The following is a 68,926-nucleotide window of genomic DNA, read 5'->3' as shown; positions in this document are numbered from 1 at the left end:
TAGCCCATAGTAATTCCATTCTCTTATTTCCTGATCCAATTCCACTTTCTCTACTTAATTAATTCAAGAGAAGCTTTGTAAAAATGCTTACATTTCACACGCTCCGCGTGACGGGATAGAAAAATGTCCAGTAAGCACATTCTTTTTAAAAGATCCTGTGTTTTCCTTACTTGTGATTGACATGCGTCAGAAATTCCAATCAGAATCTTACTAATATATTAGCACTATGAAAAAATATTTTCCCTATCAGTACTTCATGTTATATATAAGACGAGGGATAATTTATTTCTCGCTCTTCCCGACTTCTGCTTTTGTGCCGCACTGTGGCGGACGTGCCTTGTCCGCGCCTTCTTGTAAATATATTATGTCTTCAAGGCATGGATTTAAACGAGTATAAATCTCCAACGTCTCGTCTCTATCTTCGAAGCTTGCCTTCTGCTTTCACAAAAAATAATGCTTATATATATATATATATATATATATATATATATATATATATATATATATATATATATATATATATATATATATATATATATATATATATATATATATTGCGACGTTATTAAATGTATTTTTTGTGTCCGTTATATTTGTCGTGTACTTAAAGAGTAAATATTAAAAATGAAATACAGATCAATAAATCCGGCCATAAGCATTTTCACGTTGCAACGTTTCGGATTAGAGATTTGAATCTCCTTTAATTTATAACTTGCATTTCATATTCTACTTTCTTTTGGCGAATAAATATTTTCTTCGTAAAAACCCACAAATATTTCATGATTTCAAGTGATGTCAACTTTAGTGAAATATTGTTAAGCTATCTTAATGACTTGTTTGTTCCCTTCTGCGTGACACAGCGTACTAAAATATGGTAATAATCACGTATGGATTTGATGCCAATAGATTTCGCCATCCAGCCATCCGTTTTGAAAATGAACCTGAAATTTAACAGATTTTCATCAAATATACGAAAAGATACGATTTTACTCTTTAATACGACATTTTCTTAACATGAACAACTATTTAAAAGAAATTATTTTTTGTTGAAATTTTTTTATAAATACGCCTTTTATTCATCGAGTACATTTTACTACAATAAATTTAAAACAAGAAACAGGAAATTTTTATTCTAAGAAACTATACTTAAAAGTAAACAATTATTTGCAGATAATGGAATTAAAAAAAAAATGTCGTTTGAAAGAACTGAAATTCTGTTTAATTTTATATTTTTTCTATAAAAATAGCAATTATTTCCGGAACTGATAATTATTGTATGTGGTAACAGTAAAAAACAGAATGCAATGATTTATTTGAGCAGAAAATTTTTATCTGTATTCTAAATTGAAAATTTTTTTTATCGGAAAAATTACGTACATATGTCACATTGATTTCTTGGATTTCGTATTTGATATTTCTTAATTTTAAATCATAATATATATATATATATATATATTGCTACGAATCTGTGATGCTGCTTCCCAGCATAGCTGGTTCCATAGGAGGTCCCAGAGCTTGGCGATCATTTGGCGACTTGGTGACGAATTTCTCGACTTTAGAGCCAAAATAGATTATACCCGAAACATTGAGAATTTTTCCGATCCGTCCAGTAGGGACCGAGTTACGCCTCGAACGTTCCTGATTGGTTGAGAGGCTTCTAGACCCGCCTCCTGAGACCTATAAAAAGCGCAGCCGCAGCTGCCAGAGTAGTGGTGAATTGAGTAGTCGTGAACCAGTGGAGCCGACGGTGAAGAACTGGTCTCCCAGGGATAAGCGGAGCAGCGACGGAGTCAAGCTAGTGGTGAACTAAGCTGTGCGCTACTGTCTGCAGTAGAGTCTGTTGTATGCTGTTGTTGCTGCACGTCTCGGCTGAAGATAATCGTCTTCTGTGCTGTATATAGTTGTCGTCTTTGTGCTGTCCTGTGTGTCTTCGTGTAAATAAACGTCGTTGTTTTATTTTCTACTGCCGCCTGGTGATTGAGCGTTCTTCACACCATATAACTCCCACTATCCAAACGAACCCCGGAAAATTTCGTACCAATATATATATTTGTATCCCTCTTAGTTGTGTTTTTTTAACCATACTAGCTGTCTTTGGCGACCTGTTCGTTCTCCTTGTTTATCAACTTTTTAAGTTGTTATATGATTAATTTGTTATTTTGTACAATTGGAAAACATGAATTCAATCAGTTTACTGCAAATTAAAACGTAGCTAGATACATTATGAAATAAAAGCAGAAGTAAAAATCCTACTACTGAGTAAATGACTGGAAAAAACACGCGATTGAATGTTTTGATGTATAGTTTGAATTCCTTCGTAAGATTTAAAAACATTATTTCAGATTGCGTATCAAATAGAATTAAAAAATATTATTTCTCTTAAAGAGAAAATTATGCAGAAATGAAATTTAATTTGCATTATATTTTGATCCATTTCAAACAATGTATATTACAATTAGTAATGTAAAAATAATATGCACAGAAGCCATTTAACTTATAAAAAGTATTTGTTTTTCTGAACACCGCTACGTAAATGGAGTCATCTTTCTTTCTCAAATAATTTCTCTGAAATGCTTCCTTGTCCGCATTTTAAAATGAAACGAATCCCACATTCAACCAATCATTCTTTGCTAAACGAGTTCTCAGAAATGCTCATTGTTTTCGAATTATATAAACGCAGAAGTTATTGTAACATCATTTCATTTGACTGATAATCAATAAAAGAAATCTCTTTTTTTCAGTAGTTCCTATTACTACACTTTCTAATAAATGTGTAACAGGATACAATAAAATGTTTGATTCTTTTGTGCTTTATTTATTCTCTATGATAATTTTAATATTTAAAAATTAAATTATCAGGGTTCCTTTTAAAATATTTATATTCTTTATTTTGATAGTAAAAAATTATGTCACTTTAACTTTTATAGTGCCGGTTTCTTATCGTGAATTTATTTGTTCCTATTTTGTGTGGATTTGATATAGCATGCCAACTGGACACATTAAAAATTTTGAAATTGCTAAAATATAAGAAAAATTAAATCAAATAATTAAAAAAAAAATTGCAACAATTTTAAAATGCATTACTTAATTACCTTCATTACAATTTCAGCTTTTATTTTATGTATTAAAATCAAAAATTAAAATGTGTGTAAAAAATAATTTAACATTAACACTAACAGAAGTGCGCGAATGATATATGCGATTAAACCATGAAATAGGTTTAATATTTCAACAATAAAAAATGGAACTATTAAAATTTATGTATATATTAACTTTGAAAATGCTTAAAATTAAGAAAAAATAGTACGACAGTAAAATTCATGTCAATATAAAATTAATTTTTTGCGATTTATTCAGAAGTTATGGCATTAAAAATGTATAATCTTTCAATCCCCATTTAACCCTCTTTAGAGAGTCCTAGAAATTTTTAATAGCTTAGTTAATCCTTTTAAATACTAAAAAATAAATATGCCAAATTTCATTCGTATATGTCAAGGTATTCGTATTCGTATATGTCATGTTATTTATAAGGCACAAACGAACAAACGAAAGGACTTTCAATTTTGGTGAATATGGGGGGGGGGGAATAGTTAAAATTCTGCACTGGGTGCCACAAGACCTACGCTACTACTATCATCCTGAATGTTGGCCACGAGTGAGCCCGCATACATCTCAGGTGCCTCTGGCCGTCTTTATCAGCGACGCTGTAATTAATAAATAAAATCAGCGAAAAGCACGACATATAAAATACTCTTTTCTTTTCTTTTTTTACTCTTAGGATTGTTTAAATATTTCACATTGGTATTTCCTTTTCAGCCTTTTCTGCAGTGTAAATAAATCCAAATAGTGAAATTTACAGTTCTGAAAAGATTCGGAAATACTGTAGTGAAAGCTTATAACCCATATAACAGCTACGATACGGGTTAGTGCTTTTGTATTGTGGTCATGTTACTCGGCTGCGAACCACAAGGTCCCAGGTTCTATCTTCGCTCATCCGAATCCGCCACATTGGTGACCCTGGACGATGAACATTCAACCTTCATACAGCTGTTGTGGCGCCATCTGTCCATAGCAAACCAAAGTCTTCAGACTCACTTGACGCAGCAACGTAAAGCCGTCAGACTCACTTGACGCAACAGCAACCACTCACCCACACACTCTCGCCATAACGCTTGGCATTACTCAAATGGGTACAGGCACATTAGACTCAACAGCAAAATACATCACCACTCACCACCCATATCGTTGGTCTCACCTCCGACTCACTGGAGGGAGAGTCTCTAGTGAAAGCTTATAAGCCAGATAACAGCTACGAAACACGGACAATTGCTTTTGTATTGTGGTCATGTTACTCGGCTGCGAACCACAAGGTCCCAGGTTCTATCTTCGCTCGTATCCATCCACTACAATACTTTCGAAAATGTTTCCCATACTAGTGCAATTTTAGCAGTTTTAACACGGTAGATAAGGAAACAATCAATTCCAAAAGCTTTAAGAACTGCAGAGATATTCAAAATATCAAATAATCATAAAATGTATCGTTGAATTCGATATCTGTGTGTGTGTGAGAGAGAGAGAGAGAAATCCACTACGCTGTTTAATATTAATATAATTTTTGTAATCTTTATTATGATTATCTTGACTAAATCGCTTAACTCCACGCACTTTTTAAAAACATAGAAACAAAAGTTTTTGTCTATTCTTATATGAGAAAAAGAAAAATTAATATTTTTTCTATCATTTGATGTTGTTGGATTCTCCATTTTAAAGTACTACTGTGATAACGGAAATAATTTGAATTTAAATCGGAAAATTTGAATATAGATTTTTAAGTTCGAATTTATTGTTTCTACAATCCTACAAGTTATTTTCAATTTTCAAACCTCATCAGTAGCCAAGAGTATTGTGAATGGAACGTGAGCACAAGACCTTATATTTCTGACAGCCCGTACCATTGACTGATTTTACAAAAGGGAAATGCTTTCGTTTTTTTTAAAAAATATATACACATACTTTTTTATAATATTATTATACGATTTTCAGACATCTCATATTTATCAGAACAAAGCAATTTCGGTAATTTGATTCTCACTACAAGATTGAAAATAGTAATAATAATAATAAATTCTTTAAGACCAAGCATTCGAGAAAAATTATTTGCCGTTTTAGTTATTTTATCTATAGTATCCAAATTAGAAGGATAAAAAATTTATAAGAAAATTAAAAATGACAGATTTTAGTACTTCGTATATCAAGTGATATTTTATAATTTTTCGGAACATTCGCTTTATATATACGTAAGCATATATTTTGAAGCAGAATACAATTTCAAAAACATTAAAGAGACTTTCGATTTTTTTTATTTTTTTTAAATTTCGTTTTATTTTTGATTTTGGAGACAGGATTTTTCTGCACAATCAAAAGCGAATAGTACAATACAGAACGACACAACACGAAATGAGGAAAAGCTACTGAAAATTTTATCCCTGTGAATATATACTGTGAGATTTTAATAGGGATTTCTAACACGTGTCAATCACAAGTAAAAGAATCAAAGGGATCCTTTAAAATAACGTGCTTAGCTAGACAATATTTTATCCCTTCACTCGGAGTGTGGGAACCGCTGACTAAAGCATTTTCACATAGTTTTTGCTGCATTAAATAAGTAGAAAAAAATGGAATGGGATCAGGAAATAAGAGAATATTTATAAATGAAGTTAATACGAGCTAAATTGAACTGAAAATTAGGAAATTAATTAAGTTTAATTTAAAATATCATTATATATACAGGGTGTTGCCAAATTCGACAGAGAAATTCAGAGGGATGATAGTAGGCATCAAGAGGATAAAGAATCGCCATACAACATGGGGTCACAAACGACGTTTAGTAGTTGAAAAATCGCAAAATATGGAAAGTCGGAAAACTGTTGGAAAGGGTAAAAAAAATTAATGAAAAAAAAATGGTGTTTCAACTATGAATTTTTTTTAATGAAAGCACATTCCTAAAGTTTTTTTTTTTTTTTTCACGCTAGTAACATGCGGATTTGATGATCTGGAAGGGGGGGGGGGGAGGTCATAAATTACTGAAAACGAAAAAGTAGTTTAGAACCCATATTTGCAAAAATATTAAAACTTGAAGGAAAATAAAAGCTTGAAAAGAATTTTATATTCTATAATTTGATATAAACGTGTAGTGTGAGAACTGTGGAGTTTTAAAGATATTCAAGAAAAACTAAAATGGGAACCAGAAAACATCGCTGCAACGTCAGTACTGATGTTCGCAGAGAGTGTTGTTAAATTCGAAAGCTAAATTCAGAGCAAGGATAATAGGCATTAATTAGATGAAAAATTTCCAGAAAACATAGGGTCGCAGCTAACGTTTTTCAATGAAAATCGCAAATCGGATTGATGTCACACTCTGGATTCTTGATGCCACACAAAAAGATGCACACTTTTCTGCTAGAGTTTTATTCTCAGGTGTAGTCTGCTTTACGAGAGAAGATATCTTCAAAATGCACAATGCGAATGTTTGGTCATTCTAAAATTCCAACATCATTATCTCGTCGAATGAACAACACAAGTTTGATATTAACATCTGGGCAGAGTCATCTATTTGGAATCTATCTTTGGCCCGAAAGCCTCAAAGGCACAAAGTACCTTGTTTTCTTCCAGCACCGTTCCTCCAGATTTACTGCAGGGAGCACGACAATTGCACATCAGAACATTTTGTTAATGCATGATGGAACACCAGCACATTTTAGTTACATTCGTGATATCTGACTTGTTGTTTGCGAATGAAGTTTAACGACCATCAATTCTGCAATGCTCATTAATGAATACTTGCTCACTGCTTTTAATTTTCGCTAACGTATGAAAAATTTACATTCGAGAAGGCTTCTTCTCGATTACCTTGTTCCTAATCCTCGTATTCATAAGGCCATTCTCTTCGCCAGACTCATTGTCTTTTCGACGTCGGTTTTTGCGATTTTCACTGGATAAACATTACTTAAGACCCTATGTTTTCTGGTATTTTTTAATCTATTAATGCTTATTATAATCTTGCTCTAAATTTGTCTTTCGAATTTGACAACGCTCTCTAGGAACATGGGTAATGATGCTGCAGCGATGTTTTCTGGTTCCCATTTTAGTTTTTCTTGAATATCTTTAAAACTCCACTGTTCTCACACTTCACGTGTATATCAAATTAAAGAATATAAAATTCCTTACATTTTCAAGATTTTTTTTCTTCGAGTTTTAATATTTTTGCAAACATGTGTTTTAAACTACTTTTTCATTTTCAGTAATTTACGACCCCCTAGATCATCAAATCCGCATGTTATCAACATAAAAAAAAGCTTTTAATAATGTGCTTTCACTTAAAAAAAAAATTCATAGTTGAAACACCATTTGTCATTTTTTTATTAATTTTTTTACAATTTCCAACAGTTCTCCAAATTCTTATATTTTTGCGATTTTCCCTTACTAAACGTCGTTTGGGACCCCATGTTGTATGGTGATTCTTTATCCTCTTGATGCCTACCATCAACCCTCTAGATTTGTCGGTCGAATGCGTCAACATCCTGTATACATATTATTTTTGAGATTAAAAAGTTAAAGTCTTAAAATTAATTTCATTATTTATCACTTTTCATATATTAGTCCTTATGGGCAATGTAATAAACAGCCAAGCGTAATCAATTATTATTTTGTCCCTCGAAATTTGTTTCATGTTACAAGCTCCGTTACTAATCACACCGAAACCTTTACATACATACACCCAGCAAGCGAAATTATTTGTGAACCTTCATCCATTACTTCATTCAATTATTTTTAACTTCAAAAAGAAAAAGTATTACTTCCATGTCGCTACAAGAATAGTTTCCGATACAACTCTATACTACTCCCTTATCATCTTTTCCTAAATGGTTAAATAATACAATCACCTTCTTTTACAAAGTGGAATGAAGGTTTCAGCAACTACGGTATTTGAGAAAGTCTAGGCTTCAGAACCGAAGCATTTCCTCGAATTTTTACTAGCCGAGTAATTGGATCTAGAATATATCCCTTTTAGAATAGTACGGGAATGAAGATAACTAATTTATATCATCTTCGGCATCTGCCCATGGTTTATAATTACGAGATCTATCCCAAAATATCTATCTTTTATCTAATCGTATCTTTTCAAACTTATCCACGTTTAGTATTAGCAGTAATGAAAAAATAATATGTCTTAAAAATCAGATACATGTATTCAATTGTCGATCATTAATATTGCGATATATCTGATACTTAGTGATTCATATAATAGAGATTATAACAGCGGTTTATATTTTATATTATGCTGGTACAATCAGAAATAATAAAAAATATATATATATAATATCATATTGGAAGATTCTTTGTTGAGTCTTGTGGTATTTATAACAAATATGCCTGTATAGTTTTAGATTCATGTTCAAATATGACTCCATATCTGTCTTTTCAAGGATGTTATAGATGGAAAAATTAATTTACATCAATTTATCATCGTTAATTTTTATATTAGAAATTCGTAGCATTTTTACCAAACATAAAATAAAGTTTCAAAAATAAAATATTTATGACGCTACATATAAGCCTCAATGGCTCTAGTCGTAGTCGTAGTTTTTAATGTAGTGTTTCTGCTTCACTTGTCTACTAGTGTCTATTTGTCATTTGTTATGATGTGATCTTATGATTAAATTATTGCATCGCTCGCTTTTTTTTAATTTTATAGGAATTTTTTGGAGCAAATATTTGGTTGAACATCGAAGAGTTTAATTAACTTAGGTAAGAGTGCAACGATATTTTCAAATTATTTCCATGTATTATGACATTTTCTGATGTTTTCATCTGGCTAAAATTATAAACATTGTTTCTTTAAAAACTCGTAATTGATTTAGATTTCATTATGCTATCGCTGATATCATCTTCAAATTAGAATGACTAAGAAAAATTCATACATGTGTTGTTGTTTGTAATCATTAAATATATATTTCCTTGATAAAGAATAAATTTATTTTACAGAAACTTTAATTAGGTAGCTTTTTAATTTAGTAATAGCGCACATATAGAAATGACATTTTTGTCATTTCGTGGCACTTATTTAGTACTGCATATATTCATTGTTTATGATATTAAGATTAAAATTATTTTTTCATGAATGGATTTAAACGATTGTTATTGAAAATTATTTTGTTTTATGACGCGAATTTAAAACTTTTATTGACAGCTCAAGACATATTTTTAACAGTTAGAACAAAAACTTTGAACTTTATTAAGTTAAAAGCATAATTGTTATTTTACTTTTTCTGACTTTTTGCAGTTTTATTGTTTTGCAATATTTTCCTCAAAATGCCCAGTATTAAGACCAGTATTTGATTATTTATCAAATATAATTTTTGCCAATATAAACAAGTTTGAGAACTTTTGACAATTTAAAATATTGTGTAACATTAAAACTTTATAAGAATTTCATACTGATGATATTCATATCTTATTTTAATTTCTTAAGTACTTGTGTTGGCAGATTATCTTATCATTTTTTTTTTTTTTTGTAGACTAAAAGTAATGAATATAAATGATTTTTAGAAAATATAATCCATTTAAAATTAAAAAAAAATATGATAATATTTGTTACTTTAAATTGCTTATAAATTAAGGTCATTTGATATTTTAAAAAATTAAATATATAAAGAATTTCTTTTAAAGTTTCTTATTTAAGAATTTATTTTTAAAATGTAATTTTTCCATTGTAATTTAAATTTTAAATATTTTGCTGAAATGTGTTGAACTTATAATGTAACCTCGGTTTGTTTAGCAAACAACAACAGGTCAGAAATTGTTTAACTTATGTCTAATATAAGATAATTACTGTATTTCAAAATTATACATGTAGGATAAATCAGTAGTCTTTGTTATATGGTGATTTCGTTTATTTTAATTATGACTATTATTAAATATAGAACTTAATAAATTTCTCAATATAATATCTAAATTTAAGAATAAAAAATAAAAATATAAATTGCTATGTAAAAAATAACTATGGATTGATAAACTACCCCACTTTACACTAAATAAAAAAATTTGATAATATAATGAAAAAAAATTAGGTAAAATTGTCTGATGTTCTTAAGAACAAACAGCAAGGTAAAAAAAAAAAGTGTAGTACATGCTCACTTTATATTTAATGTAAAATATTTTGAAGTTGTAAAGAAACTCTATCCTTGACGCATTTAACCTTTTTATAAATGGATTCATTGCATTCTCTTTGTTTCATATTGTAAAACATTGTTTGAACTGATTTGATTCATCCATAAATTAATTTTATTTTAGTTTTATGGAATAGTTTTATAGATTTAAAATCCTTAGTGTAGTTAAATATATTATGTTCTGTTTCAAAGCTACACAAAAGCTATTTTAGGATAGATATTGCAATTTTGATTGATCATATGACAACATTTTTACTGATACCTTTTACGAAATTTCTGCACTACTGTTGCTGAAGGAATTGGCAGGATCAGAAAGCAGTAAATTCCCAAACAGTATTTGTTAAGCAAATATTTTATTGTAATTTAAATAACATAAATGGAAATCTTTGAAAAATGTCATATAAGAGAATTAAAAGGAAATCTTGGGTGCATTGTTGATTACATTTTTTTTTTTCTTCATCTTTTTAAAATGTAAAATAATCATCTTTTTAAAATCGTGAAATGTCAAAAATGAATTTGGATCAAATAAAGTGGGTCGTTAGTCACTTCTAATTTTGACTTTATTCAAATACGTTGATTATTTAAGTTTTGAATTATTGGAAACTAGAAGATAATTTTTAATCTTGAAAATTCATATGCTGCTTAATGAGAGCTAAGATGTCCTTTGATCTGGCAAATTGTGGTGCATTATCACAATCTTAATAAATTAGCTTTTTTCCCAAAAATTTTTTTAAAAAAAATCACTTTTCCTCGTAAATAGAATTATGTAATCATGTTTCCAATTAGGAATGTGTAAAATAACCTTGAAATTTTAGAAAAATAGGCTGTACTTTTTGTTGTCTTTTTATTGCTTATAAATATAGTTTTAACAAAATTGTTTGGACTTAAAAATGTTCATTAAAATTTGCGAAATCTCTGTTTTAAATTCTTTTTATTTATTATTAATTACCTTTGGTGACCAGTTAGTTTGCTGAAATTAATAGTTTCTAAAACTTATATATGTAACATTATTTTATGTGAAGCATGATGCAGTTTGAAGACAGTGAAGATACTTTTAATTTTGTGGCGTTGTTTTATTTCATTTTGAAGAAGCAGGCATATGTACAAGCGATGAGCACACATAAAGAAACAGAAAAGGAATGAGGAAAAAGCTCTTGGACATTTTATCCCTGGTCTTATTATATAACCTATGATTTTGATAGGGAAAACATTTCTTCATAGGGCTATTATATTATGAGATTTCGATAGGGATTTTCGTTACACACGGAGAAGGCAGGGGAAACACAGGGAGATTTTAAAAAAGAATTTGCCTCATCAGCGGTATTTTGTCTCTTTATGCACAGTGAGGGAAAGTTAGATTTTAGCTGATTCAGCAATTTAAAAAAGCTTCTCTTGAATTAATTAAGTAGAGACAGTGGAATTGGATCACGAAATAAGAGAATATTTTAGAATGAAGTTACTATGGGCTAAATTAAAATAAAATCTTGAAAATTAATTAAATTGAAATTAGAGTTAAAATATCATTACATATATATTTTTAGTTTCTTGGTGTTAATGACTTCTATAGCAAAATATTTTTAAACTTCAAATTTATTTAAATACTAAATTTCCTTCCATGTGCATTAAGGATAAATATTGAATTATATTATTTATAGGCATCTTAAGATAAACTATATGATTTTTGTACTTTTATGTTTACCACGTAAACATAAAATATGTAATGTAATATAAACATAAATGTGTCTTAATGTATTTTAAACCATTTCACAGTAGGAAAAATGTCATTTGTGTCATTATAGTTGCTAATTAAAAATTGTAATATTGAACTAAACTCTCATTCCAATGGTATAAATTGCTCGAAATATTGGTAAAATACGAGTCGAACAGATGATTAATATAAATGAATGTATAATCCAATTCAAGATAATAAACTTTAATCTGGTTTAGCAATCAATTAACAATGATTACAACGGTGAACTAAATACATTTTGGTGACTGCCTAGGAAATAAATTATTATAAGCATATATATATATATAAAAACAGCAATAATAAATGATTTTTCGCACTGAATTTTTCTTAAGAGATTTAATAATTGATTTTGTGCAGGCCACCATTCTTATGAATTCCAGCATAGTTTTAGAACCATTCTAAGATATTTTTTGAACAGTCTTTTTTTTTCAAAAAGATTTTCCATAGCATGCATTGATATTAGCTTTCTTTTAAGCATAAGATTTTTGTATATGACAGCTCAACATTGATCAGTTAAAAAAAATTGGAACTTGAGAATTGAACTTTATTATATACTATCTGCCTTTGGCGACCAGCCGGTTCACCAATCTTAATGCTCGTAAAAATTTAATAATTAAATATTTTATGTAACTCTTATTTTAATAGTTTCTTAATCAAAATATTTTAAAACTTCAAATTTTGATAGTCATATAATTCACTCATAATATTATAAAAGCCTTCAGCCATAATGTAATATGTATCTCTCTAATTTTCTTTAGCTCCCATAGAATTTATGCTTTAAATTAAAGTGGAAATTATTAAATTGCAATTAATATAATAATATTTTTTACTGAAACAAAGCATTTTTTAATAATATGATTATTAAAAACTGAGTCACTGAACATTTAAATTTTATGGGCACTAAAGAATATCTTTCTTAATTTATGTAATATCTCAAAAATTTGTCAACAAAATTTTCTCAGATTCATCATGAACAGATAGATTAATTAACAATGTTTAATTTTAAATGCATCAAACATTAAGAAAATAAACAGAATCATTTAAAATAATGGTCAGAAACAGGTAAGCCTAACCTCATTAGCGTTGGGGGGAAAAAAACTGAAGCCTTACTCATTTGGCATTGAGAAATGAAGATTTTTTTGGCATGGAAGTTAGTTTTTAATTAATAATTAAAATTTTAATTAAAAAAAAATTTAAAAAGGACCCCTGGTGCAGATTTCTGACCTCCAAGGTATACATATACTAAATTTGGTAGCTATAAGTCAAATGGTCTGGTCTGTAGAGTGCCGACACACACACATAGCTTTATTATAAATATAGATATCCAGATACTACTAACAATTCAAAATGAATTGAAATGAAATTAGAGTAAGTAAAACCACAATGAAGCCAACAAGTATTTTTATAGGAGGCAGGCCCAAATTTAGGTGGAGTGATCACTTGAAAATAATAATAAACATTTTTAAAGATTATCAAATAGAACATTTTTTAAAAAGAAAAGATGCCTCAGAGGGAATTCTCAAGTAATCTAAAGCCCCACATTAGATTCCTATATTGGAATTCCCATAAAGGAAAGTGTATCTATTGTTAGTGCAAAATATATTTTTTGAGTATATATATATATATATAGAGAGAGGCAGGAGGGTATATTTACTGATCATATAACAATACAATAATATGTTGTAATATGTTGTTTGAATACATGATAAAATTTGTTTTATCTTTTAGTTAGTTTGTTTGTTTTAAATTTTATTTATTACTATTTCTTAAAATATGATTTAAAAAATGAAGTATTTAAGATTGTTATTTAAAGCTTTTAAATATATAATTGTGTATATTCATCAGATTTTTTCCTCCTCTGTAGGATATTCTAATAAATTCATCATAAATATTCACAATGTCTACTATATTTGGTTGGACTTCTACAACATTTGATAAGCTATTTGGTGAGTATTAATTATGTTTTTAATCAAGGTTTTTTTTTTAATTCAAAGGAACTGACATTATTTAATATATATATATATATATATATATATATATATATATATATGTTGGCAACAGACATGTTTTGAGGGGAACTGTTTTTTGGTGCATTTTAATTTTTTAATTGCTTTTTAGGATATTAAATTTTAATTTGAAATTTTGCATTATTAATCACTATATAGCATCTTTTAAAATTTAAATTGGTTGATGTAGAATACCAATAATGAACATTATTTTTTTGTTATAATGGATTGTAAATAATAATATTTTTTTTGTTATGTTTCTTGGTTTCATGTTTATTTCTTTTTCAAAATATTCTTTTGAGAAAGGCTTTTATGTCAGGAGATTCCTTTTATGTACTTGTTTTGCAAATAATGCATCTGATAACTTTGAGCTGTGAAAAAAAAATTCTGTCCAGTGAACTTTATTATCAGATTTGTAATCAAGAGTCAATTGTGTCAATTTGTAATCAAAGAAAAATTTCTTTTTATGTGTGAGGAATAAAAAAGTATATATATATATATATATATATATATATATATATATATATATTTGAGATTACAGAGATGAGCAGATTTTTGAGATTACAATGACTTGCATGTGGTAAGAGTTCTATTTCAGGTTTTGATTTCATTAAAAATATTTCAGATATACAATAGGTGTACATGATGTGGAAATTTATTGAGATTGGAGGATTGAAAAAGGTTCCAGTTGTAAAATGCTTCTTGTAAACTAATAATAGTTTAGAAGAATAAATTTCATATCCAGTGACCTTTATATTACCTGAAAGTGGGATTTCACTTCAAATAAATTTCAGTATTATGCTTTGGATTTTTGATATTTAAAAAATAAACAGCACCTTATAAATTACCATAGTTTCCCCACAAAAATAATACAGAAAATAATTGTCATTAAAATAGTAGTTTAAAAAAGCAAGGGAAGTAGTTTGAAATAGTATTTTTTTTTTTTTATGAGTATACTTAAAAATTTTCCAAAATTGGGATTTCTTTAAACATTAAGTAACTTGATTTATAATTTTTCACATTATAGAAAAAGCAACCAGCCATTTATTGTTAGAACCTGACTGGGAAAGCATTATACAGATTGCTGACTGTATTCGGCAAGGAGATGTACAGTAAGTATTTCTTTTAAATGTATCAAAATTATCTGTAATATAATAATCATGCAATTCATTAGAAAAGTATTTATATAAACTAGTCTATGTAATGTTAATTATATTACATGGAATAATTTTAATTTATTATTTTGACTGAGTATTATAATATCTAAAAATTTTGGATCCCATATATTTTTGTTAGAGGTTAAATTATAAATGAAGTAATCTTTATAGTACAGCATGTTGTATGACAGTGATTTGGCCTAATAAACTGTAATTAGAGGTGACTGAGTTTTTCAAATTAATTTTAGTTTGACCATTATTTTAGTTTTCTCTCATTTTATCCTATTCTAAAACCAAAGTATAAATTTGATAGGAAAAAAAAGTGAGAGAAATTTCCAATATCCTTTCAAATGTTCTTTCAATTTTTTTATTTTTTATAATTATTATTTTTTTTACTTTCATTATTATTTGGCAGAAATCACTGTTTTTCTAATTATTAGTAAATAATTTATTTGCAGTTTTTAATAATGAAGATTTTTTTGCCTCTTAAAAATCTGAGTATTTTAATGATTATTTTTAAGCCTAATTAATATAAAACCATATTTATTTATTTTTACTTCGGTTTTTGTTTAATTTATGGCTTTTATCTTTACATCACACAATTATGTCTCTTTTATCTGTTCACCATTCAATGAGACAAACTCAATCATTTGGTTTTAGATTATAGATTGTTTGTCTGCAAACATTTCAATTGCATTTAAATGTACTAATAACAATTTTAAATTTCATACATACATTTTTTTAGCATAATTGACGATTAAATTTATTAATATTTTTTCAGGCCAAAATATGTGGTTTCATGTATTAAGAAAAAATTATATGCAACTAATCCACATGTTGTTTTATATACATTACAGGTATGAAGCTTTCCTATTTTCAGTAAATGTAAATATTGCATCATTGTATATTATGACTATTCATCATTATTTTATTAAAGTTGATTTTTTATATAGCACTATCATTTACAAGTTAAATTTCAATAATTTTTAAATAAAAAAAATATTTATTGAGAAAAACAAATTTTATATTTGATTCAATACTCTTTAGTGATACAAAAATGTTGTGTAATTTTAAATTTTTATATTGTAATTTAAACCATATGATCATATAGCACACATAGCATGAATTGTTATATATAATTATGTATTCTAATTATATACTCTGATTCTTAAAGTGACCTAAATATTCCTTCAGGGTTTAAAAAAATTAACGTTGTTCAATATTTTATATAAAAAAGAATTTACAATTGTTTCAGTACAAAATTTAATTAGTTATTTGCTGCTAAGTGAAAACATTAACTTAAATTCAGTATTTGCATTCTTTTTCACTTTTGTATTATGTTCTTTGTATTGTTTTATGCACTTTGCATTATGTAAAGGTGTAACTATTCTCTTAAAAAGATAACTAAATATCAATGTTTAACTTCTGCAAATTATTTCTTTGAAAGAAATATTGAAACCATAATAATAACAATAAAAATATCTGAATTATTTTATAATGTATATTTATTTATCTTTCAGTGGGTTAGTATATTTTTGGACGTGGTTGAAAAATAATATTCATGTCAAAATTATTTTTTATGCAGGTTTTGGAATCATGCATGAAGAATTGTGGAAGTCTGATTCATGCAGAAGTTGCTACCCGACCATTTATGGAAGAACTGAAAGATCTAGTTAAAGTAAATTATCCTTAATGATTATTTTTTTTCTTCATTTCAGTATTTCTTATATTCTATTCATATAGAAAATGTTTCATACTTCAGCCTGAAGAATGATTAACCTTTCTGATCTGCAATGTGATGTGGCATCAATAGAATATGCTGCTTTCATATGCATTTCTACTTTTGATTTGGTCTGGAGATGGTTTGATGGCTAACATGATCTGGATGTAAAAGAATAATTTAAATTAATTTTGGAATTTTAAATATGTACAGCTTATTCGGTTGTTGTTTTTTTTACAAATAATAATTTGATACACAAAGGGTTAATTTATTATAAAATTATGTTTATTTCCTGTTATTTTATGAATAAAATGCAATATTTTATTTCATTCAGATTTTTATATTTTATCGGGAAAAAACTAATAGCAATGCTATCTAATGTGAAAAATAAAAAGCATGCAATTTTTTTTTCATAAACAAAACTAATATCATGTATTATTTTCTGTTTTTTAGACAACAACAAATGAAAATGTCAGAAATAGAATTTTGGAATTAATACAAGTTTGGGCTCATGTATTTCGTAATGAGCCAAAGTATAGAGCAGTACAAGATGTTTTTAATATGCTAAAAATGGAAGGTAAAGTAATTCTTCTAGTACTCTTTTGATCTACTTTGATTTTTTAATATAAAATGAGTTAAAAATTTTTATATACCTCTTTAAATTAGCAGATGCATAACATTTTTAAAAACAAAACATTATTTTCTTATTACAAATGTTATATATTTTTTTTTCCAATGCAGGTTACAAATTACAAGCTTTGAAGGAAAGTGATGCAATGTTTGTTGCCGATACAGCTCCTGAGTGGGCTGATGGAAGCTGCTGCCATCGTTGCAGGACACAGTTTACAGTTGTTCAAAGAAAGGTATCATGCTGCTATTTTAATTTTTTGCATAACATTTTCATGAAGCAGGTATGAAAATGCTGTTGAATTTTAGGTTTGAATACCATATTATTATAATTTAAAAATAATGTTTTATTGTTTATGTACATGTTTAAAAACTTTTCAATCACAGACAATTTAGAAATAGAAACAATTAAAATCTATGTTTTGAAGTACAATACACACTGAGTGTTTGGTTTGTGACTATCTGGCTTTTAAACTCTTCAGCTTAGTTTTCTTTTATCGAAATTAAATGAGAAAGGCAAATCATCTGTTAAGGACCTTTTAAAACATAAAAACTGTAAATTTTGACTCTTATCTTAGTGTTACCATTTCATATCTGTGTAATCATTTATCAGTAAAAAATGAAATCAGTTTGAGCCAGTTTTCTTAAGATTCGATTTACATTAATGTTTAGTTTATGTTTCCTTCAATTTAAGTTAGGCATTACAGCATTTATGTTAAAATGTGAACATTTTATATCCTTTAACTTACTTTTTCTCTAATAAATTCTTAAACTGTATATAAACATATATAAATTGTTAGTACAGAGCCTTCTATTTTAACTCAACACTTTACCAGCCACTACTTTTTTGATTCACCGGACTGCGGCTGCATTCATATTGAGATAAGTGGAGTTCTTAGTACTCAATAAGAAGTGAGAAAATATGTATTATTATAGTGAGTTTTGGTATAAAAACTTCTAGTATTAGTGGGCAAAGATATTAATTCATAGAGTTCTGGCATTTTTATTATCTGCCTTGCTCTTCCCCTTCATTAGGCTGAATACTCGGGAGTGTACTGTGACTACTTTTGTTATGTTATTGAATGGTATATAAAGACTTATTATGTTTCAAAAAATTCTTAAGAATACTTGAATAATTTTAGAAGTTTTGTATAGATTAGCAAAATCATTTTCTAACTTTAGTAGATTTTTTGAAACTTTTATGTGTTAGTGTGACTGTTTAAATCTCTTCCAAAATTATAGTAGTTGTAGCCATACGTAGAAAACACATTTGTAAAATGAAATTAACTTTCAGCATCATTGTCGAAATTGTGGTCAAATTTTCTGTCAAAAATGCTCTTCTCGGAGTTGTCCAATTCCTCGTTTTGGAATAGAAAAAGATGTAAGAGTTTGTGAAGGTTGCTGGGAGAAGCTTAGCAAGTAAGTTTTCTATGCTTTACATAAAATAAAATATTTACTGAAATATGCAGTTGTAAAAGTGAGCAATAAAATTAAATTTTTAAATATGATTGCCTGATCTAATTTTGCATTCTTTTGTAATATCATGAAAAGCTATTTATGCTAAATATTTTTTCTTTTGCTAATTAAACAAAAATTAAATCTTTGCTTTTCAGCTATTTTGCTTTAAATAATTAATTTTATGTCAAAAATGCATTATAACTGAATTTATATTTAAAAAAATTTTTTTAGACCTCAAACAACAGTTCCAAAATCGGTGTCACCTAATCCAGAGCAGTCGCCTACATCCAGTGCTCAGGTATACTATAAATTGTTTCTTGTTAATTGTTTACATTACTTATAAAGGGTAATCAAATTATATTGTAAAGCTTTGTAAGCCATCAGTTCAATTAAAGAAGTGAATTTGCTTATTATATGTATTATATGAAATAAATTATTAAAAGTACTAAAATCAGTTTCTTATTTTTTTAAATAGTTGGCATTTCATGTCAGTTCACACAGATTCAAGACATATATTGAATTTTTTTATTCATAATTTGAAGATAAACAAAGCAAAGAAGCAGGAGAAAATATCCAATAAATGCTTTCAAGTTCAAGCACTTTGTTAACTTATCTGATTAGAGTTCAAAATGGTAAATATAGAGTAAAGTGCAGTAATGTAGTATCATCTCAAATTAGTCTACATATGGCATCAAAAGAAGATACTAATGTAACTAAACTGAACTACAATTTTAATGTATTTCCAAAAAGTACTCAGCTTTTCACTGCATTTATGCTAAATGTTCATTCCTCCCAGTTGACATTTCATTTGGAATATCTATAGTTATATCAGGTGACTAATTAAGGTTCTAAATATGTACAATAGTATTTCTGTTTTGTTGATTTAATGCAACTATTTATAAAATAAAAAACTAATTTCCAATAATCCATTAAATTTTTTTCTTTGAAATCCCCCTGTTTTGTACAATTTTATCATATTCTATGATATGCAATGACAATCAATTTCATAAATAGAATATTTGCTCTTCATTCTTATAATTCAGCTTTCCTAATACTAGATCTTCAGCTAAATAGCACGGACACCATTTTTATACACACTATTAAGTTTTAATTTACAGCCCAAAATATCATCCCCCCCCCTTTACTACTTTTTCATTGAACAGTGTATATAAGAACAATGCAAAAATGTTTCTAACTTTTCATTTTAAAAAACGATATATCTTTTGAAAGCAGAACTTATTTCTGCTCTACACTATTTTAAAATATATAATTCTCTAAAAATTAAATTTTGAAATAATAAACTAAAATGAAACAATAAAAAAACTAACTAAGCTAAATTACGCTATAGAAAATGTTAAGTTTTTTTAGGTGAATTCAGTGGTTTAAAAATAATGTTTTAAATGTTAACTGAATTTTGAAAATTTTTATTTCTACTATTTTGAATCTATGGGAACATAAAAGCAACTATTATTTGAAAATTATTTTTGGCAGAAAAATATCATTTTATATGAAAAGCAAATAAATGGTTTTTTAAATTGTAAGTTCCAAAAGTGTAATGATTTTTCTATTTTTAATGGATGTGATTATGAGTTCTTCTTCTTATTATTATTATATTCTTAGGATTCTGGTTCAAGGACTAAGAGTGCTGCAGAACTTAAAGAAGAGGAAGATCTACAGTTAGCTCTTGCCTTGTCTCAGAGTGAAGCAGAAACAAAAGAGGTACTAAATTAGAATTTATCAACATGCGATTTAATAAATTTCGTATGCCATTTACTTAATATACTATAGATAAAATGTGTTTATATCCTATGTAGACAAATATGTGATGTTTTAAATCAAAATTACACTTTTTTAGCATTACTTAGGTACATCTTTATGAAGTTTTTGAAATCATAGATTATTAATTATTTTAATGCATAATTTTGCATTAAAAAATAACATATCTCTCACATTGATTTTAATATGTTGATTTGGTCTCTAATATTCCTATAGTATTTATAAAAAAAAAATATTTTTATTCTATATATTAATACTAACTAATACAAAACCTGCTGGAAACAATAAAGTATCAATATATACAACTTTTCTTACGGACTTCTGATATGATTAAGTTTATGTAGCTTCCTTTGTGCGTGTTTTCAATTTTAGAAAATAAAGCATTATCAAGCATGTAACTTATGAGTCCTTTTTAAAAGTTTATTAAATTGGCAGAAAAAACAAAAACAAAACGATAGCTTTTTAACATCAAATAATGTGTGCAAATAAATATTATAAATACATTATCATATATGCACTTCAGATTATTTAATTTCAACAACCAAATAAAAAGTTAAATAGTCTGGAGAAAGTTGAATGTGTGAAAATTTAACATTGGTATACTGGCATTTTATAAACAAACACAGTTTATGTTTATAATTAATATAATCGTCTTGACATCCCCCCCCACATGATTGTGTGAATTTATCATTTATGAAAACTGAATGGAAAGCAGCCAGTGCTATTAATATACATAATTGCTTTTTCCCCCCTATATTTTTTTACATATTAAACTGAAGCTTACATAATTTTTCAAAAATATTATTTCTATTATACTCCTTATTTCATAATTAATTTTTTTCAGAAACAAAAAGCAAAATCCTCTGTGTACTCTTATGCACCTGCTCCTGAGGTATGTATTTTTTTAGATTATTAAATGCTTTACTCTAATTTACTTAATTATACTTTTCAATCAGCCATTGTACTTAAGCAGATAAATAAACATTTTAATGTAGAGATTATTATAATTAGTCAAATATCTAATTTTAGTGGCAGTCTAATTTATATAAGGTTACAAAAGGTAATATCTTTTTATAATGCTTTAACAAGCACCTGTCTTCAGGAAAACGGAAAACATACATTATAGATCTTCATTTTACAATACAGGAATTTTTGTTGGAGTTAACATTTATATGCTATTTTTTTATGTCTATAAAATATAAAAACCTTACCATGTCACCTTAATAGATTAAATTTTACCAATTTTTATCAAATTAATATTTCATTAAATTTTTTCAAAAAATAAACCATTATCAATCAATTTAACTTCCACTTACAAAATAGACTGATAATCCTTTACAACTTGTAGAATGTTTTGTACCTAAACAAAACTTGCTTTGAATCATTTAGTTTTGTAATTCAAATACTTGAAGTTATATTTCTCGAAACATTTCAAATTAAACATACACTTTCAAAATAAAAATGTGAATAAATTATAAAGCCTGATTTTTTTTTTTTTTTATTCTTTATTAAAATTGTATTTAATTTAAGGTTGGTCAAGGTTTTAGAATATGATCATGAATGCATTCTGCTATATTTCCTTCTGTCTAATAAAGCCAGCTATTGAATTAATCTATAAATATAATTGTCAGCTTTAATTATTCAATTATTCTGATATTATAGTTAACTCTGAATGAATGCTATATGTTCCCAAAAGAAATAGCAGCATATCTTGTTCACTAATTAATAAAATTTGTTTGGTAATGAGATTTCTTCTGTGATATCTGATACTGATATGAGTACTTTTTATTGTTAAAACTTGCATTTGTATTAAAGTAATTTTAATGTTTTATATAAATGTATATTTGCGTAGGAAAGTTCTGTATCCGAAAAGAAAAGCTCTCCTGTTGATAGCGAACTCGATCGTTATTTGAATCGCTCCTACTGGGAGTCCAGGCAACAGCAGCAGAAAGAAGACAGAATTATGTCTCCTACTGAAACTCGAAATAGTCCTACTCCAAGTGCTCCTATTTCCAGTTCGGCTCCCACTAATATAAATAATTATGGAAGTCGAGTATCTGAGGTAATTTTTATATTACTTTTAAAAATCTTTCCTTTGTAAGAATGAAAATTTGTGAAAATTCAATATAAAAATATAATTGTAGTAGGTTGGAAAAAGTATTGTATTTATGAGGGGGGGGCCTGGAACTTCTTTTTTTATTATTCTAGTAAATGTATTAGTTTAAAACTTTAATAATGGCTCTTGAAAAACATATTTAATCTATGTATAATTATACTATAGAGTGATGGTTCTGAAGCTATAGGTTACATGGAATACTAGTATAGCTGTGGAAAATTCAAAATCCCCACAATCTATCAATTTTTTTAAAAAATTTTGTACAGAATTAAGACAGACACTTCTTGATTAAAATTCTCAATTAATTCTTCTCCATTAATTAAAATTAATTGAATAGCTGTTTTAAAGTTAATTTCTTTTAGTATATATTTTTGTTTCATTTACTTAATTCTTCTCCAATTTTGGAATATTTAGTAAACTATTCCAGTTAAAAATGGATTATGCTGGCAGACAGAGAAAAGAGGAACAAATCCTGATTTAGAACGTTTTTTAGAAGAAATGACAAATTGTAGTATATCAACTAATTACAATTATTTCCATTGCGATTTTTCTATTTTGTACATTTGAAGTTTTTAAAAATAATTTTAGTATAAATGTTAATTTGCGAAGAGCGGCCAGAAAATTGCTTTGAAATTAATTCCTTTTTTAAATATTAGCTATGATATGTAATGTATTGTTTCAATTAAATATGATTTATTTTTATTTATTTTTTACAGAAGTATCAAAATGGTGAAGTAGATGAACTTACTGATTTTCTTAGTAATCTCCGAACCACCGTTGAAATTTTTGTTAATCGGATGAAAAGCAACTCAAGCAGAGGACGGCCTATTGCTAATGATACTCATGTCCAATCTTTATTCATGAATATTACAAATATGCATTCCCAACTGCTAAAATATATGCAAGAACAAGATGATTTAAGAGGTTTGTTTCATTTAAAGTGCATTTGTTCTTTTTTTTTTAATTATTAATATTTATTTATTTAATGTTTTTATATTTTTTTTCTCTCATTATAATATGATCATGTCTCTTTTGAAACTGCTATGTGAATTAAGAGGGTTTTTAACTTATTCACTTTCAGCTGTGAGGTCTCTCATAGTAAGTATCTAAATTTTACAGGCAATGAATAGGTTAAAATTAGAGTGCAGGAGTGTCCTATATAAAAAATTTTTGTACATTTATTTTAATGTTTTCATTTTAAATATAATTTTATAGTATAATTTCCATTTTAAATTTAAACATAATAATTTTCATGGCACATTAATATAAGTTTTGATGATCTTAAGTTAGATGTCACATATTTTAATATATTAAAATTAAATAATTTATTTGTAAAATATTATATATGACAAAGTAATTGCTAGTTTTTTTTGTATTCACATGCATCATTAAGTATTTCATTCATTATTTATATTTACAGCTATTCTTATTCATGGAATTGTTCTCCTAATACTGTTGACTTTTTCTCTTAATGATTATTTTTTCAAATTGGCAACTTATATGAGTAAGCTTATGTCAAAAAAAAAAAAAAAAAAAAACTTTTTTACAATTTTTTTCATTATAATGACATGTTAAATTAAAACTGTTTTAAAGAACTTAATAATTTCTTTGGAAGAAATGTTTTTCAAATTATTGAGTGCATTTATTTAAGACATGACTTAGGTCAATTTTCAATATTCGACTTAGCTATTAAGAATAATGGTATTTTAAATGGTATACTGGGAAAAAAAAAAAAGGCTGCTCAGTATATTATGCATTTAAATAAAAAGTTAGTAGCTCAAATATATTATATGTAATTAGACACTGAAGATGTGGGTTTGGAATTGGGAAAAATATAATGTAATCATTAATTTTGTGTATTGGGGTTAACTGAGAGACACCTCAAGTATTTTATTAAATAAAATTGTATTCGTGTAACATTTAATCTATATGATCATTAGTCAGTATAAATTACAGTTATATATATATATATATATATATCAAAAATGAATAAATTGAAATTTTTCTTTCTGAATTCCTTAATTAAGTTTTTATATGTAATATATTACATTGAATTCACTAGAGCATTTTTATTCATTTGAAGGGTTGTTAATAAATAAATGATTAGATATATTTGAAAGAAAAACTAAAATGTTATTTATTTCTGCAGCCTATTATGAACGATTACAAGATAAATTAAACCAAGCACGAGATGCAAGGGCAGCTCTGGATGCTTTGCGAGAGGAACACAGAGAAAAATTACGACGAGAAGCAGAAGAAGCTGAACGAATTAGACAAATTCAAATGGCTCAAAAGTTAGAAATTATGAGAAAAAAGAAACAGGTATTTTTTTTTTTTTTTTTTTTTAATATTTAGGTTTGAAGATATAAACATATAAAGTGTTCAAGGATTATTAATAAAAAAAGTGTTTATAATATAGTAAAATCAAAAATTGCTTTCTATTTCTAAAGTAAATTTTCTTAAAAATATAAGAAATCAAATTTTAAAATTTGTATTGATTTTTATAGTTTATCACACAGAAATTTATTTAGCATGTTGTACTATATCATTGAACATCAAATTTGTTATACAATTATTTCAGAATATGTTTTACAAATTTTTCCAACTAATCTGATAAAGGTGCTAAATTGTAATCAATTCTACCTTTCATTGATGTTGTTACCAAGTGACATTAGAATATTCAAATTCTTGAATATTATAACAATTTCAGATTTAATAGCTATATAAATGCTTATCTGTTACAAAACTTTATCAAAAATTAAACTGTATTTAAAATGTAGGATCAATTGCAAAATTTCACATTCCAATTATAGTGTTATTTGACAAATTTCATTGTCTGCATATTTCTTTTTAGGAATATCTGCAATACCAACGACAGCTAGCCTTACAGAGAATGCAAGAACAAGAGAGAGAAATGCAAATGAGACAAGAACAACATAAGCAGCAATATCAGGTTGCACAACAAGGGCCACCATCAGCTTATCCTCCTCAAGCCACTTATGGTCCGCCACCTGCTCAGAATTATACTATGCCTCATAATGGAGGAAACGGTGATATAGCAGCTCAACATCAATACCATGCTCCTTATGATCCACAGCAAATGCCTGGTGATTATCGTCCGCCTTATAACATGCAAGGTCAGACTTTTAAAACTTTTAATACAAATTGCAATCAAACACTGCATTTCAAAACTAAGAAATTCATCAAGTCAAATGGTACATGGTTTAGTAGAGCACTTAGGAATAATGTCACACTTGAAATTACTTTGTAGAGAATATTTTACTTTAAAAAAATGCATCTAATAAGTTTAAAAGAACATAAATTTGATTGAAAATTAGAATTTTTGGCAAGCATCAAACATTTGTTCCATCCATGACACAGTGCTTATGAATCTTTTTCAGTTATCCTTATCCTTTCAGTCAAAGAATTTTGTTACCACTTGATTTCATTTTTTTTTTTTTCTTTTATAAAATAATTGGCACCATTTTTAGCCATAAAATGTTATTCTACTGTATTATTAATGTAAACTGTGATAATTTAAATGGTTTTTCTAAAGCAGTTAATAACAACTATAAATAGAAATCTCTTATTAGAATAATTAACCAATTAACTGTTTTTGACGAGTATACTCATCAGGAATAATAAGTAGTGACAATTTAGTAAAAACTCAAACATATTCGTAAATTTTAAGGTCAAATCAAAATAATAGATTGGCATTTAGCAAAGCATAGTACAGTGCATATTCTCTAACAGCAAATTAAAATCACTTTTTATATTTCTTTTCGTTCATGTGCAAAAAATGTATGTTAGTTTGAGTAAATAAATAAATGTGATTATTGAATTTAAAAAATAAGTCATTTCATTTTATACCTACTCATCATCACTAAATTTTTGTGGCACAATTTAGGTATGTAGAAGTCAAAACAGTTAACCTTGATAATTGCTGCATTCATCTTTGAATTTTCTACCTTCCCTTAAAAATAGCTGAGCATATCCCGACTATCATTATAGAGTTGATGAGATATTAGCAGATAAAAATTGTTGTAAAATTCCAATTTTCCTTCAGTTGTAATATAAACATAAAGGTATGCTTATTATTATTTTTTTTAATTCAGTGCCAGCTTCTTTACCACCCATGCCTCCTGGTGCTCCTTTCCCTCAACAACCTAATGTGCCGACTTCTGTTCCTATGGGTCCACAAATGATGATGCCGCCACCACAGGCTCCCATGCCCTCCCATATGGGCATGATGTCTCAAGGTGTGCCACCCCAAATGATGCAGCAACCTGCTCCTGTAACCAATGTGCCTGATAATATGCAGCAGCAGCAACAACAACAGCCGCCACCACCGCAGCAGCAGCAACAATCTCCACAGCACCAGGCACCTCCGCCTGCACCCAGTTGTGATCCACTCATAGTCTTTGACTGAACAGAACTCATGTTCAAGTTGCAATAGTATTACACTTTTTTTTCTTGTAATAAAACTTTAAATGGATGCTTAGAGAAAGTAATTGAATGTCTGTGATGTATATAATTCTGTAATATTCAATTCTTCCCCTTTTTTAGATGTATTAAAATTTTTAATTTGTAAATCAAAAATGTTTTTCCATTGCTTATTTTTATTATTTCAATTCTTGAATAAAATTGATTAAAAAGTATGCACTTTTTATATAAAAGAGAAAATTATGGTTTTTACTATCTATAAAGTTTGATATATGTAGCTTGAATCTTCTAAAAGTATGATTTAAAATTTATGAACAGGACTAAAAAAAATAAGTATGTTTATTAATAAATTTTATAAACATAACACCAAACATTTATTGGAATTTCATAATCGTTGGATCAGCTATTGCTAATTTTGGATCACATGTAAAAGATACAGTCAGCGCATATCGTGTCCCACTACTCACTCGCTCAACATAATGGGGGTTTTCTGCTCCTGATGTGAATGCTGATACACGTCCTGAAGATTAAAAAAATAATTAATAACAAATTGCTTCGTTCTTTGTAAGAAATTAATTTTTCGTCTTTAAATTTGAAGAAATAAGGACTTTGAATTGCTTAAATATTTTCAGCAAATTTTAGTAGCCAAATAGATTTATTCGCTTCTATATTAGAATGAACAGCATTACTTTAATGATAAAAAGTAGGTGACAGGATCTCTAATTTTATTGCAACAAGCCATTAACCTTTTCAGTCCTGAATTTTTTAAAACTGATTTCTAGATATTTCACCTTTGTTACATATCAATAGTTTGTGGAAAAAAATATTTGCTGATCAACAATTTTAAGGTACACATGTGTACCTCGGGTTTTAAGCAAGTTGAAGCATCCTCGACAAAAAAAATATTTAGTTTCCCTGGTTATTTAATAGTTTTACTTTTCTTATTCTAAGGCCTTATAAATGAAAAAATACAAGATTTATTATATTAATAATCTATTAAACCTTATTTTGAATGAAATTTCATTTTTTTTATTTTTTTTTTTAAATATTACATAAGTAGATACTGCATTTTGAGCACTTGACTGCTAGATTTACATCCTGGATACCTGCATTTTGATTCATAATTATCGCCCATGTAATGTTGTAGATAGCTTGACATATTTAGTCTCATTTCTTTTGAATTGGGAAGGGAAATTTTTCTTGATTTTTTTTAGAGGTATTTTCACCAAATGGTGGTAATGAAATCTTCAAAGTTCTTTTAGTAGCATTTCCATCATTTAACGACCCTTCTTCTATTGATTTGTTTTCATTCAAAGATGATTTTTTTACTTGTTCTTGATTTCTTTTGTTGCTGATGATGAGAATTCCCTCATATTTCAACAGGGACCGAATTATATGCATTCAAAATTTTATTCACTTCATAGCATTTTCGGCTTTATTCCTAATAGCCCTGCTTGTCACTTTGCCACCATTTTATAGTATATCAAGCAATTGACAACGACTAAATCTACAAAATGCGTGAATGCTCGTGTCAGTCATTTTTCGTAATTACTACATACCGGTAATATGCAAAATAATGGTCGATGCCTCCCATATTATATGCTTTTACAATAGCAAATTTTATATCAGCTTTTTGTTTCATTATTTTGACTATCTTCTGCCTATTCCAATTGGCTCATTACCTATACATGTGGATAATAAAGTCATGGATTTATTATCTTTCTACTTGACAAGGCACATTTGACTATCCTCTGTGACCCATTCATCCCATTTGCAGGTTTCATAATTTTCGATACATGAGAAATTCTATGGCTTCCCCTAAAATCACTTTTTTCTAAAAGTTCAATAACCTCCTTTTGAGTTAAAGCCATTTGACATGAAAAAAAATTTATTATTAGCTTATAAAATTCCGTATAATCTATACATAATATCGGATTGAAATATCAATTACTGATTACAAGACAGCTATAAAATTAAATTTCTTACTCAAGTTAAAAAATAAATAGTTTTAAATTCATATATTATTACATTACAGAGCATAAGAATTATTTATTATAAAAACGATATACAAATGACAATTTCAAAACAAGCGCTCAAAAGATAAACAGCGCAATAGATCGCAAGCAGACAGGAAATAGGAGTGAAAATGTCCGAGATACACATATGTGTACCTTAGTAAAATTTGTATTTTCATCGATTCTATTATAGATAAGATATAATTTGGTACTGACTTTAACACGACACTTAGTATTTTATAAAAAAATATACAAGCGTTTATTTTAATAATAAATATTAAAAAAATGTACTTATATTTGCTGTGTTTTCTGTTCGATGGCATTTTCGTTATGTCTCTAATTAATAGTGACGGATATGAAAAAAATATCGAATTATAGTGCTATTTATTGATGCAGAATGAAAGCTACATTCATAAATGTTGAAATGCATGCAATATTTCGACAAAATTTACTTTACCGGATAAGAAAAATGAAAAAAATTGCAGGTACACATGTGTACCTCAGGACTGAAGAGGTTAAGAGAAATAAACATAATTTCCTGCTTTTTATAAATGATGAATAAAGTTATGTTTGATATTCTTTAAAAAATCTTACCAATACGTGGTTCCACTGTCATATTTTTGCCATCATTGACAAAAATGAAACGACCACCAGAAAAGTCTATTCCGTAATCATTTAAGTATAATAATGATGTGTAATGGAATGATGGATATGTTTCCTAAAATAAAATAAATTTAATACACTTTTCATGGTATTCTGAAATAAAATTCAATTATTTATTATTCAGAAAAACATTAATCGCAAATTCTTCACAATTATTTCTCTCTAGAAGGATAATAAAACAAATACCAATCATAATCTAAAATGCGATTGGTACTTATGGATATTTGTTGCAATTTGCATAATAGAAATTTCTTTCATAATGAAACTATATAGATTTTTATTACTTCATCTAAAGCAATGATTATGTATAACTTTCAAAAATTTTAAATTATTAGAGGAATGAAAATTGTATGATAGGAAGTTTTATTATATTACTTTCTCAAAGGAAGTGAGCTGAAACTATAATTACATTAAATACAATTCATGATGTAATAATAAAAAACCAGACCATAATTAAAACAATTTTAACTACAGAATACTTCATTATAAAAATGCTTACTTTGTCAACATGGACATGCCAATACTCATCATGTTTAGTTTTGGCAGTCCTTGTAGTCATCTCAGAAAAAAATGTTGGATGTGTTAAGTATATCTTGGTAACAGGAATTCCAAAATTATAAGCTATAATTTGTTGAATTTTATTGCGTACATTGCTGCAAGTAATCAAAAAGGGAAATATTAGTAAATGGTATAAATTTAACGATATAATTTTTTTTAATTATATAATATAAAAGTCATTTGCTGAATAATGAATGCTGCTTTAATGAATAAAATGAAGTCTATTCTATATAAGGAATATTCATTCTCAGCATTTTCTAAACTATTGGAGAAAAATGCTGTGACGATATTCTATGTTATTCAAGTTAATAAATGTACTGCTGAAAAAATTATAATTTTATATAGTTTTCTGCTCTTAATTAGCATAGTCTGAAAAATATTTTTGACATGAATAAATAATTTTTAATTTCTGCAAACAAAACTGACTGATTTATAAAACTGAAAAAAACCAGAAATGGTCTAAAAACAGTGATACTCAAAGTTTTATAACAAAAACAGTCTTAGTCACATAGATGTGAATATTTTTATTTAAAATATTTTAATAAATTGAACTGTATAATATTGATTCAAACAACATAAAACATGATTCATTTTCTTAATAGAAATATGTGTATATATCTAATTTTTTTAGAAATTAGCTATCAAATCACATTTACAGCAGATATCTTGTTTATTTAAATTAGAATTGTGAATACAAACGTTTTTATGAAATGGCTTATATCAAATCCTTCACTTGTAAGTTCAGCATTCTTTACAAAAGCAATACATATTTTACTGCCCCAATGTTAGAATTTTAAAATTTTAAGCTAATGAAATAACAAAATTGCCAAAATAACTGTTGAAAAAACAGTAGATCCAAAAATAGGCTTGTAACATTTTTTGATACAAAAATTTAGATGTTTTTTCTTTTATATTGAATTTATGATTTGAATACTGAAATTCTGATCAATGTCATTAAAAGAAATTTTTACCTTTTCACAATTTATTTATTAAGATGAGGATATATTTTAGTCATTTTTGATATCATTTAATTATATAAGACAGTTTTATTCAAAGAATTTTAAACAAATTATTACTTTTTAATATTCAAGCTACACAAAAAATACTTCTTTAGCTGAATACTTAATTAACTTTAATGCCAATAAATATGAATTTTAAAACAAAGTAGGAATTTATTTCATGTTTTAGGTGAATTTTCCACATATTTGGCAACAATGTCATTTCTGATGATTATTATTTAAAAAAATTGGTGCACCATCAAATGAAAGACAGCATATCTATTATTGTTTACCAAATTTTGAGAAATTTTATTGTTTTTTCAAAAATAAGTCGAATATTTAAAATTATTTTTTGAAGTAATATATAGAATATTTCTCCCTAATTTGAAATAAAAACAGTTGAAAAACTCTTTTCATTGATTTTACATTAATGAATGTGATGATAAAATTATTCAAATGGCTCCAAATATTTTCTTTATGGGTCTACATGGGGTACTTTTACTTATTTGCTGACTTGGAAAGCCTGCCAAATAAAAATTAAGATTCTAAAAACTCATTACAATCACTTTTACACAATTTAAATTCAAATAGATTGTTTGCAACAACTTCCAAAGTTCATAGTTTTTCTCCTCTCCCCCCCCCCCCTTCTTTTTTTTTAATTCTTTATTTCCAGTTATTTGTTTCAATTTCTGTCCTGCATTTCAGCATGCATATCATTATCATGAAAAAAATAAATGAGCAAAATCAATTATAGTTTTTATATTCATAGTTATATATATTTGAAAATATAAAGTATTTTATACTCTTTAATTTAATATAAGTCTGAAGTGTGAAAACTGAGGAGGTTTTAATATATTCAAGAAAAACTAAAATGTTTGCCACTAAACATCGCTGCAACATCATTACCGATGTTTACAGAGGGTGTTGTCAAATTCGAATGGTAAATTTAGAGAAGTGATTGTAAGCATTAAGAAGATGAAAAATTATCGTAAAACATAGGGTCACAGGAGACGTTTATTCTGTGAAAATCGCAAAAAGATACATTGAAAAGACAATTAGCCTAGCGAAGAGAATGGACCTATGAATGCGCGGATTTGGAACACGGTAGGTGAGAAGAAAAAACCTTCTCATATGTAAATTTTCCATGTGTTTGAAGAATATAATAGCAGCGAACATTGCTGAATTGATGGTTCCAGAAGTATAAAAGCAGCTTGTATTCATTAAAGAGCAATGCAGAATTCATAGCCGATAAGTTTCATTCGCAAACAACATGTCAGATTTCACGAATGACAAATATGCGAATATGCATTTAATTTACGGCCGAGCGGATGGTAATGTACGCCTAGCATAAAGAATATACCAAGGGCAATATCCAAGTAGTCATTGTCAACAACATAGCCGATACCCTATCGACAAGCACGCGATCAGTTGCTGCTAAATTGGGTATTCGGCACGAAATGGTGTGGAAAATCATGCGTGCTGAAAACATGTACCCATTCCACTTGCAGAAAGTCCAATTCTTATGCGATGACGATTTCCCACGTCGGATGGAGTTCGCACGCTGGATGCTTGGTGCCACACAGGAAGATGCACTCTTTCCTGCAAGAATTTCATTCTCAGGTGAAGCCTGCTTTACTAGAGAGTGCGTCTTCAACACGCACAATGCACATATTTGGTCATCCCCATATCACTATCTCGTCGAACGTGCAACACAAATTAATATAAAACATCTGGGCAGGAATTCTTGGAGATCATCTGTTGGGACCGTATCTTATGCCCGAACGCCTCATTGGCGGAAAGTACCTTGTTTTCTTACAGCACGTCCTTCCGGGATTACTGCAGTGAATACCGGCCATTGTACGGCAGAACATGTGGTTAATGCATGATGGTGCAACAGCGCATTTTTCGAATTCTGTGCATAACTACCTGGATGAAACATATCCTGGGAGGTGCATTGGACGCGGTGGACCTGTTGATTGACTTCCACATTCCCCGGACCTCAATTCCTTGGCTTTCTTCTTCTGGAGTCACATGAAATCTCTTGTTTATCAGACACCTTTGGAAACAGTGAAAGATCTCGTAGCACGGATCGTCGTCGCTGCTGGAGAAATCGCGAGCACACCTGGTATGTTTTAGCGCGTCCGGCGGTCCTTTAAACGTCGGTGTCGGTTGTGAATTGACCTTCGCGGCAGCAACATTGAGCAATTTTTATAAAAGTTTCTCGTATCCTTTCTTATGTTAAAATGTCTGTGCTGTAAATGTATGCTGTATCTATATACCACCAAATAAATTTTCACCGTCGTTTGCAACTTTATATTTCTTTGGAAATTCTTGTCGCCTTGATGCCTACCATCACTCCTCAGAATTTTTCGGTAGAATTTCACAATACCTTCTGTAAACATCGGTGCCATCTTTTCATCTTCTTAATGCCTACAATCACTTCTCTAAATTTACCATTCGAATTTGTCAACACCCTCTGTAAACATCGGTACCGATGTTGCAGAGATGTTTCCTGGAAAACATTTCAGTTTTTCTTGGATATCTTAAAACTTCCTCAGTTTTCACACTACAGACTTATATCAAATTAAAGAGTATAAAATTCTTTATATTTTTCAAGGTTTTATTTTTCTTAAAGTTTTAATATTTTTGACGTAAGGGTTCTAAACTACTTTTTCGTTTTCAATAATTTACGACCCCCTGGTTCAACAAATCGGCATGTTACTTACATGAAAAATAGCCTTTAAGAATGTGCTTTCACTTTTAAAAAAATTCATAGTTGAAACACTATTTCTTATTTTTTTATTAATTTTTTACAGTTTCCAACAGTTTTCCGACCCCCTACATTTTTGCGATTTTCACCCCCTAAACGTAGTTTAGGATCCCATGTGGTATGGTGATTATTTATCCTCTTGATGCCTACTATCACCCCTCTAAATGTGTCGGTCGAATTCGCCAACACCCTGTATATATATATATATATATATATATATATATATATATATATATATATATATATATATATATATATATATATGTGTGTGTGTGTGTGTGTGTGTGTGTGTGTGTGTAATATTATTTGTTGTGAAGCATGATGCAGTTTGAAGACAATGATGATGATACTTTTAATTTTGTGACGTCGTTTTATTTCATTTTGAAGAAGCAAGCATATGTACAAGCGATGAGCACACAGAGCGACACAGAAACGGAATGAGGGAATAAGCTCTAGGACATTTTATCCCTGGTCTTATATAACCTATGATTTTGATAGGGAAAATATTTCTTCACAGTGCTAATGTATTATGAGATTTCGATAGGGATTTTCATTACACGGGTGGACAAGGTAGGGGAAACACAGGGAGATTTTAAAAAAGAATTTGCTTGATCAGCGGTATGTTATCTCTTCACGCGTAGTGTGGGAAAGTTAGATTTTAGCTGATTCAACAATTTAACAAAGCTTCTCTTGAATTAATTAAGTAGAGACAGTGGAATTGGATCACGAAATAAGAGAATATTTTAGTATGAAGTTACTATGGGCTAAATTAAGATAAAATCTTGGAAATTAATTAAATTGAAATTAAAAGTTTAAAATATCATTACATATATATATATATAAATGCAGATTTTTTATTCAACTAATATTCATTACATATATCGTGGTAATACTGCTAGTTCCAAGACAGAAAATGTATGGGAGCAAACTTAATATCATTTTAACTGATTTTGTAAGCATTTGAAATTATAATGCTTTTAAAAAAAAACTGAATTCCAGTTCAAAAATCTTTTGATGTTTGAATCCATTTAAAATTGTATTCTGTAGTCCAAATGTATTATAGTAAATATTTTAATAATATTATTGCATAATAATTATTACATTTCATTCTATGAATTACTGAAATATCTTCTTTAATGAATAGAATTAAATTTCTAATTAATAATAATTAGATAACTAATTAATAATAGATGAGTTACATCAAAAAGAAATAAATCTTTTAAATCAATGAATGTAGGAATAATCAATAAACCTGTAAACCTTGAAATCATCTTGAGTGAAGACATTGTTTTTACCATGTGCTTTTAGCTTTCTGAAAGAAAAAAAAATCATTATTTAAATTTGTTTTTTAGCAACTTAGATTATAAAATGCAATTAAAAAAATATTTATGTTAAAACATTTTGCCAAATTTCTCAATTATTCAAGTATTCTTTCTGCAAGCTATGCATGCCCCACATCTCCTCCTAAACAATTGGTTTGAATTTAAACAAATTTTACATACTTATCATTTAAAATAAGATAAAAAATATTGTCAACTTTCTAAAATTCAAAAATTAATAAGAATTCAATTAATTAGAAATTAACCAAAATTTTTGCATTTTCCCACAGTAACTTCAGAGAAAATTATTTTAAATTAAACAATTTTATGCCAGCTTAAAACCAAAAATTTTATAATTGAACAAGGCTAGTTTTATTAAAGCGTAGTATTTCTTTCAATTATTGTTAATTTTTTTTAAAAAAAATAATTATTAAAAGCATTTTATTAATTTTTAAAATTTAAGTGCATTAATATTAGCGTTGAACTACTGAACCATAATTTTTTTTTAATTTAATACATATCTTTTTACTAGATTTTTATTTGTTTCATAGTGGCTTAACAATGCTTAAAAGAGGACATAAGTCAATTGCTGAAATAAAGACAAGAAAATAAAGCAAATATCTCGGAAGCAAATGAAATAGATTATCAAAGACAGCAATTTTAAGTTATGAAAAATTAACCAATATTTTGCCATTTTGTTTACAGAAATTTTGGTGGAAATTATTCAGAAAAAAATTACACCATTTAAAAGTCACAGCTTTTACCTTATCAACAATACAAATTTCACTTTTGTGCAACTTTGCTTTCAGTTGTGAGACACTGCTTTAAAATATCTAATGGCGGTAATTTTGAAATAAGAACATTTATGAGTGCTTCTTTGCTGCATAACAAACATTACATATTAACTCTTTGAACTATTCTCCCACTATTTTTATTTGTATTTCTCTTTTATTTCAATACACATGACTATTATAATATTTTATACAAAAAAAAAAGGCTTTTCCATGGAAAATATTTTATATGTAAAGATTGTACTGCTTTATAATGCTGGAAATATCAACTAGTAGATTATAAAAGGAGTAAAACATAGAAAATCATACTGATCATAGAAATCAAGCAAGACAAAAAGTATTGTTGTTATAATATTATTAAGCATAGTAAGAAAATATGTAAATTTTTCTATTTCATATCATCTATGCCCTATTTAATATAAAGGATGAAATTCAGCAAATTTCTTTAAAATTTTTATAAACAACAAAATAAGTATGAAGTAAAATTAATTTCTAAAATTTTAATTTAAAACAAAAAGCAATGAAGATAAATTAAAGAAAAACAAAACATTTTAAAAGGCTTTGACTTTACTACAACTTTAAAGCATAATTAATAGGAAGTGTATAACAGTTGAAATCTGTTTAGAAGTTTAAGAATACATAATTATTTGTTAGGCAAAGAAAAAAAAATGGGGATTTTGTTTAGATACCGAAGTGAAATGTAAATGTTCTATTAACAGGTTATAATTAATCAATATAATTATCAAATTTCATTAAACACCACTGATTGATTAATGAACACCATGCTTGAAAGGATCATGTTTGTTAATTGATTATATTTTATATTTGAGCACTAATACAATTTTACTTACTCATAAACATTAATAAAAGAACTGTCATACGATAAGGCACCAGAATGTAAATCAAGAATAGATGCTCCTCCAGATGAACCTCCAAATGCTAAGCCTTTCTTACTGAGCCTAGGATGAAAAGTAAGAATGGAAATCAATCTTTTAAATACAATATAACAAACAGAGAATGGCCATTTATGCACAATGGAAAATCATTATATATAACAGCAATGCTGCATTCAAAATGAATATCTGTTAAATGATTAATGGCTTGAATGTAATATTACCAAAATATGATTCACTTAGTGATATATTTTAGAAATGTTGCACTCAAAGTATCTAAAAATTGTAGACATTATTTATCAAATCTAAATATATAAATAAACTTTCTTTTTTCTTTTGTATAAATGTTATGAATTTTTATATAATCTGGAAAATAAAATAAAATACATTCAATGATCTGGAATTGACCATTATAAATGAATCACAAAATTAACTATTTTTAATTAAGTGACAGAATTATTATTAGTTAAATTATTCAAAATTTAGATAATTTATAACTTAGTGCAAAAATATATTATAAATTTTAATATCCTCCTTTTACCTGTATACAAGTAATAGAGAAATTCTATATTAAAAGAGAATCAATGTTTAATTCCTGATAATTTTAAAACATGATTAATAGCTGATAACTAATTAATTAATAATAAAAAATGAAGATTCTAAAGGTTAATGTTGAATAATAATATAGTAATTATTTACCTTAAAAGATGTGCAGCCTCTTCAGGTGATACAACAATGTCTGTAACCAATCTTCCACAATGCTTAGGAATGCAGTCTAGACAAAGAAAAGGGAATAGGAGACATTAATATACATTTTCAAAGAATAAATATCTAAAAGACTTTGTAATTTCTGCCAAGAAAAGAAAAAAAATGTTGAATATATGTAAAAATATATTTTGTATATTTTGCAAATAAATTCTATGATCTTTCCTTTTATGGATAATACAAAAGCTACATTAACAAGATGCTTTCCTTTGGAAAATTTCCTTTAAATCTTAATCTGTTATTTGGTTCAGCATGACTCCCACATTATAAAACACAACTAAACATAGCCTTCATTTTTTGATTACAAACAAGTACAACCATAGCAACAGTATGTATTGCTACATATCTTATTATCAATTATTTAAGTTCATTTAATAATTAGGGTTTTCTTCTAGTTGAATTAATCTGTCTCTTATTACAAAGCATATTGTTTGAATTTATTAACTTGACATTACAAAGGAGAAACAAAAAAAAAAAAGAAAGAAACTCTGCAAGTATTCGAAGAGACCACAGATTTGGCAATGATTTAAAAAATGGAACAGTTTTCAGTTCCTTTGCTGAATTTATTGAGGAGGATATTTGAGACTTCTAGCTCATAATCAAAAATTCAGAAAAAGGTCCATTAAACTGCAATCATTCAGATGGCAATAAAAAAATTTGCTGCTTCAACAATTTTTTGAGATTTTTTGAAAATGAATAAAATTCATCAAATAATTCACTATCAAAAAAAGGGGGGGGGAATTAATTAAATTCACATGTTAGGTATGCCCTACCGAAAACCAGAAATAGTTAAAATAAAATTTTGCTGCCATGAACAAATGTAAGGGATAAAGTATGGCTACCAATAACAAAAAGCCTGCTTTCTTCTAATACTATATTATTAACAGAATTATTTCCTGGTGTGATACCATCAAAGCAAAGAAAAAAAATCTTAATTATATTACTCATCACTTTGGTATTTGTTATGAGTGTGACAACTGCAAAAAAGCGATTTTAAATCAATAGTTGAATTTTTTTTTAAATCTGTCTATCTACAAGGTACTAAAATAACTAAGGATGTAATCATTAATATAAAATAATACTAAAATAAATAATAAAAAAACTATGAAAATTAAATTATTATTTATCATATTAGTTTTGATCCCCCTATTCCAATGAACTTTCACAATTTGAATTCATTTATTACTGGCCATTACAACAGCTTTGACTAGCAAATATGAAGCTTTACAATTTCTCATAAATAAAAGAACTTTTTTTTTAAAGGAAATTATTAGAGATCAACACTTAAAGATGACCTCATGTTTAAAAAAAATAAAAAACTTAACCTCGTAATTGGCCAAACCTTCTTTTCTGGCTCTTGCTGATCAATTGCAAAGCAAGCATATCAGATTTCTAAATATACTTTTTTATAAATTTCACATTAAATTTTTTTCAGAATATAATGATCAATTGTACAAGTGCTGATTTTAGCTATGGTACAACAGTTAACCTGTACATTATAAATAGGTATATATTTTTGATTTGAAAAATGTTTAGTTGAAATAAAAAAAAATTGTGTTTCAAATTGTTTAAGCCAATTAATATAATGCTGTAATATTTACAAAGTTTAAATTTTCATACTGTCTCTCAGTCCTCTTAGTCATATTTAATATAATATGTTTGACACATTAACATCTTAAACAGTAGCAACTCCTTTCTTCTACAATTAAAATCGAATGAATTACCAATCTTTCAAAATCATTAATTATGATGATTTTAAATAATTTCAGTGGCTGCCTGGTGGGAACGAAGGACACTTTTTGACCTAAGATAATATGATATAAAGCTTAATAACTTCCTAAGATTTAGCCATGGAAGAGTAAGAATTTTATTATTACTACTATTTAAAGATGTTAGCAAGTCAAGATTGCTTTACTAAACATGACCAAGGGGAATGTATAAAAATTTGTGCCTGGTAATTTTTTTTTAGTAGTACATTTAATTATTCAAACTCAAACAGAAAAAAACATAATTTTTCATAATATTTAAGCCATTTTTCCAATTGGAAATATATGCCTATCTGTAATGACTAATGAATAAGATATTCAGCTATGATCAATCATGCTTATGAAAAAGTGCAGTATGTCAACTTTAAACACAAAAATAAAATTGTACATCATTAGAATTATAACATACCTAGAGTTTTTGTTTGTAGTTATATCAATTAAAAGGATAAATGAAAATAAAAAATAACAACACTAAGTCATGAAGATGAACATTCCTTGTATTTATTGCAGTTTAGCTAAGGTTGGCTCTTGCACCACTAAAACTCACAACCTTGTATTTATTTAAGGATGAGAATCTGACTCACAGTCCTAAAGATTTTTTTTTTTTTAAACATGTTGATAATTTACACTACAGAACATTTCTGCTAAAAAAAATATTAATTTTGTAAAAACACAATATATAAAATACAGAAAAATAATGTCCCTTAACATATAACATTTAATATTCTCCTTTTAAAAATATTTAAAGCATAAAGTTTTTAAGAGAATTTTGAGGATTTTTATGTTTTAAAAATTGAAAAGTGCAAGATATATCACAAAAGTTAAAATGAAATTAGTATTTATTGATAACTAAATAAATTTATACAATTCAATTCAAAATTAAAGTTAATTTTGTCCTTTATTTAAGCGATTCAATAATGGAGCATGAGTGGGCTTCAGAGGCATAGATATTTTTTCCCTAAAAAAAAAACAGAAAATTCTGAAATGTCTGAAGTTAGCTTACAAATGACCTTGAATAAATATTGCGAATCCCGAGTTGTTCCACAGAAAAACACATTTTCTCACATTTTTAAAGTAACCTCAAGGGCTCAGAAGCCTGGTGTATATTCTTCCAAATAAAATTACAGAAATAAATGACAGAAATTCTAGAAATGGCATTAAAAAGAAGAAGCTACCTTTGAACCTTGATATGTCCTTTTTATATGAGGCAGAGCAGGAAACTTCAGCAGTAGTTAGCTGCAATTTGTCTTTCTGACTGGCAAAGACATGATAATTCTCTTTCTTAGAAGTCCAATAAACAGCAACTATCATCATCAATGACAGTAAGAAACGTGTCGCAACTTTTCTCCATGGTATTTTGGATGAAAAGCTCTCATTGTTTCTGTAAAATTAAAAATTTAATGTCTAATGTTTCAAAATTAATGTCTAAGATATTTAAATTTTTCACCTCATTATAGATATATAACAAGAAAATTCACTAGAACCTAAAATGGCTATAAAGTCTCCCCCCCCCCCCTCCCCTCCAAAGGTCAGACGAAATATTGTTCTGTCCATTTTATTGATTTTCTGACAATTCTATGTCCCTCATTAAAAGGATATAGCTTATCTGAAGAGCCAAAATTTGAAGGAAACATAAAATAAACTTTCTATTCAATTTGGAGGGCCCTCTCTGATGTGGGGGCCCGGGGAAACTGCCCTGTATGCCCCTGCCTTAGTCAGGCTCTGAATATGGATATTAACATAGCATTGAAGTTTTAAAAGTTTTTAAGATTTATTCTTTGGGTCAAAGAGGATAGTTAATAAATAAATACTCTTCAAGCAAAGGTATTCATAGATTTGAAAGAATAAATGCATATGCACTTCAAATAATAACTATTACATAAATTAATAAAATAAGTAAAATCTTTATAACTAAAATCAATGTATTAATTTAGATCAGAGTTAATATATTACTTAAAAGCCTGTTTTAAAATCAAGATTAAAGCACAAGAGCAATCATTAAATTTCCCTCTAACAGAATTATTTTTGTGGATGCATCGGTAGCATAAGATTTATAATTCAAGATCAGTAACGATTCTCTTGTTGAGAAATGATATAAAAAGAAATTACATCCAAATGCAAACCAAATGCTTAGTTAATATTTTTGACTGTACTAATAAAAATTATCAGCAAATCTGAACACTAACTATATTTCAAATCCCTTTAATAACTGACAAGATTGCATATTTTTCTAAATTAATTTGTGAGATGAAACTTAGATCCATATTAATAATTTTTATGTAAAAGTAATTCAAAGTGAATTCATGTTTTTGGAACACTCTATAGAATCAGTTTTTGGTATAAAACATTTACCCGCCCCCCGAAGAATTTAAAAATTTATGCTTGCATATATATATTCAATAGCCTGAATAACGACTCAAAAAGTTTTAAAAAGTATAAAAACGTATGAAATATAATAAGGAAAAATAATAAGATATATTAAGAAAAATAATTTATAAGAAAATCACAATAGGAAATGAGAAAGAAAAAAAACTTACTCATCTGCAATAGTATTCCTTTTTTGTTTATTGTTATCTTTAATAGACTCTTTGACATCAGAGTTTTTCTTTTTATTTCCAGGCTTGCGTTGATGTACTGCCATTATTATAATTAAGTAGAGGCCTAAATTGAAATGCAAATAAAATTCACCATTTTTGTGTATTAACAAATAAATAAAAATTATAATAGAAATAACTTATAGTATTAGATAAAGGAAATTGCCATTATATACATGGTTTATTATTATCTTGTGAAAAAAATTACAAAATCCATGTTTATTACAGCAGCATGCCTGAAGAAACAAATCAGAATTTAGCAAAGAGTAGAAATATAAATTTTTATTTCCTTAATTAATCATTTTATAAAAGTAATTTTAATACAAACTTTAAAGGAATCAATTGAGCCTCTAAAATATATGTGTAACAGAATGACAACTACTTCAACTTGGATGGTACTACTTAAATTTATGAAATATTGCTTTAATTTTTAAAGAAACAACAAAGTGCTGTTATGCATTTGATGTTACCGAGACTAGGAAAGGGAAAGATGTTTTTAAAAAGACTCATTTATTTTTAAAAAATCCCAAGATATTAATTATTATCATTTCTTAACACCTGGCTTGCAACCTTGTTTTTTAAAAATTAATTTAAACACTAAGCACAGCTCTTTTTATTTGGTAGTATTTATAAATAAAAGTTTCACAATCTTATTTGATAGTTACATTATTTTGAGAATATAATTTAGAAATGTAACTTGCAAGGCATGGTTGGCAAAGATTCCTTTAATATAAATCAATATTACAAGGTTTTATAGCAATGATCTAAATGTTCACCCGAAGTACTAGTGAAATAAGTAAATTAATTGATACTCATTGAAAGAAATTGAGAGTGCAGACACCATGCCCCATGTAAGTAGTTTACTAAATAATATAAATTAAAACCTAGTAAACATTTTCAAAAAAAAAAGAAAAAAAAAGACCAGATCTAGTCATTTGCATCTTATAACTGAATGGAAATATATGATACAAAAGACTGAAAGCCCTTGTTACTAAAGTCTGCTTAAATACAGTTTTATCATCACTTTGTATTAACATTTCTATATTTAAAAATCCTTTTTTATATAAATTTATTAAAATAGTTTTAATTAATTTAAGTATTACATAATAACTAAATAAAACCAGTTTAAGGAAGAAAACTTTTCCTATGGTGCTTTTAAATGAGTATCGATTTCTAATGACATTCAATACTTGATATGCACACACAACATTGACTTTTAAGAATATATTAAGCAACAACTTAAATTGCCAGTACAGGGAAAGCTAATGTTATATATCAAATAACAGATTTATAAATTTCTAAATCTCATTATTCTTATACAGAATACTTAACAATGGAAAGATGATTAATAATTTTCTGTTAGGTAATTTTTGAAATGTATAAACATTTCTATGTCCAGCATTAAAAATTTCATTCTACTTAAACTTTTATAGAAATTAAAATGTAATCAATCAGCTGACTTTTTTGCTTCTAGTTATGTTGAATTAAACAGTTTATAAAAGCATAATTTTTGCACCTACTATGATAAAAGGAATACAAGCATAATGAATCACTGGTATTACTACTGTAATGCTAAATCTGGAGTGATCCTTAAACATATAACTGTCAAAAAGAAACAAATACTTTATGCTGGAGACTAATCAAGAGAGTAAGCTTTAATGATGGGTAATTGAAATGTACTAACCAATTTATTTAATGTAAATGTACGTAAATTTAAAAAAGCATTCTATATGGCTTTTTCAGAGTATTTATAAGTGCCATTCTTTTCGATAAATTCCTCCTATTTCATTATAAATTCTTAATTTATGGACTAGATTGGTTTCTCGAAAATACCATCCTGGATTATTATTACATTCAGTGGAATAATTATGAACATTGTATTGAATGAATTTAATAGTAACTGACATATATAAAAGCAATTTATTTTAAATACTAATAATGAGACTTCTTTGCAATGAAATATTACAATTACAGATTTATGTTTAATTTATACAACTGTTTAATATATTCCTTAAAAATATACAGAAACACTTAAGTAAGATCATTTTTGAAGAATTGTCATTTTGAGCTATCACTGAATAAAACAGTTAAAACTACATACTTCCACAAAATTTAAGAAATAATAAAGGACCAATATGTTTTCACAATTTTATCTTTGTTCGATAGTTTTTACATTGTAAAAGGGTTCCAGAAATATCCAAATACTTTGCCTTCCCACAGACAATATATAAAAGCATATACAAATTACTAAGTACCCTCTATAGTGTAATAAATACATACCTACTTTTAATATATTTTAATAGTTTATTAAAAATTCTGTATGAAAAAAACAAATTCCTTATCATTTCACTTTTTCTAAAATATATTTAGTTTATGCAGTCAAAATATTATATATATATATATATATATATGTGTGTGTGTGTGTGTGTGTGTGTGTGTGTATGTAATAATATTGTTCAATCTAATTTAAATCCTAATTAATTTATCAATTTTTATCTTGATTCAGCCATATTAGCTTCATTCTAAAATGTTATATTTCCTGATCCAATTCCCATTTTTTTATTTAATTAATTCTACATGCACTCTATAAAACAGCTGATCTCAGCATTTACTCACTTTCCAAGTGAAGGGATAAAAAATTTTAATGCTCACAACATTCATTTAAAATGCCCAAAATTCCCTTTCCTAAATAAACATGCATCAAAGAAATTCCTATCAAAAGTTCATAGTAAAACCACTTAAAGAAAAAATTTCAGTCTATCCTGCTCTTGTGTTATGATGTAGACTGACATATTTTTTACCACTTATTGTTTGTAAAATAAATCTAAATTTTAGAATTTCAAAATTTTCTTCTATTTGGCCACACAACTGCTAAAATGTTATATTATATATATATATATATATATATACAGCATTTTCTAGATAGAAGAATTAACTCTGAAGTATATTTATATAAATTTCTTGATATTTAACAATTTTGTCTATTCTAATGAAGGCATACATAAAAAATTCTCCAAAAAATGAATTAAATAAAAAAAAAACAATATATAAAAATTAAAGTAAGATGCCACCCATTAGAGGCACTTGAAAAATTGAGTACTAGCTTATAATTCGATAGGTATATAAAAATGGACAAGTAGTTAAGTCATCATGATAAATACAAAATTTAAACATCAGTTAAAATTATGTCCATCATGCTTGCAGACATATAATTGCTCCTTGCGGATACTATTTATTTTCTGGCCACTAATATAAAAGATTAAAGAAAAAAATTAAAGGGTAAATTGATCCAGTATCGAAACTATGAGCATACATTAGTAGCAATTACACAACAATGCATGTAAAGTAAATAAATAAAACAGAAACAATTTTCGAACTGAAACTTTTATTTATATATATGTACAAAGCATCCAATAATATTCCTAATTAAAAAAAACTGACTAAATTAATGTTTCATTTCAATTTATCAAACAATAGGAAAACCAGGTAAGATATAATGAATTCATTTAAAATATCAATAACTTGTGTAACTTAAACACACAAATTTTATTTACGAAATTCAAATAAAAAATCATTCCATTCTTAACGTTATACCTGTACAAAAAAAAATCTTAGAATACCTGTAGAATTTAATCCCAAAAAGTAAGTAACGACAAAGCTAAAATTTAAATTGAGGCATCTTTTCCTGGAAAATAATAAATTTTACAGGTGTTAAAAGGGATGCGCGCTTATGCCAGTGCTCCTGAAATGTATAATTTTTGAGCGACTTAAAATAAACGTTCTATTTTACTCTGTGAAAGTAGAAAATAACAAAACACTGAAAATTAGACTCAGTACAACTAAGGATGAGGAATGAAGCATGGAAAAAATCATATAAGTTGTAAATTATTCCTTATAAAATATCCAATGATAATTTCCCCCCTTTATGCTCTTCCAATACAGTTTTGGAATTAGAGGAAGCCCTCATGCTGCCATCTTTTAACACCGAGAATAAACTCACTTTTAGAATAAGATTTTCGTTTTGATTACGAAAAGTTTCATTTTTTCCTTAAATATGTAAGAATATTTGTTTCTATTTAATAATTATTAAAAACTTTATTTGACTTTCAATACTGCAAAAATATTTTAAATGTTAAAAGTGATTCGTGTAAAAAAATAATCCGTACTCAAATTCATTCTATTTATTCCTTTATTTAGTAGGAAAATAATTAACCCCCTAAAAGTTCTCTGTTCTGGAAAACTACTACCAAGGGATACTCTGAGTAACCCGCGTTTTACAGAGAATTTTTTTTTTTTCCCTTTTAATTGTGGTGGATTTTTTTTTTAATAAAAGATAGCAAATGGTTTGTGAAAAAAGTAAATATTACTTTTAAAACAGTTGTTTTCAACCCACTTCCTTAATATATTTTGATAACAAATCTTGGTTATGAGCGTTAAGTTTCATTATTACCAAAAATTGTAAAGAAATAGTTTATTTAGAAAGATTAATCCAAATGAGATTTAGTAATTGAGTAACATGGAATAGAACTCAATTATCAAATTTTTTATACAGGTAGTAGATTCCTGTAGATTTTATACAGGTAATAGATTCCTGTAAATAAGGCACAAAGCAGCAACAAAAGTCTCAGGCTCGAAACTCAAGGGAAGTTGAAAGTGGTATAATGAGAAATTTAAAAATAGCTGTGTGCAGGATTATTGAGAGATTATATTCTTCTGATTCTATATTCTAATAAGAAGAGTCTAATAAGTTTTAGAATTTCAATAATTGTACAATATTTTTTAATACCATACAAAATTATAATAATAGTATATAATATTATACAGTATGATATAACAATTTTCTATATCATAAAAATTATTGCATAATATTATAAAATTATTAAATTTTACACTATTTCAATACTGAGGAAAATATATATTAAATATTACTTTTAAAATTTTTAAGTATAAACATAAATAGATGAAAAAACTTCATTAGTCTATTTGCTGAATAAATAAACTTAAAAAGCCTAATTGAATCTACTAAATTTCACACATTTATGAATTATAAAATGCGTGGAAAATAGCAGCACTTTTTCGAATGTAAATATCAGTTTCCTATTTATTTCATTACGTTTACTCAGTAATTATATTATTTATAAACACTAACCATGTAATATATTTAAAATGTACTCTTTTAGATTTTTCTTCATTTATAAGTAAAAATTATCAAAAAACACATCGATTACTAAAAATGGAATTAAATTTAAATATGATAAGACTATTGTAAATGAATTTTACTCCCAGAAATTGTTTTCAAAAAATTAATTACTAAGCTAAATTTATTTATTTGTTTTCCAAATCGAGGAAATTTTCGAAGGAATGATGAATGTTTGATCTTGAAAATGTTTTAAACCCCCTTTTCAATCATTTATAAATCTATGCTTCAGTATTGTATATTATATAAAACTACACTGAAGTGCCAGAAAAACTGGTACACACATTTGATATCGTGTAGAGATCCCACGAGCACGCAGAAGTGAGGAAACAAGGTGTGTTATGGATTCAATTAATTTGTGAGGATATTCTGTAGACAGTTCACACCATGTTCAGGTTGGGCAGTCCACAAAGCCATAGGAGTTCTTTCGTTGTGGAGATAGCCTAAGACAGTACGTTGCAAAACATTCCAGATATGCTCGATAATGTTCATGTCGGGGGGATTAGGTGGCCAAGAGAATGAACGAAATTCAGAAGAGTGTTCCTCAAGCCGGTAGTGGTCCTCGGTAGCTACTGTAGACCTGTGGGGAGGCGCATTATCCTGTTAGAATTGTCCATGTCCATCACAATGTATACAGGATATACAGGACATGAATAGACGCAGGTGGTCAGAAAGGATATTAAAGCTCCGCTGGCTGTCATGGTCGAGTCTAGACGTATCAACGGTCCCATTTCATGCCAATTGCACACGACCCATATCATCACAGAGCCTCCACCAATTTAACAATTCTTTGTAGGCATGAGGGATCCATGGATACATGGGGTTTTCTCCACACCCGAACACGGCCATCCGTCCGATACAAGTGGAAACGAAACTCATCAAACCAGACAACATTTCTGCAATCATTAGGAATCCAATGACGGTGTTGCCGAGCATGACAAGGCGCAGAGCTTTGTGCCGCTGAGTCAACAATGGTACATGAGACGGTCTGCGGCTTCGAACGTCCATATCAATTAGGGTATGTTGCACAGTGTGTACGCTGATACTTGTTGATTGGCCTGCATTTAAATCCGCAGCAATTTCAGGAAGTGTTGAACGTCTATCTTGTATAACGATTCTTTCCAGCCGTCCATGATCCCGTTCAGTCAAGGTCTTTTTCCAGCCGCACCGCTGTCGGAGAATTGAAGTTACCGGAAACTTGATGTTGTCACACGTTATTATATGTAAATAGTAGAAAGAAACGGTGTTATAATTCGATTTCAAGAAGTTTTCTCTCTTATGAATGCAACACGATCTTTGGATATAGGGAGAAAAAAAAAAAAAAAAACCTAGCGAGAGTGGTCTTCTCAAAACTTTCTTGAACACTCTCCCGATCTTATCACCTTGCCACCATGTAAAAATTTAGAACACGATAAGGTAACGAATGCCTTGCTTGGCATTGGCATGTTGCATTAGTTACGAAATTGCAGTAATATGTACGAAATAATAGTTGCACTAATAGTTACGAAATCTGAATCTTTGGCACGAATCTAGCCTTTTTACTAGATTTAATTCATACCAAATACCATACTCATGCCAATATGTATTTTTGGCGACTGTTTTCCAATTAAAGGAAATTGAAATTTGATAAAGAACTACAATTGAATTCATAAGATTAAAAATTGAATTTTATTGATTTAAGCACCATTACATTCAAGAAGTATTGTTTTCAAATGCATGAAAAATTACAGACTGGTATAAAGTAAATTCTTTAACAGATTTTGTTCAAAATCTGATTAAAATTTATCCTTTAGATACTAAAACTATATACTAAATTTTATCTGCCTAGCTCTTAACGTTTTGTAGTAATTGACTTCTTTTATATTCAAATTACTGACCCACAAACTTCCTCTGAATGCATTTCTTTCAAATTTTAATAGAAATTTATAAAGTTGGTCTAAAGTTCATATACCGAATTTCATAATTTTTTTCAGAATGTTTTTTAATATAGCTCAAACCGTTTATGAGTTATCATGTTCACAGATAGATAGATGGACAGACAAACAGATACAATATCAAAAATGTGTTTTTCAAGGTCGGAGAGATCTAAAGCTTAGATATTCATCAAAATTTCGAGTTTGAATTTTTTGATAAAATACAGTACTCTCTCTTTGTATTATTCGTATACGAGAAATCAAAACTTTGAAGGAATTTCGCCAAGCTGTGAAGAAGCCCCCCCCCCAAAAAAAAAATGTCCAAAGTACGTAGTATTCGAATAAAAAAATTTAAAGATCGGTAATTTGACAGTGCCTTTTCGCGCATGCGTATACAATAGCCAATAGAGGGAAATTAAATTGTATTGTATTTGAATAAAAGATATTTATTTATTCCCCATCTTTAAAATTTAATTTAAAGCTCCCTAAGATGTATCTTTTTGCAATGAAGTATTAAATACTTTGTTGCTGCTCACTGTAGTTTTTATTACATTAAATAAATGGTCACAATTGACAAGCTGCAATAAGTCTTGCTCTCATGGCTTGCGATTTGCCTTAATTGAGATCGTACGTGGGAACTTGTGGTCAGTTGGAATCCTTTCAATAGCACGATTTCTATGGCATGCATATTATAATCTATCAACTCGCTGGCTTTTGATGTCCATGCATTCACCGACATTTCACTGGAAAGTTCGACCCATCCTAGGTCTTCGAAGGCAGCAATAGATCTTTACATTCCTAAGATTGATAGATATTTATGACTAGATTTGTTACTTTATAGACCATGAGTAACTAGTTAAAAGTTTTAATGAACAAAAGGGACACATTCGAGGACACTTATTGTCACGGATACAACAGAAATATTTGTCAGCAAGGATAAACATGAAACCTTTCCTTTACAAATTACATGAAGTATATAAAACTCAGATTAAAAGTAAACTTTTAAAAATGATTTTATATGTAATATAAAATATAAAATTTCAATGCAATTTTCCTCATATTTTTAATGGAAAAAATTGCTGATTATATAATTAAAATATATTCCATGAACTTATTAATGTTTAATGTCTATTAATAATAAAGATGATTATGTGTAAGGCTATGTACATATACCGGGTGTCCCATAAATTTGTAAATACTTTAAAAATTCATAAAAATTGAAGGAATGAGTATATTTTAATGCGGTTTGCGAAACCCTTATTCTCATGAAGGGAAATTTTTTTTCATATAAAAAAAATAGTTTAAAAATTTGTCGGTAGAGGGCTCTAAACACAAGCAAAACATACAATTCTACAGGAAAAATACTTTTATTTGCATGCAAGCAATTGTTTACATGCGTATCACACCAGTACTACAGTACTTGTTCTATGTGTCCGCCATCACCACAAATAACAGTTTGGAAGCGGGAGACAACACTGGTAACGGCATCATACAGCATATCCGGATGAATGCATGAGATTTCTTGGCGAATGGCTTCCTTTAGCTGCACTAACGAAGTTGGCCTATGACGGTACACCCGAGACAAGGTAACACCATAGCCAAAAATCAAGGGTTGTTAAATCTGGTGAGCGTGGGGGCCATTCATGTGTAAAGTGACGGCTGATTATCCGTTCTTCAGTAAAAGTTCTTCTCAAAAATGCCTTCACTTCGGTGTCGATGTGAGGAGGTGCCCCGTCTTGCATGAATGTCACTGTGTCAAGGACATCGTGTTTCAATAAGGACGGTATCACTTCCTTCTATAACATTTCCAAGTAACTTGTTCCATTAACTGAACATGTCTTCCATCCTGCTTTTTTACAGGGCTTTTCAAAGAAAAAAGGGCCTACAATAATGGATGCAGTGAAACCACACCAAACAGTAACCCGTGGTGAGTGCAAGGGCTTCTCAGTGTAAGCATGTGGATTCTCATGTGCCCATATTCTACAGTTATGGGTATTAACTGCTCCATGCAAAACAAAATGAGCCTCATCTGTCCACAATATTTTCAGCAGCCATCGCGGATCATCTTCAATTTTCACCAAAGCCCAATTTGAGAATTCCAATCTCTTAGCTGTATCATTTGGTAAGAGCTGATATAGCGATTGCAATTTGTATGGGTACAATTGCAATACACCATGAAGGATACGGTACACCGAAGTCTTTGGTATACCAGTTATTCGTGCCACTTCTCGTGCGCTACTGACTGCACTTGTAGACTGTTCCCTTAGCGTGTCCATTTGCGAAGAGACATCGGGGGTAGGGACTGTTGTTAAACGAGGTGCACCACTGCGTGGCCGATGACACAAACTTACAGTTTCTTCGAAACGGCGTACTAGGGAAACAAGTCCAGCAGGAGTGATCGGACCTGAACCTTTCTTCAATCTTTTCTGGGTCCTAAACTTTCGTAACGCTTCAGCCGCCGATTCGTTGCTGGCATAAAACAACTTTACCAATAGTGCTTTATCCACCAGTGTCAACATCTTAATATAAACTTTATGCAAACCTTTAGAAATGATGTGTCAATCGCTCACTCTGCCTTTCATAAGACTTTAATTTGCATATTTCCACTAATTTGCTTGTGTTCAGCGCCCTCTGTTGACAAATTTTTGAATTATTTTTTTTTCTGTGTCAACCCCCCCCCCCTTCATGAGAATAATAGTTTCGCAAACCGCATTCAAATATACCCAGTCCTTCAATTTTTTTGAATTTTTAAAGTATTTACAAATTTATGGGACACCCGGTACATAGCCTTACACTTGTATTGTGTACATATGCTTTGGTACTCTACATATCTACAGTTCTCAGTTCATAAAGTTCTCGTGTTCTAAATTTGGGCACACATATACTTTGGGAAGTAAAACGTGCACCTCGGAGCGATTTTTAAAAAATTACTCTTGGAATTTTATTTAATTAAAAATTAAGAAAATTTTTGAAGTTTTCGCCACCATAACTTCCAAAATTACTGCAGCACAAAAATATTTTTAACACCATTTTAAAGTTTAAAAAAATATCTTTTCAATTATATCAGCTTTCGACATAATTTTTTTTAGTATAGATTTAATTAACTTTTTAAAAATGTTTTAATTATATTTTAAAACGTTTTTAATATCGTAAACGAAATTAAAATTGTCTTCCTTGTTGTTATTTATTTCATCCTGGATTTTTTTCCATTGTTGATTACAGAGTTATGAAGATTCGACTTACTTTTCCATAATTGTTTTTTTTGTTGTTGTTAAAAGTATGCTTTTAAAGAGATTTATTAATATTATGGCGTTTATAACTAACGTTTAATGTGGGAAACAGGCAATGAGGTTTTATACGCAATACTTCATATTATTGTTCTTTTAAGCTAACGTTTTACTTTCTTACTAAAGTACACTATTTTTTTTTTTTTTTTTTGTATTGAATAAAAGAAATTTTTATTGAGTAGCATTCAATATCACAAATCTAAAATTAAAAAGAAAGTGTTTATGCATTTATTTGTCTGTTTGAATGTCGGCAATATACAGACAAGTCTATTGCATTTTCAGTCATGAAATTTGTCCCACAGTTAAGCATAATGATGACTTGATGCACCTAGAAATCCAAATTTTAAAATTGTTTGAATATTTTTTTATTTAATGTTTTATAGTTGTCGATAATTTTTAGCATGTATTTTTCTTTAGTATGGTTTCTAGTAATCTTAGAAAAAAATATTTCTACCGACGAAAAGAGCAAACGATAATATAAAGAAGGGGAAAAAAAAAAGCAAACGATTGTCATTATAAAGAATTTTTTTTGACATCTCATTTATTAATTTATTTTTAATTAATTGCTTTTCAAATAAATTCAAATATTTTTTTTTTTTCGATACCCAATCAGAGAAGAGTAAAACTTGTCCTCCAGTGCAGTTTTGATTTGCCAGATTAGGGCAATTTAAATCATAAAAATTTATACATAAAAACGAACGCTTATGCGAACGCAAAATCTTATTGAATTTATTAATAAATCTATCAATCTATCTATCTGCCCATAGAAGTAGAGAAAAGGAAATGATTGTAATGCGTGCAGTAGGATGACAGCATCAGATCTAGAAAGAATATTTCATTTTTTATTTATTTATTTAGTTTTTGAATGAGTTCTTTCTTCGTTTTTAAACTATTTTTCGGTTTATCTGATTTTTTTCCCATTTCCGAAGTGCAACCAAGATGCATTGACTCTCTACCTTTCACATCTATTTAACTATGTCCCTGGAAGCAACTATTTCAGTAAGAGCTATTATATTTTAATATCTTTATATAAATATTAAGATTATTCTATTTTCTTTACATTATTTCAGACCAGGAAATTTGAAACAAACCAAATAATCTGAGTTGTTATCTCTAAAACCGATTCTAGATATAAAGATATTGATATGTGTTTATATCCAATAGCAAATTTATTTATAAATCAGACTTTCTGTACATGAGTTCTGAAAATTTCAGTAAATCTCAATCCAGTTTCTTTTGGCACTTTCTGATCAGCTACTATCAAGATCACTGCGCTCCCGGCAAAAATGATTTCATTGCCATGATTTCGTACACTAATATGAAGGAAAAATTGCCCAAATATCATAACCTTGCCAAATAAGAACCCCAGGTAGGGATAACCTGGTTGGTAGGGCGCTGGATTCGCGTCCCTTGGGTTGCGAGTTCGAACCCCGCCGGCCGATGATTCCCCGCGTGTGTGGCTGACACGCGTATAAACCTGTCGTGATCACAAAGTCCACCATGTCAAGAGTAATACCACTGGAGGTATTGGATCAGGAGTGATCGTTCTCTGTTTCAGATCTAAATTACGATCTCGTGAATGAAATGTATGAATGAAGTCCGCCCCGTAAAAAGGGTTGTGACGTGTATGTAGCTGAGTCGTTCTCTTTGTCCTAGATGGCTCTACTGAAAAAACAATAGACGTATCCTTGGTTTAAACCACAATTGACTTCTGAAAGTCAGTGGACTTGTCTAGACAAGAGCCATTAGAAACAAAAAAAAAGGACTCCACTAACACAATTTCAAGGCGATAGATGCTTGCAGGAATATTACCTATAGCCTTTGCAAATTAGATGCATAAAGGCAGTTCCAGAGGAACAAATCAAGAATTTAAAATATCCCTAAACCACAGTTACTATTATGTAGATATTGCATAATAGTAGCTGCTGAATTGCTGATAGAAATACAAGACCATTTTTAGTTTTCATGAGAATGAAGTCACAGTAATCTTGTAATAACGTCTCTGCTTCAGTAGTGAGACCGATTCGACCGAACATCTTAAATTCTTGAATATCGAATGTATCGATTCGAATCAATCTCTTGAATTCTTGAATATTTAATATCATTCGTATATCCTGAGTTCTCATGAGCACCGAGCTACGATAATCTTGTGATAAAGTCAGTTCAGAAATGAGACTGATTCGATTGATTATCTTAAATTCTTGAATATCCAATATCGAATGTATCGATTCGAATCAATCTCTTGAGTTTTTAAATAACGAAAATCTAATGTGCATCTTGAATTTCCGTGAACATAAAGCCACGATAGCCTTGTGGTAAGGTCTCTGCCTCAGAATCAAAATTCGATTCGATCGAATATTCACCAACGATCAAATTCATTCGAATATTCAGCGTTAGCCAAGCAGCCTCACTTTGATGTGGCATCGAGAATGGGATATCGACTTATTTATTTCTCACATCAATAGATTATACTGTAAAATTACTAAACCAGACGGCAAGTACTCCTCATATGACTTCAAATCAGTGCATTAACTTTTAAACTGTTTCATCATCTAATAAGATGAGATGATATCTATTTTGAGAATTTGTGTTCGTTTTTATTTAACTAAAATTCCTGAAGAAACCTTTTTTTGGATTCAATGCAATTTTGCATCGAATTATAGCGTCTATATTTAGTTTAAATTTAATTTAGAATTTGAATCACTTAGATGAACCATTTAACTGATTTACTTTTAATTAACTAAAATAATCAAATTTCTATTAACATCATCATGGTATTTCCCTATTCGATTTAACATTATTTTTCTTGTGTAAATAACAACGATGTCAAACTTCGACTTATTGTAAAAGTTACTACTCCGTACTTTAAATAAATAAACTGACAGCATATTACATTAGATTAGATCACATACATCTCTTTCTTTTTAGTCAAAAGAAACGCCTTCAGGTTGAAGGGATAGAAATGAATTTTAATTTTTAGAGGAAAAAAATTAATTTGGACAAAGTAAATTTAAAAGTATTAACGCAAAGCACATACAAACACAGAAAGTAAAACAATAGTATTAAAAAAAATTAAAAATAGCAATTAAAATGTAACAATTCGGATGCTCTGATTTTGAAAGTCAGTTCAAAAGGATTAATGTTCAATGCTATTCCTGTGAATGAAGATTGGAGAAGCTGTTGACGAGAGAACGATAATGCAATGTTAACGGACTTAAAAGTTTTCTGAATTGAAATAAGTTTTTCTACGCATGCTCAGATTTAAATGGAGAAAACGAGTGATATTTATGCTGAAGCTTAGTAAGAAATGGAAACTATAAATGAGCACTCTGTTTATGGTTATTATCATAGGGAAGGTTTTTTTTTTCCAATGGATTTTAGAAATGTTTCCATTTTTTAAAAGAAGAAATCTGAACAATTAGGGCACAATAAATTTTGTTACGATTGCGATAATTCATATGATACACTGTGTTTATTTTCTTTAAGGCCGACGTAAGTTTGAGTTGCTTTTAAAATTTTTTCCAGAAATATCATAACATTATGTGATATTTGGATTCTGTTTATCTTCACGTTCCTTCCTGTGATCTTCACCTGATGAATTCACAATATTTCGAATTTAAAACGCATTTTGAATAGTTAGCACGTTTTTGAAGAGAAATCTGCTCATACTAAAAGCTTAAAGTAAATAGCAGTCGAGTTTCACGAAATAAACAATGAGCCTATCTCAAGACACAGTGATGAAGCTTCTGAAGATTGGTCTCATCACACTTAAAGCGCATTCGAAGTCGAAGTGTTTTTCTTGATAAATTATTTATGAGGATGCTTTTTGACCATTGCAGCAATTTTGCATTGTAGAAGTTTGGGAATGTCAAAAAATATATACTAAGCTAATTAATAAAAAAAAAATTCTAAACTAATAAAAGTAAATTGAGTTATCTAAATCTTAATATATATAAATTACGTGTCACGTTGTTTGTCCGCGATGGACTCCTAAACTACTTCACCGATTTTAATCAAATTTGCACACCGTGTGCAGTTTGATCTAACTTAAAAGATAGGATAGCCCTTTTTTTGAATTTTTAATTAGAATTTTAATTATTAATTAAAAACTAACTTTCCCGCCAAAAAAATCGTTTCATTTTCCCCACCGCCAATCTTATCTTAATATATATAAATTACGTGTCACGTTGTTTGTCCGCGATGGACTCCTAAACTACTTCACCGATTTTAATCAAATTTGCACACCGTGTGCAGTTTGATCTAACTTAAAAGATAGGATAGCCCTTTTTTTGAATTTTTAATTAGAATTTTAATTATTAATTAAAAACTAACTTTCCCGCCAAAAAAATCGTTTCATTTTCCCCACCGCCAATCTTATCTTAATATATATAAATTACGTGTCACGTTGTTTGTCCGCGATGGACTCCTAAACTACTTCACCGATTTTAATCAAATTTGCACACCGTGTGCAGTTTGATCTAACTTAAAAGATAGGATAGCCCTTTTTTTGAATTTTTAATTAGAATTTTAATTATTAATTAAAAACTAACTTTCCCGCCAAAAAAATCGTTTCATTTTCCCCACCGCCAATCTTATCTTAATATATATAAATTACGTATCACGTTGTTTGTCTGCGATGGACTCCTAAACTACTTCACCGATTTTAATCAAATTTGCACACCGTGTGCAGTTTGATCTAACTTAAAAGATAGAATAGCCCTTTTTTGAATTTTTAATTAGAATTTTAATTATTAATTAAAAACTAACTTTCCCGCCGAAAAAAATCGTTTCATTTTCCCCACCGCGAAATGAGTACGGCTTCAGTTTTTTTTTTCCCAACAGTCATGAGGCTAGGCTTAAGATTTTTCGGCTGATTATTTAAAACGATTCTATTTATTTTTTTAATGTTCATTCTTAAGTACTTTTGAATTAATATAAAACAGAATAAAGGAAATTAAAAATTTCTAATCTGCATAGCGTTACCCCAACTGGTGTAGAAAAACTCACGCATTTGCGTTACGTTTCGAATCCGAATGTTCGAATTATTTATGATCCTATCCGAAAACGTTTCTCAGGAATAAGATATCATTTTCCACAATTATTTTTTAATGCATACAATAAATTTGATACGTTGCAACGGATAAAGTATCACGATCTTATGTTTGAATTTTGTATTACTGTGCACGGTGGCAATTCTCAGAAATAAGATATTTTATTTGAAAATGATTAATTACAAACGTTTTAACGGATCACTGATTAATATAACATACTAAAATTCTGCTTTTTTTAATTTTAAAGAAGTTTGGAAAAATACTTGGAGGTGCACACGGATAATTATTACTTTTCGTTTTGAATGAATTCCGATTCTTTATTTGACTGTTTACTAAGAAAAATGTTGTACGGCAATAACATTTGTTACCTTCATTGAATTTTCAATTAAATGATTTTATTTCTTTTGTTAAGCATATCGTAAAAAAGGTAAGTGAACGAGCCAATAATAAGTTCCTCTAATCGGATAATAAAAAAATATTAACTCATTTGTATGCTAAATGAAATTTAATCTTTTTTATATAAATTATTGAAGATATGATAATAAAAAATGGTTACAATAATCGTTTCAGTTTTTCATTTCTTTACTAATAAACTGTATGTACGTATCAAGTTATGTCAGCTATCATCAACTCAGTTATCATTCACTTCAGCTACAATGCTTATCATTATTTAATAAATGTTTCTGAAACTGATTTCATTTTGTAAATGAATTCTGAATTATTGCAACAGACAAATGTATCAATGACGGAATAAATCTCATGGCAACTTCATGTGTGGAATATAGAACTTTTTTTTAAAAAAAAATCTTTCCTTTAAGCTGAGGAAGCCAGAATCGGTATCACTGAAGTTAGAGGATTTATTATACATCATAAAGGGTTTATACTAAGAAGGAAGGTTTTAAGAAGGAACAAATTATTTGTTCATTATTTGACAGTCACAATTATCTGTTAGCTCCAAGCGATTCTAACAGATGGCGGTATCTGTTGACTGGATTGAGTAAGTATTCTAACAGATGGCGCTGTGTTAAAAGTACCAACGTTTCACATAAGCTACAATTTAATGGCATAACCACCACGTGTTGCTGAGGCTAAAGTATAAGTTAAATTTATTTCGTAGTAAACGCAATACAATGAAATTCAATTGTTCTTACTTTTTCAATTTTTGGTATTAGCATAGCCGACCACGTGTTATTTAGACTGACGTATAAATTGAATTCATATTATAGTAAAAGTAATACAGTGCAATTCTTCTTGCTTTTTAATTATTAGTGCTTCATTGTTCAACAATCTTTAATTAAAATGCATGTCTAAAACAATCATTCTTATGGCGAAGTGTTGAAACACTTCGATTGGCCATAAACATGCGCGTACAATTGCAAAATGATCCATCTGCACAAATATTTTCTGAATAATTACTAGATATTGGGAACGGTAAAATAGAACTGCAACCAAATACGCAATGCATTAAACTGCCAGACAATTTCTGCACTGTTCTTGAGGGAAAAATGAATTGATTCAGAGTATTTTTCCGGATATACAGAGTAATTACTTGAATCATAACTGGCTCAGTTATCGGGCTATTTTGGCAGCCAAAAATGTTGATGTTGACGAAATTAACCATATAACCTTCGATTAAAGATTGGTTCACCTATTATTCTCCTGCGTAATTTCAATCCATCTCGATTATGCAACGGTACGCGTTTAGTCATCAAAAAGATCACCGGAAATATACTTGAAGCTACCATTTTAACTGGAAAGTTTAAAGGAGAAGTGGTCCTGTTGCCACGTGTTCCGATGATACCACCAGAATCTAAGATACCCTTCAAAAGGTTACAGTTTCCAATTCGTTTAGCTTTTGCCATGTCTATAAATAAGTCTCAAGGCCAAACAATGTCCATTTGTGGTTTAGATTTGGAAAATCCATGTTTTTTTCATGGGCAACTATATGTTGAATGTTCACGTGTAGGAAAACCGTCAAATCTATTTGAGTTAGCTAAAGACAGGTTAACCAAAAATATTGTGCACCGATTAGGGCTAAATTAAATTGAAATTAAAAGTATTTATAATTCAAAATAATAAACATTAAGATAGTTTTAAATCTTTTATTAATAAACATTAATAAAAGATTTAAAACTATCTGCCCTACCTACCTCATTTATAAGTTTAAGTGTTATGTGTTTTTTACTAACAACTTTGTAATGTACTCATTTGTTACAAACTTGAAAACAAAAAATAAAGAAATTTAAATTTATTTTTTTTGTATTGATTTTTGCTCAATATCAACGGTAGTAGAAAATCAATCATGGAGGTCCCCATGTTTTTTTTTACAAATGGCATCTGTGTAAAAAAGCATGGTGGTCCCCATGACTGGTGTTCTCCTACCGTTTCCCTTGAATAGTTTACTACTATGTAATATTACAAAAACCTTAGCCACAGCAACGAGTGGCCGGGTCTGCTAGTATAATATATTGAAAAATTCAAACTATGCATTTTTGATTCGATTTTTATTAAATGATGGCACTTTGGATGATGTTCGATTAACTCTTAGGTAAATTTAAAAAAGCGTTCACACGAGGCCAACTATTACCCTCAATGGAGGGTCACACCTTCATCAGGAACATCACGTGACCCCAATGGGGCAATAGTAAATGGTTATCTCATCAGGACAACTATTTGCCATTGTCCCATTGCAGTCACATAATCTTTCTGAAGTATGCGTGGCCTTCCATTGCGTGCAACATTTTGGTTAGTTTAGTTTAGTTGTATTAACGCGCCGTTTTAAAGCAATATTAAGGCTAAATTAGGACGGACCTCATAATTTTGAACCGCGGTCAGATGACGATAACGATACTTTGTCACCAGGCCACCGCGGCCCACACGCAATAGTTTGCCTCTTCTTAACACTGCTTAATACAAGAAATCAATCAAATCTCTGAATTTATAAAGTCATGGCATTATCATTTTGACTTTCTTGTGTTCGAAAGAATATTGCCCAATTAGTGTGCAAGAAATACTGATTTGCTTCATCTGAAAGAATCTGATTTGGCCATCTCTGTCTTCAGCTTAGACAAACAAGATGAATCCATACAGAGGTTACGCACAAAGACAGAACATACCAAGACAGAATGTTCGACTCCTGAATCCCGAGATACGAACCAAGACTCGCCGAAGGGAACGACGTGCTTCCATAGCTATAATCGGTTACTCGAGAGCAGGAAAGAAAACACTTGCATATCGTTTTGGAGCCATGAATGAAGGTCCCTTTGAAGAAGAAATCGCAAGTCAATATGACTACGTGGCTAATATTAACTTAGATACTCGAGAAATAAATGGAACTGGTGACCTAATTATGAGATCTTACGTTGTTCCACCTCCAGAAGATTTACCTCGTGAATTCCCCCCTCGTTATTTTAGAGCGATACATCATTTCGCTGTTCTTGTTTTCATCTGTAGTGTAGTCGACAAATCAAGTTTCGTCGATATTGTTGATGAAATTCACAACCTAGCCCAAGGCATTTATGTCGAAGGATTACCTTATTTTATGATAGTGGGAAACAAGATAGATCTCGACAGACGTATTTTCCCTGACCATTTCGATTACCACTATGGATTGCTTACAACGCAACTTCATTTTGCGAGAAATTATGAAGAATGTTCTGCAAAACAGAATATAAATGTGGATATAATATTGGATGAAATTCTGCGACAGATAATTGCTCTGCAACCATAACATATGAAGATGAATGTTGATGTTTGTTTGTTTGTTTTTTGAAAATAAAACAGGTTCGAATTGTTTGCATTCATTTCAAGTTTTAAAGATGTTTCTTTGTAATATTGTGTTGTTCATATCAATTTCTGGTTAGAACTTCTGTTTCAAGTGACTTTTTGCATGTTTTAAAAATATAAATGTGTAAATTATGTATGAAATTTACTTCGCATTAAAAAACATTTTTCTGCAGAGCTGTTTTTATTTTGCAAATAAGGAACTTAAATTTTGAAAGAATTAATATTGACGGCTCAACAGCAAAGATTCAACCCAAACTAGTAATGGTTAAATATACATAGATTAGTTAATATATACAGTGGTGGCCAAAACTGTGGATATTTTTGAAAATTTTTGTTTTCTAACTTTATATGCTTATAAAAATGTTACATTTCACAAAATTCAAAACCTTGCAAATCATTTTAAAAAGAATTTAATACTAATTTCAATACAAAAACAAAATTCTAATATTTGCAATGCAAAAAAAACTTGGGCGGCTATAATTATAGGGATATATTAAATGATGATGACTGCAGTGAATTATCAGTACTTAGTAGGGTAGCCTTTATTTATTTATTTTTTATTGTAGATTCACACCGATGTTTCATTGAGCTGAAAACTTTTAATTTCTTCCTTCATTATTACACGATGTCAGAAAAAAATTATAGCCTCAATAAGTTTTCTTTTATTTGAAGAACGCCTCATTCTTACAAGTTTTCAAACAGTGCCATAAGTTCCCAATAGGTTTGAGATCAGGACTGTTTCTTGACCATGATAATAATTCAGTACTCTTTCGAAAATTACCACTCTTTAGATTAAACCGCACTTTCGATATTTTTGCTGTGTGGCAAGGAACTGACTCCTGCTGAAAAATAAATGTGTTGTGGAGAAAGAGATCACTGATGGAAGGCATCTGTTTTGGTTGTAGAATAGTATCAACGTATTTTCTTGCATTTAGTGCACTATCGCTTACATGAAGGCGACCAATACCGTCTGCTGACATGTAATACCAAATCGGAACACTAAATGAATTCTTCACAGTTGCCTGAATGCAGTCAGGATGCAGATGAATATGTGTTTTTTTTTTCGTCCTTTCTTGCATATATTAAGCACTATTTCAAGTACAGCAAATCGCTAAATTTAAAAATTCAAACTGAATTTACTTTTGAGTCGATATAGATTTAAGCTTGCTAAAATTTCGATTACTTAAAGCAGTTGTTTATGCTATTTTTGAAAACTTTATAAAACTTTTTCTCAAACTAGCGAAACAGGTATTGGTTTTGTCTTGTATACATATTTTATGAATTAACCTTCTATTTTTTAATCGAATTTTGTAGATTCATGAGATAATTAGTAAAGATGCATAAAATTTGTGATATTTCACCAAATAAATCAATTTAATATTTAATTAAAAAAAGAGACGACTGAAGTGCCATCTTATAACCCCGATTTAGAATTATAAACACTGCTTTAAAGTAATCTTAATGTAGCTTTTGAAATGGGCTGCATTTTAATTTCATTGAATATTACTAGATAAATATATTTAAATAATATATAATATATTTTTATCATATATTATTAATATATTTTTTTCGTTTTAAATATCAATATAGAATTTCTCAGATATACATAGCTGAATTTTATTATTTGATAATTATCTTTTGATGCTTTTTTTATTGTTTGATTCCATTATTAGTGAGACAAAAGAACAATTTTTCTAGCAAGAACGTTTCGATAGAAATTATTTTGAAGCCGAAATGCAAAGTGGGAACGTTAAAAAAAATATTCCTGCTATTGAATGAATATCTGTTACTTCTTGCTAGCTCACACAGTCATAGAGGGTGATATGATTGCAAAAATATCTAGGATCCACACCTGGAGAAGGTGGTTTTCAATCCGTGGTGCAATAGTAGCGAAAATTAGATGCTAAATGAAAATTGTTTTATTTTTGTTTATTGGGGAATCTGCAGATCTCTTACTTATATATATATATATATATAAATGTTATTAAAATTTTCTGAAATGTGTATTAGGTTTGACGTTGTTTTTATCCATTTTTATCATCACGTCCTGTGTCGAACGCTCATATTCACCATTAAAATTAATAAAATGACGATAAATTCTTCTAGGCAATAAAAATAGCGAAATCAAGCTGTACCATCAGTCAAACATTCTTTGATTCGAATATTTGATTTGGAAGAAGCAACATTTATTTTATTTTTATTTTTTTTTATTTTAGCAGAAGTTCGAAATGAACTATTTTAAAATAAAGGGAAAATATTCTTTTACAAAAAATAATAGGTTATGCCAATATATCCCTTACAGCATTCAAATTTTAAAATTGTTTAAGGTGTACGTACACACTTGGAGAATATTTTTTAATTTTAACTTTAAAAATCCAGTTTTTTCACAGTAGGTTATTAATGTATGTTTAAACTCATTTCAGTGAGTAAAAACCATATTACACTAATTATTAATTAATTAAATAATATTTAATGATCTAATTAGCCTATTTTTTGAAACAAGATATCTTAAATTCTAATTTGTACAGACACACAATCAGCTGGAAATTATGCCTAATATTAGTCTTCATGTGTCTGCCTCAATCAAGTTATAAAAATATATAGTTTTTTTTAACCATTTTTTTCATCAACGATGAATAGAAAAAGGGAGATTTTTTCTGTCATTTTAACTTTTAAACAACTATTAAAAATTTATTTCTATAAATATAACTTTGATTGAGGCACAAAACATCCTCTATTTCATACAGATTATTTTGATATATAAATAACTGTGTTTGGTTCATTTCTTGTTGAGTTATTATTGTTTGAATGAAGCAACATAGTGGAAAAATATCATTCTTCATAAAATGAGTTTTAAAAACACCGTAACTAGAGTTTTCAATGAAAGCACCTCAAGAAAAATAATTATAACTCAAGAAATATTTGGAATATTGGCAACATCTTGGTATCGTTTGAAAGCTAAGGAATCAGAGAACATTATTAAGCAATAAAAAAAATATTTGATATTTTGAACGATTTTCGAAGTTTTAAGTGTGTACATACACCTTAAAATCAACTAGAAATATAATTTAAAAAGATCAAGGATATCAATAAATGAGGTGCTTTATAATGAGTAATGAGGATAATGTCCCTTGGGCACCCTCCCTCAAACACTTGCTGGAGCATCATTTTATAACCTGGCCATACAAGGTGGGCTGGTCAGGCTATTCGTGACGATAACCGCACGAACAGCCATACAAGCATACACCCTAATGAACTATTTAATTCTTGCTTTAGAGACATTTTTTTTTTTTTTGCCTATAGAAAACTACAGTGCATATTGGGAGCCTAGATTGCCTGAACTGTCCAAACTGTCGTTCCGTCAAATGTTGATTTTGAATCGTATAATAATATCAACAGACCCCCATGGTCACGGACAAAGGCTTATTAATAGGATTTTACATAACCTTTCATCTATGACATCACGCAAGAATAACAATTCACACGAACGGATGCCGTTACGTCATCATTTGGCGTTTTGATTTGTCCGTTGATGAGCATGCGTGCTCTTGAAGAGCGTTATGTCAAAAAAAAAAAAACGACTGGTCATTTGGAAAGGGGAGAGGTCTGTATAGGGATTGCATTACCTTATATTTTGACAAAAGGGGACGTCATTTAAAAAGAGAGCAATGTCATTTAGTGTTTCTATGGAAACTTGATTCAAAAACGAGTGCCACGCTTCAAAGCTTGATAAGTAATTAACCTACACTGAAAGATACATATTTGTGTTTTCTCGCATACAAAATATAAAAAAAGTTTGTAATCATAAAAAAAAAAAAAAAATCTCGAGATTCTAACGAATCTCATTATTTCACTTTCAGGAGTCCTCCCCTCCTCCCCCCCCCCAAAAAAAAATACATAATTTTGGCATTATATATGTCACTCTCTATATATTATTGTAAACACAATAACCCAAAAACGTTTGGAACAAGACGGATGAAATTTGGTACGGGGACTTACAACCAAATTTTGAACGAAATCAATTCCGAGGAAGTCTGGCTGGCTGAATGTTCTGGTACATGTTAACTTGATAATTATGAAATGCAAAGAGTTAGGCAGATAATATTTGGTGCACATGTTTAGTATCAAAAATATAAACACTAGACCTGTGGATATCTTGTGAAATTGTGAACCAAATATGTCAAATGGTTGACCGTCTGTCGGTATCTTTCGTATACATCTGAGGACAGTAACTCAAGGGGAGATATCGAAAAACCTTACAAACAAAAATTGTTTGTTATAATGAGACAATAGTTCATGCAATTAGAGTTATCTTTCCAATAATATGCGAAATATGGTGAAAAGCACATTTGAACCCTCTTCCCAACTTTTGTAGTGGATGGCCCTCCTTACTAATTCGGCAGAAATTTCCAATCTATCTACTGTAAATATAACGCCGATTTTAATTTTATTAAAATTATTTTTGTTATAAAGTTCACAACTTAATCAGGCAGATTTAGAGGATTTAAAGATCATGATCAGAGATATTATGCAGATTTTTTTCTCATAATCTAATCGAATTGCACTAAAGTTGTACCTGGATATGGATATGCTACCGGATGAGAGATTAAAGGTGTTGGACGTTTTGGTACCGGTTTCTTGAATTCAAATTAAAAAAACTTATTACATTTTTAGAAAAATTTAGTTAAGAAGTTGTATATATTAAAAGGATTTCAAAATGATTTATTGAGCATAATGATAACTTAACTAGATCACGAGTAAATTTTGAAATAGTGCAAATTTGAAAACATGTTTTTCATTTTTTTTAAAAAAAATTGACTGAAAATTTTGGAATTCCAACTCAGTACTTGTTTTATAGAAGCGGTGAAATTTTCAGACCGCTACCTGTATCATTTTATTCGCTGTATTATTCACTGAAAAAACAAGATTGTTGAAAAATACCAACAAGTGTTTTCTATCTGTCCGAATTCGCGAACCAAAAACAAATTTTGTTCTAAAAATGTATTTAAAAAATCAATGATTTCAAATAATATCTTAATAATCTTTTTCTTTTTTTTAAGTAATGAAACTCAAATTTGAAAAAAAAAAAAAAAAAAAAAGTCATACTTTGTGGCGATTGATCCTGGAAAAACATTAAAAAGTAGATTTCGCTTGGTTAATGGTCTTCAGAAAAGGAATTTAGGCTTTAGGCTCGTTACTTACCGTAACGAGTGATTCGCTTAGCGAACAAATGAAAGTGTTAGAAAAACGAGCGACGTTTCACAGAAAGAGCAATGAAAAGACATCTTGACGTCATATGCAAAATTGGTCAGTATCTCGAGTATCAGTCCTTATTTCTGTATGGAGGAAGTTTCAGCCAGATAGCGTTGTCGAAAGCGACTGCGAGGAATTTGAGTAAGCGTCTATCAAGTTTCAGTCACCGAATTTTTAGTTTCTGACCAAAGTTATAGAGCTAGAGGAGGATAGCAACGACATCGATGAGCTGATGAAAGAACATAGCCTGAATTATCGAAGACCATATGGAGCCCATTCTGTGTTACAGTAAAAAAGATTAGGATGAAATTTAGTCCGGGGTGGAAGAAATAATAATATGAGTAGAACAACAACAATCTAGTGAAATAAAGGAGATGCTGAAAGCATGAGAAATGATTGCATCGTATGTCAAGACCCTATTATCACAAATTGTCCAGCAACCATGTTATGACATCTTCACGATATTGGCCGACATTCAGAATATCGAATAACATAGTGGAGATATCACCCAATATCTTGTACTAATAAGGGAAGCATTATTCTAATCAGGCAATAGGTATGCGTGCTACAAATTCATTTTACAATAATGCTGCTCTTCATTTTCGCCGAAAATTCTGATGCGTAGCCAAAACTAAAAGTCTTTAGACAAGTTTGTTGTAAAAAGAATCAGATGTATTGGTTCCTCAAAACTTTATCGCGTACTCTCTAATAAACTTGTCATGCCAGAGAACATCTTGCATGTCATTGGCGTACAATAGTTAGAAAATATTAACCTTTGCCGTGAATACAGCATTATTACTGAATCTATTGTATCATCCTTGGCGAGTTTTTTGGTGATTAATTCCTAGCCCGGAATCGAAGTTTGGAAGATTTATCCACCGAAAATGGAATTTGTGCTTTGGACATGTTTTTTCAATTAATTGGAACAAAGATTTGACATAAAACTGCGCTTGTAGTCACAAAATCCAGTACCAAATTTGACATATTTAAATCATTGTGTTTTTGATTTATTACGTTTACATGCTTTTGAAAATTCAGACCGACAGACAGTCAACTCGTCGTTGGGTTTGGCTCACAATTTGGTAGGTGTCTACACTATAGATGTTCAATCTGTGTACCGAATCTTATCTATCTAGCCGTCTTCGTTGTGTAGTTTTCTTGTTAACTTATATTCGAACAGCCGGACGGATGGACTTCCTCTGAACAGATTTTGTTCAACATTTGATAGAAATATACAATTTTGGTTTTAAATTCCGTATGCCACCAAATTTCCACCATCTAGATCAAAGCGATTTTGAGTTATCTTTCTCACAGATTGACGGACATATTAAAATTATGTTTTCCGAACTCAGGTAGGTCTAAAAAGTGGAAATACGCCAACATCTCGGGTTCGAATTTTTTGACGATTACTGTACGTTCTGTATACTACGTTTATGAGAAATTAAAAAGTCTGCATTACAAATTATTTTATTATAAATTTGTTTGAATATTTTTTTCGGCGTGGAATCATTATCCCATTTTACATGATTTTTTTTTTTTTTTTTTTTTTTTTTTTTGTTTAACGAGTGTATCGCATTACAGGTAAGATCCGGAAATGAATTATGTTTGTTAAGCAACGAATTATATCTACTAATATTATACTATTTTTCTAAGGTCATGGCGCCATCTATGTTCTAAATTTTAAACAGCTTTCTTCTTTGCTGCAATTTTATTTGAAAACTATTGTAGCCGTGTTTCGACTGCATTTATTTGTTCTATATTTTAGGAGTTTAGTTTAGTTATATTAACGTCCCGCTTTAAAGCAACACTAGGGCTATTTTGGGGCGTATCTCGTCATTTTGAACGGAGGTCAGATGACAAGGACGTCACCTGAACTGGCACACCCCTCTCCACACACGCCACACCAGTGGGAGAACGTTTGGCCCGGACGGATTTAACGTGTACCAGACCTGCTTACATGACGGCTCTTAGGTGGAATCGCATCACGAGCCTAAAACCCTCCGGTTCCGAGGCCGAGACCTTACC

The 68,926-nt window shown here is 29.0% G+C and overlaps 2 protein-coding genes across 2 annotated transcripts; one reads left to right on the top strand and one right to left on the bottom strand.

Moving 5' to 3' along the window:
* Positions 1–8,662: 8,662 nt before the first annotated feature.
* On the top strand, positions 8,663–27,497 carry LOC129965773 (hepatocyte growth factor-regulated tyrosine kinase substrate-like). The gene is made up of 16 exons (XM_056079948.1): positions 8,663–8,808; positions 13,844–13,925; positions 15,013–15,097; positions 15,924–15,999; positions 16,728–16,820; positions 17,316–17,439; positions 17,604–17,725; positions 18,784–18,908; positions 19,179–19,245; positions 20,568–20,666; positions 21,568–21,615; positions 22,576–22,785; positions 23,556–23,763; positions 24,989–25,161; positions 25,694–25,976; positions 26,955–27,497. Exons 2-16 carry the CDS (start codon positions 13,877–13,879, stop codon positions 27,266–27,268), a joined length of 2,076 nt encoding a protein of 691 aa, XP_055935923.1. The 5' UTR covers positions 8,663–8,808; positions 13,844–13,876; the 3' UTR covers positions 27,269–27,497.
* Positions 27,498–27,603: 106 nt separating this feature from the next.
* LOC129965774 (2-oxoglutarate and iron-dependent oxygenase domain-containing protein 3-like) lies at positions 27,604–46,170 on the bottom strand. Its single transcript, XM_056079949.1, has 9 exons — positions 46,035–46,170; positions 42,358–42,481; positions 40,996–41,201; positions 37,989–38,064; positions 37,248–37,355; positions 35,539–35,598; positions 30,460–30,613; positions 29,892–30,015; positions 27,604–27,802 (listed from the first exon to the last, which is right to left on the bottom strand). The coding sequence occupies exons 2-9, from the start codon at positions 42,459–42,461 to the stop codon at positions 27,657–27,659; spliced, it is 978 nt and encodes a 325-aa protein (XP_055935924.1). The 5' UTR covers positions 42,462–42,481; positions 46,035–46,170; the 3' UTR covers positions 27,604–27,656.
* Positions 46,171–68,926: the final 22,756 nt, after the last annotated feature.

This window comes from Argiope bruennichi, chromosome 4 (assembly GCF_947563725.1).
Source record: "Argiope bruennichi chromosome 4, qqArgBrue1.1, whole genome shotgun sequence".
Taxonomy (NCBI): Eukaryota; Metazoa; Arthropoda; class Arachnida; order Araneae; family Araneidae; genus Argiope; species Argiope bruennichi.
The sequence above is the reverse complement of the archived record's forward strand: the minus strand, read 5'-3'. Positions and strand labels throughout refer to the sequence as shown.

Bases quoted from the DNA above. Each gene is read 5' to 3' on its own strand.
- LOC129965774 (XM_056079949.1), bottom strand. From the start codon at position 42,461: ATGGCAGTACATCAACGCAAGCCTGGAAATAAAAAGAAAAACTCTGAT. The intron at 38,065-40,995 runs GTAGCTTCTTCT...TTCTTTGTCTAG, and splicing joins GGACATATCAAGGTTCAAAG to ACTGCATTCCTAAGCATTGT. The intron at 30,614-35,538 runs GTTTATTGATTA...GATTACTTGCAG, and splicing joins GATGATTTCAAGGTTTACAG to CAATGTACGCAATAAAATTC.
- LOC129965773 (XM_056079948.1), top strand. From the start codon at position 13,877: ATGTCTACTATATTTGGTTGGACTTCTACAACATTTGATAAGCTATTT. The intron at 17,440-17,603 runs GTAAAGTAATTC...TTTCCAATGCAG, and splicing joins TAATATGCTAAAAATGGAAG to GTTACAAATTACAAGCTTTG. The intron at 20,667-21,567 runs GTACTAAATTAG...AATTTTTTTCAG, and splicing joins GTGAAGCAGAAACAAAAGAG to AAACAAAAAGCAAAATCCTC.